We start from the raw sequence: 54,281 nt of genomic DNA, 5'->3' as shown, positions 1-54,281 counted from the left end.
ACAAATATAATTATTAATAATTTCTACAACTACTGTAATAACATTCTATAAATTCCAAAACAAAATGAGAAAATAAAATTAAAAAATGAAAATGCCAAAGATGACTTCTATGACAATTTATTTATGTATTTCCACATAAAGAAACTTATAATTAATTAATTAATTATGCAACAACTCATTCTACTATAAACACAAATTTTTCATTAACCAAGATATAACCTCCAAATATTCATTTGTGACAAACAAGTAAACGACCACAATCAATACGTACTTAATCAATCAACTTTTTTTTTTCTATTAATTACTTATAATTAATAAGTCACACGAACTCCTTGGTATCTAAGAATCTCTCCGATAAGCTCTCCTTTACCAGATCCAACATATCTTCCACAAATCTGCCCATCTCTTATGAACACAAATGTTGGCACTTCAATTACATTCATGTCCCTCAAGAATTGCATGCAACTCTCATTTTCATCCCCATTCATTCTTGCAAATACCACAGTATCACTCATCTGCCTCGACAGCTTAACCACCGTTGGATAAACCTTAACACATGGCCCACAATGTTTCAATCCCACATCAAGAACCAACAACTTGTTATCAACTTTGTGTTGATCAATCAGACGCTCCACATCTTCTCTAGAATGCAGCTGCACCACAGAAGAATGGCTGTCACCGTAGTATAAAACGTCCCCCATGAGTTGATCAGGGCCTATGCCTTCTTCTTCATGGATTTTCTCCATGTTTTTGTAGAAACTGAAATGTGGGACTTGTTCTATTTTCTCTCTTTTGCAAAGTTCTCGGGTTTTTTCGTTCTCGTCCCCCATTACGAGAAGGAAATCTACGTCGTTGCATGTTCGGCTTAAGTCGACCATGAAAGGGTAGATCTTGCTGCTCTCAAAACTACGGCTCGCTGCATATTCTACAACGACGAGCCGGTTTTTCGCGGCACGTAGGGCTTCATCGAATTCTTCGATACTATGGACTTTCTGTACTCTCTCATCGCTGTTTACTTTTTTCACACCTGAGGCTGCTGCAGCTTTTGGGATGAAATTGGAACCTTTAAAATTTGTTTCCAAATTTGATAGAAACTGTTTAGGTTTAGTGGAGGGTATAAAACTGGAGGGAAAAGGGGAAGGAAAAGGGTTAAGTTTCGTAACGGAAACAAGATTTTGAAGGGGTTTTGCTAAGAAGTTAGTGAGGGAAGCCATGAAATTGAAGCAGAAGCTATTCAAAAACTTGAGGTTTTGATGAAGGAATAAATTATTATAGGGATAAGGAGATATCCAATTGATCATATCCACGCATTAGGTCAGGATAATTTTATCCACTCGTTTGGGCCCTTCGGGTAGATATTTTTCTAGAAATTGCTTCACTAGTGTCTAACCTAATGGTCTAGTAAAAAGTTTTCCTCCAAACTTTAAAAAAAATAAATAAATAAAAAATAAAAAATTAAAGCTAGTAATCAATATTTCATAGCACAATCAATCTTATACGATCAAAAATGTTCAAATCAGTGTTAAATTGTCACGTGATCAACGACTTGCATTGGAATATGAAGCTTCACAGAGTTAGACATGAGATAATCACATAACATGTAACGATCCAGGCATCGTGTCCAAACTATTATATCATATATACTGATCACTTTGAAAGAGCACATATCCTTTTACCCTTCACCTCTTTCTGTCACGCCACGTTGTAAATGGGATAAAAAGACGTTAAGAGTGAGAACAGATACTCTCAAAACAGATATTAAATGACGATTAATAAATATTTGTCATTGAGGTTTGATTGTGAAACTATACCAAATTATAGATGACAAATTCGTTTCATTTAAAATGTTTAGGAATTATTAGTACAATTATTCTGATATTTTATCTCAATATTCAAGATATTGTCACAATGGGTGGATATTGTGTCAGTATTGAAGATATTCTTATTCTCCTCGAATAATCAGACAGTGAGAGTGAACCTTTGATTTTTCCTATATAAATTGTGTGCACTTGATTATGCATTCTTACTCTTCTAGATTTCTCAAGTTAGATATTTTTGAAGTTATAAAAATTTCATGTTTTTTAAGTTATTCTAATTTTAAAAGGTTTATAGGTGCTAGTTATTATTGCCTATGTTTGATTAAGTGTATAATTTTCAATCAAAATCTTTAATCACAAATTCATAATTATTACTCATTTACTCCTTTCATTTCAAAAAATAGATTTGCTTCCATTTTCACACAGATTAAAAAATTATTTTCAACTTTTTCCGGAAAATCGATTTTCGGGTATCCGGGAATTGTTTGACTAATATTGTTGAAAATATAAATTTTTCTTACATTTTTTTTTCTAATAGATCCCTACATTAAATAATAATTTAAGTAGGAGTAATTCATATTTTTTGACAATAAGGCACATCAAACAAGCTCATATTAGAAAACTAAGAAATCATCTATACTCTCAACAAGGAAAGTTGCATATAATTTTTGACAAAAAATAAAATAAAATACGTCTATCTTTATGGAACAGATGAAGTATTATCAACAAATTTCATTGAACCTACCACTTTTCCTTATAAGTTGCTAAAGGGAGATGGATAAAGAATCGATTTGATTGCAAGACTGGCCTTGACTAAGTTTGGCAAAGACGGTTGTCCAAGGTCCCACCTGCATAGGGAAATACCCTTGTAATATAATATATATAGGGTGTTTGAGACTCATTTTTATGGAAAAATGAATTTTAGAATAATAAATTGATGGAAAATGCGTTAAAGAAAGATAAGGAAAAGTTTTTTATTTATATATAAAATTATTTTAATGAAAAATGTGTGGTTGAAAAGAAAAGAGAGAAAGATGTATTTTGAAAAAAATGGGAATCAAATGAGGACGTAATTTTATCTTTAAAAAATTACAAAATGCTATCATAATCTCAAAGTCGGTCCTTTTTAATTGAGTCGGAAATAGCACTTAAAATAGAAATTAGGAATCTAATAGGCACAGATTCTCAATTGCACATGCACACTAGAGTTAGTCATATTGAATCTCATATTTCATTGTTATTTTCTTGGTTTTGAACTTTTTTCCTTCTGCAATTTTTATTTTATTTTTGTCGAATATTAGATTAAGTAAATAGTTTTTTAATTATTATTGGTAGAAAAAAATTTTTTAAAAAAAATCTAGCCTGGAGATAAAACCATTTAGAATAAAAAGTTTTTAATTACTTAAAAGTTGGATTTTAACTTTAAGCAACCATTTTCACTTGATCGATAATATAGTATCAATAATCGAGCCGGATCTGATATATCATAAAGACTTGTCTTTTCTATTGATTCCTACGTAACCCTATTCACATCTTTGAGCTTTTGTTCAATTGAGTACATACATCATTCTTCATATAATGTTTGGTCAATGTCAGTAAGTGGTCGGAAAATTACCTAGAAAACTAAAATTTAAGACTAAGTCCTTGTTTGAGCCCCATTTTTGGGGGGGAAATGTATTTTGAATTGTAGATTGATGGAGAATGTGTGATTAAAAATTAAGAAAAAAATTTGAGTTTGCGTATAATATTATTTTATTAAAAATGTATAGTTAAAAATGAGTTTTAAAAAAATTGAATTTTTAGTAGAATGAGACTCAAGTAGGGCCTAATTTTCATAGATAAGAGGGTTTAGTTTAAAATTCATAAATTAAGTGATAATAAGGTATTATTAATTTAAATTAATTAAAATTTAATTAAACTCAATCGCATATTCATTCCACCACCCCCATCTACGCCGATTCATTTTCAAACCATAACATTTCTCACCCCCTTCCTTCTTTATATCTTTTCTCTATTTATAACCCACTCTACCGACCTTCCTATCCACCCCCACTCTGTACCGTTTCTCAAATGCCGCTATGCACGTCGATTTTGCTTCACTATCACTGCTATTGCAAGCAAAAAACCAGACATATTTCTAGGCGATGCTGAGAATCAGGCGTATTTCCAGCGAACCTCTGTGTAACTTCCATCAATGACGTCACTAGTGCTGGTGGTATAGTTCGCCAGTTTTGGGATGAACTTTTTGATTTTTGGTGGTGAAGGGAAAGTTTTGGGGCGAATTAGGCCGTAGTGCTTGCAAAAGATCTAGATTTTTGTATTTTTTAATTAATGTTCATCAATTTTTAGTGGTGGGTAGTTTTTTTATCAGATCTGTTGTTTAGCTAGAGTTTGCGCTTGTCTGGGGACGCCACCAAGCACTTATTGGACCGTTGAAACAGTAGTCATTAATTTAATATTGTTAAAAAATCTGACAACAAATCAGTACGATTGCAGGAAACAGTAGTTGGCCGTCTTCTTTTACCCTTCGACATTTCACGCTCAAACCCACCACTCCCACAGAGCAACGCCATTTCCAAACCGGTCGAACGATTTCTTCCTCTTTGACTGAAAAACCCCTACAGGTTCAAGAGCACCATGGATCCATATTCCACCTCGGTTAGTATTGAAAATCTCTACTTTTTTCTACAATTCTGCGGCCATGAATTCCTACTATGAGAAATCGCTGCTATTGCAAAATAGCTCGTATAACTAATATTAACTTGTAATTGCATGTTAAGTAACATAAAATATCTACTAAATAGCAACAGTGACCGACGGCTACCCGTGAAACAAGAAGGCAAATATGCATTTGGGATACAAAAATTGGAAATGTGATGCTGACATAAAAACATCTCTTTCCATGTCTTCAGATACAACCCATAAGGGTTTCCCCTAAAGGGTTAAGGAAGGTGGTATACAATTTCTTTACAGAAACTTGTTGGTTGAAATCTTAAATCTTGTTTCCAGAATTTAGTGCAATAATAGTTTCACGTTTGCCGGAAACAGTTGTATCATTTTTCTGTCTTTCTTTGTTTCTCTCCTTGAATCACAAACCCATTATGTAAAATTAAATTTTGAGTTCAACATTGTGCAGCCGTGAATTACTACTACATGGGAAATCGCTTATGCTACAAAATTACAAATTGGTTCTCTCTCCATGTACGTGGATCCATATATGTTATATGTATGTACTGGCATTTTGTTGGGGCAAGCTCTGACAATCGAATTATGGAAGGCCCGGGGAACATAGGACCCGAAAATTGTGAGTTGTTTTTGCCAATTTCATTCATTTTCCAGAAAATAAATTTCGTGTGGTAAAAGGGAAATTGGGGGAATGAACGGGGGTTCCTTGTCCGATTGTCCAGAAGGGTTTGGATTTCATAACTGAGTCGTTTAACAGATCAAATTTGTGTCATTTCATCGTTGAATGAGAGAGCAGTTATGTTTTGTATATTTCCATGTACTACTTTGTAGTTCAGATTTGTATGTTTACATGTAAGAAAACTCCGCATCTCATTTATATTTCATTTTCCTTCTCAAACATAGATGGTCTTTCATACTGCCTCTACTTCCAACCCCCACCAATCTCGTCCTAAGCCCTTGGGAGGAGGACTACCCAGTCAACGTCAGAAGATAATCGAGTTTTCATTGCCGCATGTGAGACCGTAATAGCCGACAGGCACCATAATGGGAAGTTCTTCACAAAACATGGCTGGCACACGATTGTCCAATTGTTCAACACTAACTCCGAGTACAATTGGAGTAGGCAGCAGTTGAAAAATCACTAGGATTATCTTCGAGTCAAGTACAAATGTCTCCAGGGCTTGATAGACTGCATAGGCATCGCATACGACTCTGCACGCAGTACCCTAGTCGCGTCCGACGAGTGGTGGGCACAAAAGATTAAGGTACAAAGTTGCTTGAATTGCCACTTTACAAATTTAGATTTCAACCAACACTCTAGTATTCGTTTTATTTGTGCATGGAACTTTTACTGAAACATGTTACAGTTCGAGCGTCATCTGTGCGCTATAGGATTTGGTAGAATATTAGCAAATAATTGCATAACCTTCTGATTAAAAAAAAAATTTGTAATATCGTATATCATAAAATTCAGTTGTGTAATTTCATATTTTTATTCCTTATCCCGGCTCCTAACTTATTTTGCATTTCTTTTTCTTCCATTCCGAACAGGAGAACAAAAAGTACAGAGAGTTCAAAGATAAAGATTGAGAGAGATATATGCCTACATGGTTCTGTTCAGTGATGTGTTTGACAACGAGAAGTACACGACGACGCCGATGAAGTTGTGCAGGACCAGGATCGCCATGTTTGAAGACAATGCAAACGATGGCACGCACGACGCAATGCCGATGTGCAAGGAGAGCAGAGCTCAAGCGATGAGGGCAACAAGTATGACAGGCCCTTATCAAGCATGGACGTCTCCAGCCGTAGGAGTGGAGAGAAATATAGATCCAACGATAGTAAAAATAAGGAGAAGAGAACTAGAATATCAGTTAAGGAATTGTCGTACTCAGTTGACAGAGCCACGATCGCAAGTGGGAAAGTTGCGGTGAAACTTGAAAACTTAGTCAGATCCAATGTTCCAAGCATGAAGACATGCATGAAGAAGTTGTTCGCGACAGGCAGGCTGCAAAAAATACTAATCTCTAATTTTGGACGTACACGTTTCTGTCTTTAAAGCGGAACATGGAGGTCTGGAGATGCAGGATGATGCGAATGAAAAGATGGATTGGTTGGAGTGGAACTGGCATGAGTCCAGGAAAGGACGACCATAGTGAGGACTGCATGAGGGGCAGAATAAATTTTCCCTGTTGCGGAGAGTCCCGCGGAACTTATTTTTTGCTTTCGTTTTTTTCCGTTTTCATCAGTGTGCGGTTCATCAACCTTTGAATTTTGTTGTTGTGTACTTTTTAAGATTTTCTGTATCCATATATGTACTACCAACTACTGAGATTTCATGTCCATATCTGTTGTGTGAACTTTTGTAATGTTCACAAAGCTACTTGTTAGTTGGAGTTTGTCAACAATTGTCATGAAAAATTGAGCATCTCTGACAACCCCATCTATGTTATAAAGTTCAGTAGCTAGGAAAATCTCTTCACCTTTTTTCAAACTGCACTTTGAACACTTTCAGCAGTGGTATAATTGCAATATTAAGTAATTCTTTAAAAGGGGAACTGCCTCTACTTCCATTGCAGCAATGAATGACTATGCTCATTTAATAGAGAGAGAGTGAGGGAGAAAAAATTTTACTCTCTTCTTAGCTTCCAAGTAGGTAGGGAAATTCCCAACAGAGTGAGGAACATTGGCAATGGTACATTCGGATTTCAGCTGTGTGCTTCTGTCGTTTTCTAATAATGAAGATGAGATTGGGGAAGAGGAAATCATGCAACTACTTGAAGATGACATTGTTCAGTGGTTTCGATACTGTCAGATGGTAGAAATTGATGTGGCAAACTACTACCGTCGACACAGGCGTCGGATTACTCAATTCCCATTCGCAAGGAACGAGCACATGTTCAAGCTTCATGTGATGGAATGTAGTCCTCAACAGTGCTACACAGAATTTAGGCTGTACCCGCTCATGCTTCGAAGATTCGTACACATACTCCGGGACAATTACGAACTACGCACTTGCCAGCACGTAGACGTGTATGAACAAGTCGAAATGTTTTTGTGCATATTAGCACATGGAAAAGGGTACTGTTAGGTTCAGACGCTGTTCAACCATTCTTTGGAAACAATCAGCCACTACTTCAAACACATGCTACAGGCAACTCTTGAATTTAGTGTGCATCTCATAAGACCAGATCCACAGTACAATCACGGTGTCGAGCATCACGTATCAGATCCGAACAAGCATCTTTTGTTTCAAGATTACATTGGCGTGATTAATGGGACGCATGTCAGAGCAGTGTTGCGTCGGAACGAACGCGTGGATTTTATCGGACGCAAAGGAATCCCAACCCAAAATGTTCTTACAGCATGTGATTTCAACCTATATTCTTGCAGTGAGATACATGGGGACGACACATGATTCATGGATATTTGGCACGCGCTATACATTGTCCGAAAATTGATTTCCCACTATTGGGTCTCGAAAAATACTATCTTGTGGACTCGGGATTTACCCACAAACTTGGGTACATGGCTTCGTATAAGGGGTCTGATATTTTGTACCATTTTCGGCAGTTCTAAGACACTTAGACGGGTCGAAGGAGAAATTTTTGCAACGGCGTAAGAGGTTCAACTTCAAGCACTCGTCGTGTAGAAACGTAGTCAAACGGGCATTCGGTGAAGGGAAAAGTCGATGAAAAATACTGGATCGTATGTCACGCTATAACTTTCAAGTACAAATTGCAGTCATAATGGCAACAATGGGCATCAACAACTTCCTCCGATGGGCAGGAGTCGTCGATAAGGCATTCACGTGAGTTGAGACGGACCTCGACGCGATAGAGGTAGAACTATCGGACAAACACGAATAGGTCGTCGCTGAAATGAATGCATCGAAAATGCAACGTAATGAGTGAGATCGTTTTGGTGATTGGTTGGCTCAAAGTGGTGGACGCGCTTAACAGTTTCTATTCTCGTTAAATTGTTGTATCTCCAATAATCAGTTCAAGTATGGTTAAGCCATGTTTTCGTTGTTATTGTTATATATTGACATAAATGGCAAATTATTATTCTCATGTTCAATCAATTTCCATTTATGTTTTATGATGGTACGTTTTGGGGCATTGGGTGGGCCCGTTTTATGAGAAAAGTCATTGCAAAATATTGGAAATGCTGCAAATGTGTCTTTCATCCTCAACAGTTATAGCACATTCAAACGGGTCCAAATTGTCCATTCACCAAAACCTTTTTTAGTTTCCATATGCATTCACGTGTGTAGGACCCCGACTTTGGACATTTTCAACGGTCACAAATTCACTTTTCAGCTTGCCTAAAGAAAACCATGGTTTTTGGTATTTTGCAAATGGTGCAGGTGATTTTCTAATTTGTAGGGCGATTTTATTGTTGTGGTGGTGGTATATAGGGTAATGGTTCTGTTGCTGGTGGTTCATTTGATCGCAGTAAGATGGTGTGTATTTGGTTCTTAACTTTGTTGAGAGTGGTAGTGGTGGCCACTGTAACCATGTCTAACTAAATCTATTTTCATTGTGATTATCTATGATCAGATCTATGTTAGCTGTGATTGTATATGACTTGGTGACATACGGTCAAGTCACATATAGTCACAAATTAGACTGACATGTTACAGAAAGTCACACTAAAGCTAAATTTGGTCACCATTAGTCACGGATAACACATGTCAATGAAAGTATTATTTACGGTCATGAATTTGAGTTGAATGTGATAATGGTGGAGTATTGGAGGTGATGGTAATGGTGACTTATGGTTGATTGTGGCAATTGCAACACCCAAAATTTCACAAATCCTAAAGTGTTAACAAAAAAATTCTTTATTTATTTATTATTATTATTATTTTTTTTGTATTGAAGGTAGAACGATAAACTAAATTTCTTTAAAATAAAACAACTGAAATGTCCATAAATTTAAACTAAATATGAGAACTGTATCTTAAAAAAAAAACAATCGCTTAACTAATTAAATAACATGTATTAGGATGAATAAAACTAACTAAAAATCTTGAAGACTTAATGTTTTCTGTTTTGAGTCCTTTTGGCAGTTCGCATCACCATCTCGCCGTAGTTCCAATTGACCGGAACTAACCTATAAAATTACTGTTACAGTGAGTATTTAAAAATACAATAAGATACGTGCAGTTTTCATACATAATTATATAAAACAAATAAATAAACACTTCACGCCACTCTTTTCTTATGGATTATATCGGTGACCAAACGACATACCATTCTTAGGTCCTCATAAATTTCCGAATGATTTCATATATCTCATTAATGAAATCAAAGATCCACTAGAAATTCATGCATATTTAATTGAACCCATAAAAGTATAAGAAAACAAACTACTTGCACAAAAGTATTTTACCTTTATTTTGAAAAGGTTGAAAAGAAAAGAAAATCTTGCACGTAAAAATTCTCCTATTATTTTTCAATACTTTTTCCTCTCCTCTTTCTACTATGACTTTATTTTCTATGGTGAAATAATAAAAATTCTTGCAGTATTGATAGTTGAAATTCTCAATTGAGTTTGTATGCAACTAAAACTGAAAAACTATGCAATACAAGGAAATTGAATAATAATTTATTTCAAATAATAGAATTATTATTACTATTAGACTTGATCAAAAACAATTTAAGATTATAGATAAACTTTATCCAAATCACAAAAAGAATCAAAAATCAACATTTATCATCTCATAGGAAGCTACCATAAAATTAAAATTATAAACAAAGTTTAATTAATTACAAATTAAAGATAACTTTTTTAAACTTCCATATCTTAGACCTATCTTATCCAAATAAATTTTTTCTCGAGTTCATAATGCGTTATTTAATACGACCTATAAAATGAGTCCAATATTCATATACTAAATCTCGCTCTATCAAAATCTAATTATTTGACTAAAAAATATAAGAATAAAAAACATATTTTACTTTAGTCCCTCAATTTCATAAATATATAGGATAAAGAATAAATAAATTTTATTCCATAAGATTTTCGCGACATTATAGCAATAATCTGCAATGTATGTAAGTAGTGATCCTATGTGATCAAGTATGTGTTTATTGTTTATTAGTTGTGACCAATTCTGTGTTAATTGTAATCAGTTGTAACTTGGTCACACACCATCACAGTTAATATTGACTTGATCATAGATAGTCACATTGATGATAATTTTGATCATAGTTAATTGATAAGTGTATTTTATACATTTATTCAGAGACCTATGGATAGATAGGATATGGTTAATGACTCCTAAATAGACTAATAAATAAATAAAAAAAGCTTGGGTTTTGACATAGAAAATGATCAAATTTGGAAATGATATCTGAAGTAAAGTTGTAGCCTTTGAGTTATCTTTCCAACGCAACTTGAATCGCCTCAATTGGACATCGAGAGAAAAAGTTATGACAATAAGACTGAACGAGGTGCTGTCTGTCCGAAGTGGGGCTACGGCGCCGGGAGAATCAGAGAGGTGGCGCTACAGCGCCACCACCTATTTTTGACACAGCGCCCCAATCCGTAACCTAAGTAGAATTTCGGCCCATTTTGGAGTTCATGAAAACCTTATTTCCTACACACGGCAAAACACATATAAATACAATTTTTTCACAACTTGAAGGGTGGGGGGGATTCACATATTAAGGGGCAAGACACACACTTGGAGATTAAAGAGAAGAATTCAAGAGAACAAAACAACAAGCAATTTCAGGGTTGAAGCATAAATTGAAAGGGGAAAAAGATCTTGGTGTAAAATTGATTTCTTATTCTACATTCTTATTCAAAACCCGGTGATGTCTTCCATAATAATTTTTTGTTTTTCTTTCATTATTATTTGTAACTAATCTAATTTTAGGGCGACCAATGTAACCTATTTAGGACCCTTTATTTCTATTATTTAGGATTCTTGTTCATTATGATTATATGTGTGGATTTTAATTATGTTCTCAATGCTTTGAATTTTTTGGCCAATTATTCAATGATTTCGTGAACAATAATTGTATAGAGATGTAGATTCTTGTTTAGACCACCTATTAAAATTCGGTAAATTAATATAACATGTAGAGATACCTATATTAATTGCTGCGGTCATAGATAAATTCTTAAAATTATTATTGTGTTTAACTATGTTTGATTCGCATAGAGATATGAAATTGAAGTACTTAAATAGGCTTAATGAAAACTCGAGAGGGGTAAATTGAATATAATAGAAAAATTCGACTGAACACTACTTTAGATTTTATGAATCTCAATATTAGAAGTAAAGGTGATCAATATGTGAAATTGTTCCGCCCTAACATTCATTTATTGTTTGAATTTTAAATCAATTTTTCTTGCATCCATTCACATTTTAAGTAATTAGATCAAAAATCACAACCAATCATCGTTTTTCTTTATTAATATCAAATATTGATTAGAGAAAATTGAATTAAGTGCTAAAGTATAGTCCTCAAGGGATCAATAATCTAGACTCTTAGGTCTACTTTACTACTTGTTACGATCTGTACATTTGTGGAGCTAAAATCGACAACAAGTTTTTGGCACCGTTGTCGAGAACTATTTTTCTTTAATATTGGTCTAATTATTTCTTACTTTTGTTTGATTTTTTTCTTTTCTTTTCTTTTTCCAATTGCTCCACTTGTTTTTGTTTGCTCCATTGACAGGGAATGAAAAGAAGCAGGAGGTAAAAAGTCACAATGATTGATTCCGACATATATGAAGGTGACGTGTTATTTGGAGAATTTCTAGTCAACAAGAACTTAAAAGGTGGGGATATGATCAGCCTATCGAATTTGATAAAGATAGTTGGCCAAAGAGATTAAACATCAAATCAATTGTTTATCAAGAGATCAGACCGACATGTGAATACTATGGTGCATTTTATTATACTAAAAATTGCTCTTATTTGGTAACTCCAATCGAAGTGAAAGAACATATCTTCGATAATCCATATAAAGAGTATTTTGATTACAGAGAAATAATTACGGGAGACATTATCATGCAAAAATATAAGAAGATTGAAGATCAAATAATTCCATACGAGCCAAATAACATGTCGATGAAGGATTCCATTCAACCCGAGGAACTAACGACTAAAGATGCAGAACACGTAAAAATGGATAAATTAATCGCGAAAGAACCAGATGAGTCGGTTGCATTCAATGAAGAGGAGATTAGTAAGCAAACATCAAACTTCATTGAATTTGTGATTAAAGACGATGAGAAGATCGAAGTATTTTTTATTAAATTCGAAATGAGCAGTTTAGGCAAGTCATAATATATTCAAAAGGAAAATGTATTATTTTGGAGGACGTATGAGATATAGAACAAAGTCAAATTAAGCAAGCTAAGCAGAGGCTCCAGAGCTATACTCAAAGTGCCATAAAGTACTTGTGCCAAAGTTTAGCTAAAGACTTTAAATTAAGCGCTTCTTGGAAGGCAACCCAAACTTTCTTTTTTTATTTATTTTATTTTCAAGTTATAGGATAGTTTAGTTTATTTATTAGTCTATTTAGGAGTCATCACCCATATCCCATCTATTTTCAAGTTGGTTATTAGGTTTTTGAGCCAAGTAATCATTGTTCTATAAGTTTAATTTTTCAAATTTGATTTTTAGGAACATGACGTTTCGGAACACTCAAACCAACATGGATATGGAGAAAATGGGACAAATCTCAAGTTTGGGAAAAAGGAAAGAAAAAGAGTCGATCAAATTCAACATCAAGGTACCACAATATAATAGGCAATACAGACATTTCAGGGAAGTTCTCTTCCTTTTCTTTTAAATTTCACATTGAGGACAATATTTAGTTTAAATTTGGGGTTGTATTATTAATTGCCTAATTGCCTACCTAAATTTTTGTGTGAGTTGGACAAATTGGCTTACAATTACGTTTTACTTTAAGATTTGGTGTAGATTTATGAACCGTGGATAGGATGCGTGCTAGATTGATTGAAACTTAACATTGCAAAACTAGATATTATACGTACACTAGAATTGAGTCTGAAACCGTGATGAAACGAGTTGATTCATTTGTTAGATAGGTTGATTTAAATGGACATAGATGCTTTACCTAAATCATAATAAATTATTTATCCTTAGACCTAATTTAGCATAGTTTGGGGATAATTTTACAGTTGTAGGAAGATGCAGATTTGAATTTGGATTCCATATGTGAAAATCTATGTGTGGATTGCCTTAGACTGACAAGATAAAAATTGGTGAAAGTCTTAAATTGGAGGTTGGTTTATTTGAATAAGTATGTGAAAGGAGACATTGCACTAATCAAGGCATATACATTTGAAATCTAAAAAGTTCTCTTGGAAGTCTTCATAACTCGAATAATTAAACCTGCAATGGGTATTTTAAAACTTGGTGCCCTAAAGTCATCTGACTTGAGAGTCATCAACTTAAAGCTCGCTACAGGGGTCATTTAGAAGGCAATTAAAGATGAAACTGCACTTGAAACAAAAATGGTTCTCTTCGAAGCCTTTTTGACTCGGGTCAGTAAGCCTGTAAGGGTGTTTAAAACTTGGTGCCCTAAAATCATCTTATTTGGAAGTCATCGGTCTAAAGTCTGCTACATAGGTCATCTAGAAAGTTTAATGGAGAGAATGAAAAATAAATAAATAAATAAATAAAATAATTTGTGAAAAAAAAAAACAAGTACATGAAAAGAGCAAAAGCACTCAATACCTTGATTAAATCCTAACACTTATTTGAGGGAACTTGACTTTTTATGAAGGATAATTAGCTGGTTGAGTCGTGGTGGTCGAAACAGTCGAATAATTGGAGAATTCCTATTCACTGAAATGGTGACTTGCAACTAGTAAAGTCCACCTGAACTTGAGAGGGTGATGATAGTAATAAAATATTCAACCTTATGTTACACATTGAGAATGAGTGCAAAAGTGCAAGTTTGGGGGTGTGTGAATCTTACGAGAATTGTAAGGATATATTTGATCAAAGAAGGTCGGGCATTGAAACAACTTGTGTAGTCATGGTTGATTTCTTAATTCTTCACACACACATGACGGTTTTGCACTGGAAGAGTAGATATCGATATGGTATTGTGAATTTGAATCATGTTTGTAGAATAAACATCAAAATATCGAATCTTGAGGTAAAAAGCTCGATTGTCCAACTAATTATTTTTCGCATGCTTGTGTGTTCGTAGTTATTTAGATGATAATTTTGTTTGGGGACAAAAAAAATGTTTAAATTTGGAGGTATTTGATAAGTGTATTTTATACACTTATTCAAAACTTTAAAACAATGATATTCAATTGCTTCTCGGATGAATTATGGTCTAAATTATTACGTTTTGTGTTAAATAGGTAAAATTCAATGACGATATAAGAAATTGAAGGAAGAAGCAAAAGTGTGCAAAATTGGAGAAAATTGCTAAGTTGTAACAGATCTAAAGTTCGGGGATTAAAGTGTAAATACTCAAAAGTTGTGTCGGATGTCATAATGAAGATTCAAGAGTGCTCGCAGTCAATTGGATAAAGAAAGATATCAAAGGGATTAAATATAATCAAAATATGATCACACATCAAGTTCAAACTGGAAAAAAAAGTTATGTACCATTTTTAACCTCATATTGGGACCTGGTTTTGACATAGAAAATGATCGAATTTGAAAATAATATCTGAAACAAATTTGTAGTCCTTTGAGTTATATTTTTAATACAACTTGAATCGCCTCAATTAGATATCAGGAGAAAAAGTTATGACAAAAAGACTAAACGAGGTGTTCTCTGTCCGAAATGTTGCCCTGAAGCGCCACCACCTATTTTTGATGTCGCGCTACGATGCCACCAATCCATAACCTAAGAAGGATTTCGGCCCATTTTGGAGTCCATGAAAACCCTATTTTTTGCACATGGCAAGACACGTATAAATACAATTTTTTTCACAGCTTGAAGGGGGATTCACACATTGAGAGGCAAGAGAACATAATTGGAGAACCAAAAGAAATAATCAATAGGAGAAAGACAACAATTCAAAGGTTGTAAATCAAGATTTGGAACAAGAAGAAGAATTCGGTGCAAGATTCATCCACTTCCCCACATCTAAATTGAAAACCCGATGATGGACTCCTCTATTTTTATTTGTTTTTCTTCCTTTATTACGAATAACTAAATCTTGTTAGGGCGAATAATGTACCTATTTGGGACCCTTTACATATTCTATTTAAGATTCTTGATCTTTATTGTTCCACGTGTTGATTTTACTATGGATTAAATGCATTAATTACTTGATCACTAATTTAATGATTTTGTAAATTTTTTACGAATAGAGATATGAGTTTAGGATTTAGACCATGTAGTAAAATTTGGTATATTGGTATAAAGAGTAGAAATACATATACTAATTATTGTGGTCATAATTGAATTCCTAAGACAAAGAACTCGTTTAACTAAGCTAGATTCGCATAGATATATGGAATTGAATTAATTAAATAAATTTAATGAGAACTTGAGAGGGGTAAATTGAATACAATGAGAGAATTCGATCGAATACTACATGAGATATAAATCTTAATTTAAGATGTAAATGTGATCAGTAGGTAAAATCATTCCGCCCTAATATTTGTTCATTATTTAATCTCTAAATCACCTTTTGTATGCAACCAAATACTTTCAAATAATTCTATCAAAAATCACAACATCTAATTCATTGTTTTTTTTTTAATCAAATTAAAGTTAGGAATAATTGAACCAATTATTAAATAGTAGTCCTCATGGGAATGATATCCGGACTCTTAGATCCACTTTACTACTTGCTACGATCTGTACACTTGCGTGATACAAAATCGACAACATTAATCACAAATAACATGGGTTTGTGACTTGATTACATACAATCATAAATTAGACAGTCACATTGAAAATAAATTTATTCACATTCAGTCACATAAAACATAGGTTTCATCACAAATAATAAATATGATCACAGATAACACAATTAGTCCATGGGTCGGGTGTAATCTTCAGAAAACGTTTTAAACTTTTGGAAATTTTCCATAGTTCAGGTCGGGTGGATAGGTGGGGGTGGCTCCATTGGATAAAGTGTAATATCCAGAAAAGATTTTGAATTTCTGAAAATTTTCTAAGGGTGGAGTTTGTTCCATTTGATCAAACGTAATCTCTAGAAGATGTGTTTTCAATTTCTAAAATTTTCTAAGGATGGGATAGGGGTGTCTGATGGATGGGGGTCTGTGGGGGTAGTGGTAGGATATAATATAAGTCAATTATATATATATGAATGACTTTTGTATCCTTACAGCTCCAATAATTATGATTGTTGTATCCTTTGTAACCCTAATTCTTCCCCATAAATATGTGACTTTAATTCTTAATAAAATACATAAATTTAGTGCCTTCTCCCTAGTTTATAATACATTATCAGTACGATAGCTTTATTCAAATTTTAGTAAGAAATTCTTATTTCAATTCATCTTCTGGTCACAAACGAATTCGTGGAAGGTAATAATTTTTTTTATTTTTTTGGTTTACATTGCATGTACCAATTGATTAATTCTTGTGAACTTTTGTATCCTTACAGCTCCAATAATTATGATTGTTGTATCCCTTGTAACCCTAATTCTTCCCCATAAATATGTGACTTTAATTCTTAATAAAATACATAAATTTAGTGCCTTCTCCCTAGTTTATAATACATTATCAGTACGATAGCTTTATTCAAATTTTAGTAAGAAATTCTTATTTCAATTCATCTTCTGGTCACAAACGAATTCGTGGAAGGTAATAATTTTTTTTATTTTTTTGGTTTACATTGCATGTACCAATTGATTAATTCTTGTGACATATAGCAGTAATGGATTTCGGTGACGTGAATTCCTTCTTTTACTTTAAGAATGGTGGCCTATACCACGCAATCAATTTTGGTGGCCTAGTGCAATATTAAATTTATTGCCTTCTCTCTAGTTTATAATACATTATCAGCACGATAGCTTTATTCAAAGTTTAGTAAGAAATTCTTATTTCAATTCATCTTCTGGTCACAAACGAATTCGTGGAAGGTAATAATTTTTTTTATTTTTTTGGTTTACATTGCATGTACCAATTGATTAATTCTTCTACCAATTGATTAATTCTTGTGACATATAGCAGTAATGTATTTCGGTGACGTGAATTCCTTCTTTTACTTTAAGAATGGTGGCCTATACCACGCAATCAATTTTGGTGGCCTAGTGCAATATTATTTGCAATTTTATGATTGATTTCATAACTATGATATATTCAATTAGTTAATCAACTAGAAAGTTTGCTTGATGTTATTAAACTATATTAAACTAATAAATCAATTAAACTATTTCATTAATTAAATTGAAATTTGTCATCGGAGAGTTCAATCAATTTTTAAATATTGTTTTTATCTTCCTAAATTGATAATCTATCATATTGTTGCTCATGAAAAAGCATAACTCTGCAAATATTATATTTTGTTAAAATATATACTCTTGAAGAATTACAGCTTGTTTGGGAGCGCTTTTTTGCCCCCAAAAATTGATTTTTTGACCGTTATTTCATTATTCCAGCCGTCATATTTGACTTCTTCTCTCACAGGTAGACCCCATTTTTCTTCCAACGATCAAAAAATCAATTCTCAAAATCACTCCCAAACAAGCTCTTAATGTTTCTAAATAATAGTTTGTTGTTGCTCCTTAAGAGTATGAATTATAATTTTTAATATGTCATAAGCATGTTGACATATTGCTTTTAAAGAACAATAATAAAATGCAATGTAATCTCGGAGTAACACATATTTAAAATAATATATCATTTTGAATTTGTGCTTAATTAATATTATTGAATTATATCTTATATTGAAGACCATTGAGGATCAATAATATACCAAAAATTATTAAGAATTTGAATGGATATTAAATGAAGAACTAGAAGATTTTTTAATTAAATTAATTCCTATATGATGTTTGTTCATTTTATTGAAAATTGGCCATTGATCGTCACTATCTAAATGTTATTTTTATATAATAAATTTAATACATATACTAGATGATTGTATGGTGTCTGCACCTAAAGTTTGCGAAATTACTACTCAAATTTTAAAATTTGAGCATAAATTTCATATTATACAATAAAGACGATGTGTCTTGTCAATGCTAATGATCATCAATCACAATATTTTAATAAGTGTTAGTTGAGATGTCAATAAATAATTTAATATTATTGCTTGTTATACGCCTCCGATTAATTTAATTGAGAACAAACTAATTATCATTTCTGTTTAGGAAATATTATTATGCATCATGCCAACATCAAGTTCTCCCATTGGCTTATGATCAAAGCCTGATTCTTTATCTAATTATTTGTTAGTGCAAAATATGTAGAATTAATCCACCACATTGTATTGAGATGAAAGTAAAGAATGCTGAAAAGAAATGTATAGTTTGAGCCCTTACACAATATTTCAAGTCCTAACGGGGTGATATTTAAAAAAAAAAAAAAAGATTTTTTGATTGAAAATTTGATTGGATAATTCTTTTAGCATTAGAGGGAGAATTAATAATGTACAAATAATATACAAATACATCAATATTTAAACCCCTCATAAAAGATAATTCTTACCAGATGTTTAAAAGATAATTCAGTTAGATATATTTATTAACCAAATAGATCAATACTATTTCACATACCAACTTTAAATGTCTCAACTCAAATTAATGTCTTGGGGGATAATTAGCCAATATTATGTTTGATAAATTTATAACACACCTGAAACATGATAATATTCAACTTTATTTAAAATAAAAAAAATCCAAATGAAAATGGAGCAATAAATATATATGGTCCCATTAAACAAACATATAATTTTGATGAGTATATAGACATAAAATTATAAAATCTCAAAAGATGTTCAGTTACCTGATATATTGAAAATTGAAATATCTCAATAAGTTATGTCATTATGGTGAAAAAAAAAACAAATTGACAAGAAAAACTTGTCAATAATACTTTTGCATATGAAGTACTACATCACATTATGAATAGCGATGAATCAAAATAAAGTCGCTGAAATATATTGATCGAAATAATAATTAACAAAATAAAATGACGCGATCATACTAAAATTAAACTTACTAGAGAAATCTAAATTTTCTGGATCTACAGTCTGAACATCTAAAGTTGTATACTTATGTGAAACGGAAAAAAAGGGGGGGGGGGGGAAAAAAAGAAAAAAAAGAAAAAAAAAAAAGAGGGGGGGGGGGGGGAAGAAAAGTAAATTTGTAATATGAAGTGTACGAATTTTTCATAATGAGTTTCATGAAGACTTGTATAGATAGATAATTATCCTTTGGTGGATGCAATCATAAGTGTCTCCATCTTGTTTGCATGACAATGCATGAAATTTGATATGCACGTAATAAATGTGAATATAGCCAACTTATCTTGTATGGATTTAATATTATCCTTGAAGGATTTTATGCCTGAAATATATATTCAAGTGATATTTTTATGAGAGGAAACAAATATGCATTGCACTCTTTTTTTCCTTGACCAAAGTTTTTGTACCATTGGATTTTTCTGACCAGGTTTTTAACAAGACAATTTTTTGTAGCGTACTTAAAAGAATAATGTACTCCTTTTTCTTCATTAAAATTTTCCGACAGAGTATTTTCTAATAAGGTTTTAACAAGACATATTCTATGTGCAATAAATGTCCATAACATACAAGACATTTACCCTCATAATAACTCTTATATGCACGAAGCTCTTGAAAAGTCAACAAGAGCTATTTTTCAAATCATCATGTTATTGTAGCCATCACTTTTTTTCCCACTAAATTTTCTTGAAGACATTGACGTACAAAATTAGGTGGAGTAATTGTGCTTTTTTTCCTTCTATCATGTTTTGTCCTGCTATATTTTTCTTGACAAGGTGTTACCGAGATTGTATTTTATTACTACAATTTATTTGTAATCTTTTTTCAATTGTTAACATTTTTATACAATTGGATTTTTGCCAAACAAGATTTCAATGAGATAGTTATTATATATATATATATATATATATATATATATATATATATATTACGGAAATAACACCATGGGGCCATCAAATGATATCAATATTACTAATACATTTTCACAAGTTCTACTTTTCTGGAAGAGGAAGGCTACCATTAAAAACTTAAAAGGATTAAATTTCTTAATACACTAAATAGTTTTAAAACATGTAATCTCGCAAAATTAAGCAAAAAATTACAAAAACATCTAGAAATGTTCGAAGTTTAATCCATTGCACTACTAAAATAGAGTGCTTCGCCCAAAGAAAATTGTGGGGTTGTTTAAGAAAAAATGAATTTTAAGAAATTGAGACCAAATAGGGACTAAATTTATTGAATAATTAATTGTGGCTGTCAAAAATTATCGATGGTGATCGGTAATTTTTTTTTTTAAATGTTTATTCAGGATTAATATATTAATCTGATTTTGGAAATGCAAGTTGGCCAGTGCACGCTACAACGACTACGTTTATTCACCCTTGTAAGGATCGTGTTAGTGTAGGGTCCCATACTGAAAGCCGGTGACTCAATTGAACCCCAATTTTACGGCCAAAACTTTAACTGTGTGCACACTTGGAGAAGATTTTGATTTTTCAAATAAAACAATTAGAAAAATCTTTATTTCAGAATTAAAAGTTATTTCTATTACTTAATTAAAATTAAATTTTAATTTTAATCATACATTAAAAAATTATTACTCATTATTATCCACATATTTCGTAGTCTCTTGAACTATTCCTCTCGAAAAGTTCCTAAAATTTACCAATAATCTTTTCCAAACAAAGGCATAGTAATGTAGTGGCCGAACCCCTTTTCTGATTTTCTAGTTGAATTGTGCCATCATGTTTGAGCCAATATTTATTTTTGAATTTAATTCAATTCCAACAATCAAAATGTCCTTATTGGCGATCCTTTACTCTGAACGATCCAATAGCATAGTCAATTCATCGAAGAAAGTTTATAGACGGAAGAAATTATTCAAAAAGAGTTTCAAATCTAATTCTATAGTACATACGATATTTAATTTTGATTTAACCCTAGTTCTCTTAGACTGACATGGAATACATTCATGCATGGAGATTATGAGTATTGTGAGATTCATCCTCAATAAGAGACATCATCTGAACATAGAATGCCCTTATATTAATATTTAAGATTTCTACAGAAAACCCTTTTTTTTTTTTTTCACGTTTTTCTTTTTCCTTGAGGTTATGGAGGTCTAACTCGATCACATTATGTGAAAGTTGCTTCATGTGTAACACAAAGGGTCCATATTATCTAATAATATCACCTAAACCAGTTAATGGTTGACCTATATGACCTAATAATCTCTCGACTCCAATGCTATTATCCATACTCCAACATTATTGTGATATTATCTTACAAGGACCGAGCTACACAAATATAAGGGTTAACATAGGGGATGACCGGATATACACACAGGGGAGGGTTGGCATTTTAAATTCACGCGGAACCTTTCAGAATGTGAGCATCGATCAACCGAGTTGTCATCAAAATTCGGGCAAAGTGACTTTTTCCATCTAGCAATAACACTTATAAACGAGCTAGTAATCCAACTATATATGACATTACTTCTATTATATTCTCTACTTCTTTGTAACTCATTTTTTTGCTTAGATTGACACTCAATAATCTTACACACTTGTTTGGTTTAGACAAAAATCAGATTTTTTAATATATTTTTATAAAAGTTGATAAAATATAGTTAGGGATGTTAACGAGCCGAGCAAAACTCGAAACTTAGGCTTTGATCAAGTAAAAATGGTTAGAAATTTTTTGGTCCGAGCCGAGCCGTGCTTTTCCTTGGCCAAAAAATGTAGGCTCGACCCAAGCTTTTTGCTCGGGCCTTACCAAGCTGAACCGACTTTTTTTAAAAAAAAAAAAATTTAGATTAATTACAATTCTAACATTTTTTTAAAAATTTTAAAATTTGTACAATTTACACAAATTATAAATTAAATAAAAGTTACAACCTTCCTTATTTTTTCGTGCTTCAGACAAGCTACAATCAATGTAGGCATAGTTTCTCACATTCCAAGTCCTTCAAACATATTAAAGTCTCAAATATATCTTCTTTTATTCTTGATCGTTCGTTTGATAAAACTTGAATATGCATCGCGTACAATTTTTGATACAATTAGATATTGTTTTTCGTTACACCTCCACTATGATAGAAGACTAAATTCCTATAATTATATTGGTTGTAACATATTAAGAACGTTCACATACGTATACCTAGCTAACTCTAAGGGAATTTCAAGATTTATATATGTGGCCAACAATCTGAGAATTCTTTTTTCGACCTTTTAGTAGTTTCGAGCATTTCTTCCTCTTTGATATCCTTCAAATTAATTGGTACATTTTGAGATACACCGTAGCCAATTGAAATGCTCAAACTCCCCTTAAACTGCTTAATTTCATCACTAATAAAATCTATTTGTATTCTATGATTATTATAACAAAATACTGAATATTAAAAGAAACTAAATAGTAGAGAAAAAATTTGAAGATTAAACTTAGAATTAGAATACTGCAAGTTAAAATTGATTTAAGAAAATTAATGTGAAACTCAAAAATATCTATGGCTGTCAAAGATCGTCGACACGAACATTTTGCAACCAAAGAATCATGATTGAATTTCCATTTTGGGGTCCAACTGTCATCTTTCCGCAAAGAGATAACTTTCAGAAGAGATGATTTCTTCCCCGGTGGTGGAGTGCCCTTTCGAAATATGTGCTGGCCGTTTTCTGCTCACACAAATTCAAGCGAGCAAGCCTAGATTATTTTGGCTTGACTTTGTATCAGGCAACAAGAGGAAGGGGCTATTGAATTTATTATTATTATTAATTTATTTTTTTACGATCCTTTACTCCGAGCGAGCCAACTAGCATAGTCAATTTATAGAAAAAAATTTCAGCATAAGAACTTCAGAAAAAGAGTTTTGGATATGATTAGGTCTGGGCGTGATTCGAATTGGGTTGATTTTGCGTCCAACTCAAAACCGAAACTGACTTGATCAGTTTGGATAAATTCCAATCCAAACCAATACGATCTAGTCGCTGAAACCGAACCAAATCAAACTAATTTGGTTTGGATTGGTTTTGTTTGGTTAATTGGGGTGGAATTTGTGCGAGTTAATAAAAAAAAAAAAATTGTCTATCTATATTGGGTTAAATCCAATAGTTACGAACAAACAATTACTCCAAAATGAAAGTAAGATTACAATTTAAATTCAAAGTTTACATCAAACACTTCTTCTTCTTGCTTTCTTTTCTTTAGATTTTTAGAGTTTTTGTAGAAAAAATATAGACAGTAAACAAATTATTTGAAATAAAATTATATAACTTTTTTTATTATTTTATTTTTTACGTTTAAAAAGATGAATTATAAAATAAAAAAATTGTATTTGCTAGTTGGATCGATTAACTAATGGGTTGGTTGCTTAAATCGTAATCAACTCAACCCGACTTTTTAATGGTTAAAATTAATAGGACCAAACCAATTTTTTGGTTCAAACCAATCCAAACCAACCCGACTCGGTTTGGTTTGATCGATTTTTCAATTTTTTTGCCCAACCTTGATATGATTCTACACTACATACAATATTCAATTTCGATCCTCATTAGTTCTTCGCTTTGTCAGACATAGATCACGGGAATGCATGCACGCGTGAAGAATACGAGTATTGTGAGATTCATTCACAATAAGAGATATCATTTGAACTCAGAATACACTTACATTGATATCTAAAATATCTATAGAAAACAATTTTTTTCTTCGTCGCATTTTTCTATAGATAACCCTTCTTTATTTTCTTCACATTTTTCTTTGTACTCGGGCTTATGGAGGTCTACTCGATATACATTAAATGAAAGTTGTCATGTTCAACACAAAGGACCAATACATGATGTCGATCCGATTTATTCTACGCTCAAAGAATAAGTTATAATTGCAGCCATGACAGATTGAAGGAATTTTCTCAAGTTGATTTTAAAGAACCCCACACGAGGCACGCCAAAAGCCCAGTAATTCATCATGCCGGCGCATACTCCATAATTGATTATTCTCTAATTAAGCAATCAATGCACAGTGATTTATTGCTTTTGGCTTAACCTTGTACGCATTAAAGTGTAAGCAAGCATGACTGATGACACCCTTTTCATTTTATGCCTTTCATCAACTTACAAGCTACGCATCCTTTCACTGTCGCGCTTTGGTTACTCTTTGACTCGTGACCCCACCACCCCACGCCCACCCCACTCAACTTCCTCTCTTTTTTTTATTTCTTTTTAAATCACGAGATTGTTAGAAATAAGAATAAGGTTCTGCTAAGTAGTGATTATGAGAATTGATTTTTTGATCGTTAGAGAGAAAAAGTAGATCCCACTTATGAGTGATGAAGTAAAAAATGACGATTTAAATAATAAAATAATGGTCAAAAAATCAAATTTTTGGAGTGAAAAATTATTATCAAACGGGGGCTAAATAGATAAGAGTATCTGAACGACCCAATTAATTATGATACTTCTGTATCACCTGCATGGGTCTCATCATCACCCTTCCAAAGATGTTTGTATATGAAATTTGACCCATCTGAAGATATATTGCCCCTCTTTGGCCCCCATTAAATTTTATTCCATTATGTTTCAATTTTTTTTCTTTTATTTTTAATCACACAATTTTTCATGAAATGATATTACACGTAAATAAAAAAAAATTCATTTATTCTCAACCATTTATTTTTCAAAGAAATACTATTCTATCCATTTTCATTTTCAAATAATGAAGGCTGTTATCACTTGTACCTCGTCATACTTCGTGTTACTGTATGTCACGTTAGATACCTCATAATGGTCGTTTTCGTCTTTCTTAGAGTATTAGGTTAACTAGGTCGATCGTATATCCTTTAATATTCTGTTTGAGCCCATTTTTTTTGATGAAAATGTATTTTAGAATAGTATTTTGATGAAAAATATGTGGATAAAAAATAAGGAGAAATTTTTGATTTCCGTGTAATATTATTTTATTAAAGAATATATGGTTTAAAAAAAGAGAATGAAAACCGTATTTTGCGAATAATGTGACGAAACAAATGCTTAAGTATCTTTTTATCTATTTCCTGTTAAGCAAGGCACAAGTATACATTTTTTTATATTTTTTATTTACTTTACAGTTAATGCAATTGGTTCTTTTTTTTTTTTTTTTTTTTTTTTTTTAAAAAAAAAAAAAAAAAAAAAAAAAAAAAAAAAAAAAAAAAAAAAAAAAAAAAAAAAAAAAAAAAATTTTTTTTTTTTTTTTTTTTCAACAAGCGGTAATTATTTCTTTCTGCATTTCTTTTGCTTTAGTTACATGTAAATTGTTTGACAATGAAAAGGAAAATCTTAGTCTCTTCATCCTTAGTAATGTTGAATGCATCGAGCCAGCTATGTCATCTTTTCAAAGTCGTTAGACTATTGACATGTTTGATACGTTGTATTAGTTACTAGTCGATAGTCGAATTGCGGGAAAAAAAATTGAAATTTCAGTAGTATTTTCCATACCAAATATTATCCTTACAGCGGTTAAAATATTTGTCTTGAAATTTTTTCTATTTTTCAATTTTTTCTTCCCTATTTTATCCACATTATTTCATTTGTGCAGTTGATGACTTTTTCTTCTTTTAAAGAAGCTGACATACAGAAATTGTTCATGTGACTGGCACAGTTTTTAATATGCTTTGATCATAATTTACCAACGAATTTACTAAGATATTTCATATTTGGTGATCATGCAACTATCAGTGTAATTTTGGTATATAAAATTTGTACTTTTTTGTTGCATGAAATATGGTGGGACCACAAAATGTACCAATGATAAATAGTAAAAATAAATAAATAAATAAATAAATAAATTGTGATTGAAATTAAATTTTGATTTTTATTGGATATTAGAAACAACTTTTAAAGTTTCTAAAAAAATATTTCCCGAAAAGGCCCCGGTTTGGTTTTGATTATTCAAGCCAAAAAATCAATTTTTTGATTGTTACTTAACATGGTTAGCCGTCATTTTTTACTTCTTCACTCATAAGTTAGACTCATTAGCTGTCATTTTTTACTTCTTTACTCATAAGTTAAACCCATTTTTCTCTATAACGATCAAAAAATTGATTTTAAGAATCGGTACCAAACAAACTCAAGGTTTAAATTTTTGTTGAGTCAATTTCTTTCAATGCCTTTTCAACAGGTGAGTAAAAATAAAGCAAAACCTTCCTGTGTAAGCAAGATTTACAATTTTATAAGTGAATCCATATATATAGTTGCTTTCCATGCAATCTTTCCTTCTCTGTCTTCCAAACCCACCCTCGACCCCACCCACACCAAAAAGTAAAAAATAAAATAAAATAAAAATCTTCAAACACAACCACCCCCCGCCCCCAACCGCCCCATCTCTCTTTCTTCAATTCCATTCGTCTCTCGACCAATCTCTGTTAAGGGTCCTCGTTGGTTAAAAATGAACATAATACTTCATTGAGTTACTTGTCCAAACAAGTCGACATTTTTTAAGATGAAAATCAAAACTCCTCTAGTCTTTTCCGTCTTCAACTAAATCAACCTCCCATCCCTCCCGAATATTTGTTGTGCCTATTTGAGGTCCATGTAGACTTTTATTTAAGAGTTAAGCCACTCGATCTGCATCGATGACCATGAGGATGATTGTATCCTCACATGGGATGAGTGGGTCCCGCATAAATTAAAGAATCCCCACTCCCATGTGTGTGTACACAATCATACCCGCGGTCACTCCCACGATTCGTGTGGCATAACTCTTTATTTAAAACTAAACTTAGAATGCATCACCCTGGGACAGACCCAGGTCCAAACTTAGTTCTTTGTAAGTCGAATTAATATGCTAAAAAATAAAATTACACATAAAAAATGTACTAATTAAAAAAAAATCCTTTTTACACATAAAATATTGAATTGGACTAGGCCCAGCTCCCACTAAATCAGCCAGTGATTACCCTTAACTTCTTCAAAATAAAATATAATTAAATTTCAATAAGGTCACTTGAATCTACCTGACCCAAAACCGAATACTTAAAATATTGAATTGGACTAGGCCCAGCTCCCACTAAATCAGCCAGTGATTACCTTTAATTTCTTCAAAATAAAATATAATTAAATTTCAATAAGGTCACTTGAATCGACCTAACCCAAAACCGAATACTTAGCCTATGTTTCGTTCATGTTTGTAAATTATTTATAAGCACTTAAATCACTTTTTAGTCACATATTTTGAGAATTCATAAGTACTACTTATTTATTCACAACTCATTTTTATTTAGCCTCTAATTGATAGTCATTAAAAAAGAGTTTTTAAAAAAATTAAGTTTACATGCAAAATATATATAAAAAAATGAATGACAAACATGAGCTTACTTATAATCTCAATAATTTATAAAAATTTCACAAAGAATTAAGGCCCCGTTAGGTAAACATTAATGTAAAAATGAGAATGAAAAATATAGTCATTATGAGCCCCACACAAGAAATAGAAAGTCAAATGTGGTGACTTGATGTGATGAATAAGGGGTCATATTTTTCATTTTAATGAACAAATAATGAGAAACAAACGGGGTCTAAGCTAATTTAAGTGAAAATTGTTGACAGAAGTCTTTACATTCTCTCACATGCGTGTGAGACCCGCATGAATAAAAAATTTCAGAAAAAGTGACCCCATCCTTTATTGTGAGTGTTCAATCGGGAAGACTGTCAACGCCTCCCAGTCAGTACCCTACCTTTGGGCTAGTTGATTACGAGCACTACTCATAGTGATGCCCATAACTTTTTACTTATTGTGTATTCATTCCTTGAATACTGTCCGATGGTCGGTCCACAGCCTTGTGCTAGTCTTGTAATGCTTTAGTTTTTATTCATCGACAGGATGGTCAATCTCTTTGAATAGAGTTTTGATACGACTTATAATTTCGACTTGAAAATAATAGTCAACTTACTTACCTTTTAACGAAAATTAGTTCGGTTCAATAGACCTTAGAGCCTAAATATTGTGATTATTTTTTTAATCATTAAATTTTAAATTGTTTCATTATTAGCACTCAACTTTGAAAAGTGTTTTAAATTAATTTCATTTTTCTCTCATATTTTTAATCAAAAAATATTTCATAAAATAATATTACACGTAAATCGAAAATTATTCCTCCATTTTAATTTGAGAAAATGGGAGCCAAACGGGGGCTAAGTAACACTATAATGCGTTCAAAAAATAATGCTGATGATTTTCTCAAATTTTAAACACATTTTCAAAGTGAGCCCTGTTTGGTCCCCATTAATTTTCATTCCATTATATTTCATTTTTCCCTCTCATATTTTCAATCACACAATCTTTCATAAAATAATATTACACGTAAATCGAAAACTTTTCCTTCCTTTTTAATAACTCATTTAAAAAAAAATACTATTTCACCAATTTTTATTTCCACAAAATGGGCGAAACGGGGCTAACTTGCTTAGAAAGTCATGACTCACTAGCTGTCAGAAAGTGACACGAGATTGATGTTGGCATCCTTTTTTATATATATGGATAGATACTTCCCCAAAGGACCACAATAATATTGCTTGGAATCTAAGTTTGCCCATTTAATTTAAGTAATTCTATAATTTATTTCAATGAAAACTTTGTGTATCTTAAGTCCTTCTTTGGCAACCACTAAATCAAAATTTCTTTTTCTTAAATTAATTTTCAACCATACATTTACATAGTAAAATATTTTACATGCAAACGCAAAATCAACATTTATATATATATATCTCATTTTCAAAATCAACAATTATTTAGTACTGAATACTTCACGTGCACTTGTTGAAATTCAATTGAATTCTAATTTCTTATTAATATTTTAAGATATACTTTTGTTTCAATATATTAATGAATTAATTATATTTGCATGAACTGTACGGTAGATAATTGGACTGGGGTCGCTGGTGGTGATGCCATTGATCGGAAATCTCTCCGACATATATGGGAGAAAAGTGATGCTCACCTTCCCTATGACTTTTGGGATTCTCCCTTTAGGTATTACTTCTTCTTTACTTCTCACTTATAATGTTGGCAAAAGATGTTTATCGAATAAGTTTTATCATAAATAAGTTATTTAGCTAAAATAAGCTATTATGAATACTTTTTGTGTAAAAATAATTTGTGAAATGGATCTGTCGTGATAGTGTAACAGAGGAGTAACTTCAATCTTTATATGAAGCGATTAAAGAACGTAGTACAAGAATAGAACGAAATATGAGTTCTTTATATTTAAATTTTGCTCTACACCAATTTACAAATGTTTTTCAAAGGATGTATAAATTCTACTTGCGTGTGAGAAGACATAAATATATAAATTTTTTATATGTTCGACTTCTATACAAATAACTCAATATATCGTCTTTGTAGTAATTTGGTTTTCAATCTTTAAAAAAGAAGTTATTTCACTAATTCTATTAGAAGTATACAACAAGTCCTTATTGATTAAAACTGTTCAAATCTCTACTAAATTCTTTCGTGCCATTGCACGAAATTATGTTATGTTTCTCAACTTGAGTTTGTTACCCAATACTTTAAACTAAGCCATATTTTCAAAAGGGTTTTCATATAATTTGACAAAAATTAAGATAGTTTCTGCTTGTAATCGATTGTGGTATTGTAATTAAAGGTTGGGAAGCCAAAATAATCTCTTTTAAAATATAATTACTAACTAGAGATAAAATATATTGGGGACCAATGGTGCATTTATTCAAAAAGTAATAAAAAACTACAAAATGAAAATACTAGAAGAGAAACTCAGCACCGTTTGGTAGCAATTTTTTACCCAAAAAATCAATTTTTTTATCGTTATTTCACTATTTCAGTCGTCATTTTTAAATTCTTCACTCACAAATGAGATTCACTTTTCTCTTTAACGATCAAAAAATAAATTCTCAAAATCAATATCGAACATGCCTTTTTTGACCAGCACTTCTCTCTCTCTCTCTCTCTCTCTCTCTCTCTCTCTCAAGGAATCTTTCACATGGGTAAAAGGAAAAAGAAAAAAGAATAATAGCTCCAAGGAAAGGAAAAGTATAAAAACAGAAACAAAATAAAGCAAAAAGAAAAAGGAAAAAGAAAAAGAAAAATATAATTTCAGGTCATCCATGGATCGTGTTTCATCTGGTAGCCCGGACTAATCTTGGATCTTTAGACACCTTTAGTGGGATGGCTTGGCTCGGCCATGGACCTTAATCCTGTAGAGCCGAGCCCGCCAATGAGCCATAGTAGTTTTTTCATTAAAAATTAGAATTATCTAAATTTATTTTAAAAAGATATACAACATAAAGTAACATTCACTATGGCATAAAATAGAATTTACATAAATTCGATATAAGAAGTTTATGGGCATGCCCGTGAAGAGCGTGCATGTATGAGCCCAAGCACGGTTCGGCTAAGCAAGCTGAAAATCGAGCTCAACTTGATTCGACGCTCATTTTAATGTATGGTCAAATTGTCTATGAGTTGAGCTCAAGCGCAATATTGAGTAGCCTGAATCGTCATATCATTTTCATCAAGAGCCTAAAATTAAATGATTAATAAAAAAATTGGAGATAAGATTTTTTGTTCACTTTGCATATTAAGTCCCTGTTTGGTAATATTTTTTCAAAACCTTTTTTTTCTCATACTTATTTTCAATCATATATTCTCATAAAAAAATATTCTTCAAGTAAATCTTTTTCTTTTTTAACTACATATTTTTCCCAAAAAAAAAAAAAATACTATTCAAAAACCCATTCTTCCCTCACACACACAAAAAATAAATAAAAAATAATAAGAAAAAAACTCGAGCTTGTGGTCTTGGGTCATTGAGCACGAGCCAAGCTCGAGAGTAAAGCTCGTGCATGAACGAGCTCGAGCTTGGCTCGTCAAAGAGCTTGTGACTTTGACTAGTTGGGCTCGTGGGTACATGGGCCGAACCAAGTCTAACTCAACTCATTGCCACCTCTATTCATACATCCTGACTTATAATCACAAAAGCTTTATCAAACAGGCATGGTCGGAATATATTTTATTTACCAATAATGAAATAATTTCCTTGGAAAAATGATCATTTTGCTCTACCTGTTTGACTAATATTTTTGCCATTACAGTGATATTGGCCTGCAGCAGGACAAAGTATTTTTTCTACACTTATTATGTGCTCAAAACTGTCATTGCCATGTTTACTGAAGGAAGTGTTCAGTTTCTTGCTCTTGCATACGTGGTATGTTCTTCTTTTCACTCGTTCAAATAAATTCTATGAAGGATTTTTACCTAAGAAAAACCAATTAATGTAACAATATTTTCTGTTTGATTACAGGCTGATAATGTTCCTGAAAGCAGAAGGGTTTCAGTATTTGGAATAATGTCTGGCATTGCATCTGCTTCTTTCGTGTTTGGGAATTTCTCTACTCGTTTCCTCTCCACTTCTGCTGCTTTTCAAGTAAGTATATACTCTTCTGACTTGGGATTCCATTTTAAAGGACTAGTCCTATTTAATGGACTGGATTTATACCTTAGCATCAGACACCTAAAAGATGGTTTCTCGTTTAAGAACACTGTTGACCTCAATATTTGCACCAATAAAATTCCGACCACCTCCCCTTCACGTCGACATTTCCTGCACCCCAGAGCACAACATAAGGAGGCAAAGGCCTCGGGTCGAGAATAAGGCTTGTGACTGTTTGCACTCTGATGATCAAGTCAACTATCGGACAAGAGATTATGAGAGCTAGAGACGGGAGAGAGAATTTGGCTAGAGTTAGAATCATTCATATCTTGATTGCAAATGAACTCTCTCTCTCATACACCGACACACATATAGAAAAGGGCCAAGTGGGCTAATGGACCTAGCCCAAGCCCAATTTGAGGTTGTTTGATTAAATAGACCCAATTCAATTGAAAAATTGATGCCTATTCATCAATGTGGGGACCTTCCGTCACGTGCATGTCACGTAATTTATATATTTAACAATCTTGAAAATGGTTCCTTTGAGCTTCTAGACCATTGAATGGCTTGTTTGAGCATTATGGTTTGATAGGGATCCATATTAAGAGGTCCTATCAGTAACACAAATTCTTATATATCGGATATAACTTTCATATTCAAGTATTCAGACCGAAATTGGATTTATCCTGTAACATATGACTATATAGGTACATGCCCACTGTATCTTATTGTATTGATCATTTAATATTGATATCATGTTTTCCAATAAGGGTGTTCTAGATATTTTGCCTTATTAGTTAACAATTATGACAAATTTCAGTGATGTTTTATAAATATTGCTGTTAAAGTCTGTTAACTGCCAGTGATCTTTAAAAGCAACTTTGGAGATGTCGGAGTGCGCTCATAAAAATATAACTGGGTATTTCCGGGGATGCTCCAATGCCTATGTTGGTGAAATGACTATAAAGAGAGATAATTGACAGGATAAGTTAGGAATGTGTATTTTGTATTAACTAGATGTAGCTGACAAGTTGGTAGGAAGTCATTTATAGTCACTTGAGGTCCGTGTGATAGAGTCGTGTTTGGACTGAACAGGAGAAGTTCTATCAGAACTTGGCTGAATTTTGCTCCTTATATGGGCAGGGATGGAGTTTTATTCCCTCATCTCTTAATTTGGCAGTCTATTTTCTTATTTGAAGAGGATGCTAAGAGGGTTAATCTGCATTCATAGAAATAAATAAAATCAAGTAACGATTCCTTTTTTAATGTAATTCTTTATATGATGTCTGTGTATAGGTTGCTGCATCAATGGCAGTGATATCACTGGTGTACATGAGAGTGTTCCTTCCTGAGTCAATGATGAACAACAGCATTTGTGCAAAGAACACAGAGACTACTTGTCTTTTGGAGAAAGCACCCACAAAAAAGTGGCAGCTATTCAAGAATCTGCCTTCAGTGGATGATACCATTTGCTTGTTAAGGACTAGGTTAGCCACATTTACTCATGCTAGAGATTGATTCTGTTTTATAAATAGCAAATTAAACTTACTTTGAGGTAATTAACTATTATCCGTTCCTTTTGACGGATCATAAGGCTTGTCCATGGCCTTTGTCCAAAAATTTGTCCAATACTTAAAATACCCTTATGGACTAGCACAAGGGCATTGAGAGTGATGGTTTATACCTAAAATCCTTGATGGGTTGGTGGCGTTGTTGACAGGAGGTGGAGGGTGGTGCATTTTCCTAATTGAAGAAATAATTTAAAATCGAAACAACAAATACGAAAACGAGTAATACCCTCATTGAAGTCAGGTGACATTCAATTTGAAATTTTGTTCATTCAGTTTGGATTGCATCATTACTCTATAATTACGTGGGAAATATTGGTGGAAGACAATTTGTTAAATGTAAAAAATTGGGAAAAAGTTGTGAACTTGAACAAGAGAGGAAGAATATTGATTGTCTTTGGGAGAAGATTCCTTATATTTATTTTGCCGTTTCTAACTGTACATTGATATTTGCTATCTTGCAGCTCCACATTTTCAAAAGCAGCTTCCGTTGCATTTTTCGTCACTGTTGCAGATGTTGGCGCTGGCGCTTCTTTAAATGTATGTTTCTTTCATTGTTTTCCATGAAAGATGTCATATGTCTCCACTCTGAGCAGTTACAGATAACTTGTAAATGGATATCTTAGTTTGAAGTCTGAATTGCCCGATTTTTAAGTGATGCACTTACAGAAAGTTTTACAAATTCTGGTTTCAGTTGTCTAGGTCCTTCATGATAGTGCTCTTTTATAGGAAAATCAGAAATGGATTTATAATGGCCTGTTTTTCATTTAACCATGATGCAGTACTACTTGAAGGCTCAATTTCACTTCAACAAAGATGAATTCGCTGATCTGATGATAATTGCTGGGATAGCAGGGTCAATATCGCTGGTAATTAGCCTTCATGAGCTAATATGTGCATATATTCAAGTTCTTATACTTATTCATGTTCGGTTTTGAACTCTTGCAGCTGATTCTCATGCCCGTATTAACTCCTTTATTGGGAGAAGAGAAGATGCTTTCAATAGGGCTCTTTTTCGGCTGTGCTAATGTAAGGACATTGCCATTTCCTATCGGAATTAGCTTAAATAATCTGAAAGTCTCAGTGCTTGATGCTCTTTCATACAAAGTTTAAATATAAATTACTTCATTTAAAGGTTACGCCTTGTATGTTGAACTCTGTGGAACCCAATTTTACTATTTTCTCCTTGAACATGGATCGGCCTTATCGGGAAAATTCCTATTATATATAAAAGGGGTTTGAGGGGCCTTTTCTCTTAGAGAAGACAGAGAGGTGTGTTAAAACCCTTGTAATCTCCTTCATTATAGTGAAATATATCCAGCAGCAAGTGAACGCAACTATCACATTAAGGGTAAACTACTATAAATCTATGTGTTTATGTGTTATGTTTCTGATTTTGTTTTGTTCATTATTTCTCTAGGAGTTGGGGAGGATGAATTCCGTAACTTTTGATTAAACTGTTCTATTACTTTCAATGCAGATGGTTCTTTATGGCATTGCATGGGCCCCCTGGGTATGTTCTTACTGGATTACTCCTTCGAATTTCAATAAATTTGTTTTTCACATTATGCTATCTCATCTACACAAATCACGTAAATGTCAAGAGTCAAGACCATCGCTGGCCACCCCATTTTGAAATTTCATATTCCTAGCCTCTCTTCTTCTCTAGAGAAGCAAAACTCAAATGTAACATTCAGTAACGCTGATAATTCTAAATTTGTAGGTTCCTTATGCTGCTGCCATGATCTCTGTTGTGGCTACTTTTGCAATGCCATGTGTAAGTTCTTTGTTTCTTGTAGCACAGGTCTTAAACATGGATTTAAGCGTTAATTTTAACCGTGCATTGCACTTTGCAGTTAAGGAGCATTGCTTCCAAACAAATTGGTCCCAATGAACAGGTGAATTTTGAAATATCGATATCACGTTAATCTTGATGAGCTATGCTTTATTGTTCTGATTGTTGCCCTGGTAGATGACAAAATTGTCCATAAAATGATCAACGTAGCAGAAATGAGGTTGCTAAGATGTTTGTGCGGTCATATTAAAATAGATTAGATAATAATCGAAAAATATATGCCAATAAATAAAGGTAGTGCAGAGATTGACTAAGTAGCTGGACCTAAAGAGACACCGCAAGAAGTCAGAAGAGGGAAGAGTGTATAAAAACAAACATGGCTTGTTACAGTTGTTGTGGAGCTTGTTGCTTTAGATTTTCTAGTGGATCTAGCAATGAATAATTTGAAGTGCCGACACATTGGAAACCCAAATTTTATTGAGAATGAGGCTTAGTTTGTCATTGTATTATTGAATACACAGTAACTAATACTTCCGAATTGTGTTGTAAACTTTTTCTCTGGACCCTTCAGAGGGTGCTGATTTTGACATTGTTTTTCCTTTCAGGGAAAGGCTCAAGGATGCATTACAGGCATCTGTTCCTTTGCTAACATTGTGTCTCCACTTGCTTTCAGCCCTTTAACAGGTAAGTAGAACCATTGTTTTCCGAAATTCAATAAAAGCCTCGAACTCATTGTAATCTGATAATCTGCTTTTTTACAATTTTTTTTTTCAGCTTTGTTTCTGTCAGATAGTGCACCATTTCATTTTCCAGGATTCAGTATTATGTGCTCTGGCTTTGCTGCGGTAGGTGCTTCTTCCTGCAGATACTCAGCTCTGTATTATTTCTGTTACTTAATTTATTACATAAATGGCATGTTTAATACCCCCAATAGTGGACGGTAGTTCACAAGATAAGAGAAGATTTTAATTTGGTATTCTTCACTAATATATCCGTTAGTTCGAATCCTGCGTAACAAACATAAAGGAAGTGCATGTCTGATACATATTGTTAGATGGTATTGGACAATGGAATAGATCAGTTGTCATTTTCTGGTTCTAGTGGTGAAACTGTTTACTTGTTAGTTGATACATCTCTTTCATATGATTTTTGGGATCAAATGAAAGGGAAAAGATCAATAAATTTCCAGAACAGGGTTTTCACCTACAAAATGTGCTGGGCCACCAGGCAGGTGAAAAGCATGGGTCCAGCCATGGACAGTCTGTGATGGGCTGTGTACGTTCAACAATCCCATTGTGATAGTTCGATAACCTAGATGCCGAGATTTTTTGTCTGACTCGATCCTGATTGCATTGCCAAGATCCATTTGGAACCTATTGATCGAAGAAAAAAGAAGTGCTCATAGACCGGCCTTTAGGAAAAAGAACTTTGTCTGAACACTGTAGGCATGCATCAAAAAGTGATTGGTCAATCCCTCGTGTATAAAACTATAGAACCTCCTGAAAACTTATTAGGCTGGTCCAGGCAGACCTATATATGAAGGGGTGGGGGGAGGAGGATGAAGATTTATGCACAAAAGTAAAAGCCCATATGCCTGACTTGTCCCCACATTGCCCAAATAATTTTAATAGCTTGCCACGCCTAAAAAACTGAGGGCGGCAATCTTGAAACTGGCTGAGTCCAACTCAATTTACACCTCTAGTTGCACATAATTGGGATAAGTGCGTGCGGATTAGGTAAAATATTGATGCATGAACATATGTAGTTCAACTACAAATTCATTCTAAAGAAGTTTTGTGTTTGTACAGATGGTAGCATTCATTCAAAGCACCATGATAAGAGCAACTAATCCTCCTACAAGTTGCAGCATTGACAATTCCAACTCTGAGGAGCCTTAGCTTGAATTACAGTTCATGACAACCCATTATGGCCCCTCGAAATCATTTAATTTTATAACTAGAGAAGTCAATCTTGGAGGCTATGTGGAAGAAAAGACAGACAGGATTTGAAGTACAAAAAGATGTATTATTGTCTATATTTAATGTTCTAGGTATACTTTTATTTGGAGTCAACATTTCTGTATAGTAGGAGAGAAACTAGTATGGATGTAAAAGACATGCAGATGTAGCCTATGGTTATGTGATGTAGAAAAGTAGTATTTGTAATTTTGTTATCGAATTTTAAGGAGGAAGAATATAATATCTTCATTCTTTCGTTATTTTGCCACATGAATACATGTTTTGAGTTGTTATACATGACATTAACATGGTATTGGAGGCATGCAAAGTACATTAGTTTAAGTCTTGTAGTCATCCATTATGCCAAAAAAAAAAAAAATAAAAAAAAATTCATGTATCAGATATTTGATAAATAATGAATTTTGTGTGCCCGTGAGTGGCACGTTGAAGACACGAGTTAAATAAATGAATATGATTTGTTTCTAAAACTTTAAATTCTTAGATGAAGTTGTTTATTTGATCACACTATCAACTTTTAGCAAAATCTCATCTTACAAAAGATGACTTTCAACCTAAATATACAATATTATGGGTCGATCTTACTTCTCAAGTACCGACACGTAGGAGAAGAAGCACTACATGCGATTAAACACTGTAATTTTGTTGGAAGTTACCCTTTTCTTATTGGGGAAAAACTAAAAGATTGGTTGGGATAACTAACATTCATTTCATCCAAGCTTAGTATAATACTGTTTATCATCTTGTATAAGATATGATATTGTTAGATATATAGAATTTACATTCTACAAAGTCGGTCACTTTGGCTGAAGACAATTTAAACAAACACAATTGGTTATTATATAATATTTCAAACTTTTAGATAAGGTAGTTAGCATTGACCTTAAAAAGGCACAAGTCGGGACATTCTGAACCACCTCCTTGCTTAATCATCCCTCAGTACCCTTTTTTGACCATCAGAGCTCCAATGAGGATTTTTCTAGTGGTGACCGCCGTTGGTAAAGTTCTAGGAGATGAAGAGCAAGAATTTGGCTAAGTTTTACCATATATAGGCTGTTTTTATTGTAAAACCACAAGGTATTTATAGATTTATTGAGCTTTGGGACTTCTTGGTCATTTTGCATCATTTGGACACGTGTCACGTTATTATTAGTAAGCCTGTATATTTCCATGACTCTTGTCCTCTCCCTTCCCTTCCATTTAGTGGGTTGTTACTTCAATAAGATTCCCCATATTATGTTTCCCCTCATATTCTTACAATTATTTTGCCACATGACAACTCTCTTGTGCTATTACTAGTTATTGGCATGTTCAATGCATACTGCTTTTTGCAATGATATATTTAATAAATTAAAAAATTCATGTATTTTTTATTTGTTCATCTCCAATAATAAATGGAAAAGTGATCAATTATTTTTTGGAATTAGAATGAATAATTCATTAACTAAATAGGAATAATATCTAATAGTAGAGACAAGAATGGGTAGGGTCGCACTCCATGGAATTTATATCTTGTAGAGCAAGCAAAGCTGTCGACACAGTGTGAAAGATGGGTGAGCTGTGATCAAGCAAAAATAGCACAGTTAGGGATGACAATTGGGCCCGTAAGATTGAGCCACCTGTGGCTTGACTTGGAAAAAGGTCGAATCGATCCGGCTCGAGGTTGGGGCCGAGCCCCATTTTGAGGCACTGGCTCGGGACCGAGCTCAAGCCAGCTCGTGCGGCTCACCAGCTTGGGCTTAAAAAAGGGGGTTAAAGGCAGCAACACACTGCCTTTTATAAGGCAACTGAGTGCTGCCTTAAGGAGAAGCAAAAAAGAGCCGAGCCTACCTGGTCGACTTGGGTCCCAAAAAAATTCGCACTATTTTACTAGAGCCAAGCCTGTGTCTTGAGTTTTGGTTCAGTTCATTAACATCCCTAAGCACAGCAGGCGAACTTGAAAATAATTCAGTTAAGCACAATAGCCATATTTAGAGCATAACAACCTAATATTGAAATGGAAAGTCAACAATACGATTTTACTAACAAAAGAGCAATAGTAGATTATTACAAACAAGGAAAAAGTTTAAAGTAAGTTATGTAGAGATTAGGCTTTCATATGTAGTAGACACTTTGTACACCAAAAACATTGAGAATTCATCGTTGATGAGCTCCAAGACGCATGTATCACCTATTTCCTTGGTCTTTTCCTTGCATAGTCTACACAACCTACTGTGAAACAACGTACATCACCATTTTGTCTTCAATTTGTACGCAATTGTCAATTATTATGTGGAGAATCATGGATTCAAACATTCTGCACAAATTTGGGTAGGTGTCTTCAAGCAAAGCTCCAAATATATACTACAAAAGAATATGAAAATTGAATATACCACGGGATCCAAAAATAATTGTAGAAGGCAAATATAAATTATTTTTGTACGTTTTTATTTAAAAAAGAAATAACGTTGAAAGATTTGAAATTCAAGAGTAACTCACAATTCTTCGATAACCATCACGATTGGCTGCAAATGTTATTCAAAATACAGGATTATCTATGTAAGAAACTTACGTTCCAGAAGTGTCAGACTCATTTGTTATTTCTATAACTGAACAATCAAATATTGGAAACATCGAATGTGAATTTTTAGATTTATTCAAAAAAATAAAATAACCAACTTTTAAGCCATGATTAATTGGGATTAATTGGTTAGGAATTTCGATTTCACTTATGTTGTTTAACATGCTTCTAATTACAATTCATTCACCCACTATTCATAAGTGCCGACGATTGAATTAATCTAATGTAGCTAGTGATCTCTTTCAAGCAACACTAATTCTATTCATATGCCTAAAATTTCTATATTTCTATGTAAATTTGCACACATGTGAATGCATTAACTTATATATTAATTCAATATGGATTGTATAGCCTATAGTTATCTCTCGATCTCTTATAATAGTTAGGTTATCTATTGCACGAGCTAGAATCATACATCACCTCTCGGTCTCAATACTATCCCTAAATCAATCAATTGTTGTGCAAGCGATCGACGCATTAATAACACAACAGATAATTAACACGTATTAAAGTGGCATGAAGTCATGAAATTAAATAAATGTCCAAAATCCTAAATTACATTGTCATCCTAACAACCAATTTAGCCAATCATAATTGAAAAATTAAATAATAAAAAGATGAAAAAATTTCCGGTTTAATACAAGGAACTAAAGAAAAGAATCCTAGCAATTGTTGTTATTTGTCACTCAATTTCTAACAATGGATTGTCAATCTCATCTTCCAAGCTTGTATATCTTCCAGCCAATTGTATTATTCAACCTTCAAATCCCAAATTGAAATACAAATATTGAGGATTCAATGTGTTAGGATTTGTAATTATGCCTTAAAAATGTATCTCTAGCCTTTCCTAATTTTGGAGTGAAAGGATTCTTACTTGTAGATCTAATTTAGGTAATTAGAAATCATAATTTTAGTCCAAGTAGGATATCTCAAATTGTTGAAATTTAATATTTTCTTGTGTGATTGGGTCTTTGTTTCCTCTTTAACTTAGATTGAGTTCTTCAATTTTGCAATTGAGATCCTTCAATGTCTAAACGTGACTCATCGGTCCCTAACTTTCAGACTATGCCCAACTTTACTCATTTTTAATCAATTATTGCCTCTTTCCATTCGTTCTTGTCCAATCCCAAGTTTTTTTTTCCTAAAATAATAAAAAACACATAGAAGTTAAGTATGTGGTTCATAACATTACATTCAAAAGCTATTTTTAAGGGGCCAAGATCAGTGTAAATTTTACGCCTATCACCACCCGTCATTTCCTGGCATACTTTCTGGATGTCCTTTTATGTGCAAATAGCATAATTCGAATATCTAATCATATCACTACACATAATTTCCTGTCACACTGTTTGAATGTCATTTTCTGAACCAGAAGCATAATCCGAATCTCTTTCCTTTGTCATTTCTTTGAGCCCTTCTTTTTCAGTACTTTCTTTCTTCTCCACTGCCATTACTCTTTTCTTTGGTTCTTCTTCTTTGTTCGTTTCTATTATTTTGTGGCCCACTAAGATCTTTTGTCTAGGAACTTTATTCTATTCAACCCCTTTGAGAGAGAAATTTAAATCAATACATCTTATAAGTTATTTAGAAGACATGAATAACTAATTTGATCTCTCATTATCACATTTCCAAAAGAGTTAGGAATCTCACTGTTTTTGGTTTACCCCACAAAGCCACTGAATTGTAGGAATCATATATATATTTTTATAATTCAGGTGTTCAAACTTTGTTTGACTAATTTTGAGGAGTGTCGGCCTTCCTCCCTTGATCGCCACCTAGATAAATCCGAATGCAGTCACAGTTTATACACACTTGGGCCGGACATTTGGTATGCGGTTCTCCTTCCTGTAGACATCTCTCTACAAAGTGCGGATAAGACTCCCGGAGGGAGGAAAAAGTGTACTATAATTTTGTCTCCACAGGACAACTACCTTCCAACACAACTGTTGCCTTTCAGCTACTGCAGAGATTCGAACCTCACATGCTCTGTATAGAACTCTCCTACTGTACCACTGCGCCATGTCCGTGAGGGCTAGGAATCATATTTAATTTGATTCAAGCTGGTCCAACCCACAATTGGAAATTTTTTTATTTTTATTTTTCAGAATATGCTTTTAAACCTTCTTTTTCCTATAGACCTATCCTATCTTCATTGGTTGGTCATCATATTTTGCAATTAAATAAAATCATAGAGGGTGTCATCAGTTAAGAATTTAATGCATTTTAAAAGATTTTAAATTTTAACAAATTTCATGTATTTGAATAGATTTTTACAGAACTCATAAGAATTTAGTTAAAAAATGTGAAATTTCAAAATAGTTTGTTACGTGTATTTCTAAGTTTGGAATCCATCCAAATCTTTTGAAATCTGTAGTTGAAGATACCTAGATTTTAATGAATTTTAATAAAATTTATTAAAATTTTAATTAGGTACACCCCAATTATTAAGATTTTAAAATTCACTAAATTATAAGTTGAGCACACCGTGTCAACCTTTTCAGGGGCAAGAAGTTGTACCTTTTGAGAAAATAAATGAAAGTCTAGTTTGTATATTAAGATTTCTGCCGCGAAAAACTGGATTCAATGGCCGTGCAAAGAGAAAATAATAGGAAAAACAAGAAGAAGACGTGCTTTACTCTCTAAAATAAACAAAGTGTTAATTATGAAAATGATTTAAGTAAGAAAATCCTAAGGGGATAAGAAAGTTTCTTATTTTCTCCTAAGTCTTAAAAATGACAAAATCTCTTATTTCGTTGGTAGGACTTCAAAAATTAAGAGAGAAATTATTTTTAAACTAATTAGAAAAAGGACCGTGCTGTTTGGCTCGGCTTAAAGCCAAGGTCAAATTCAGGGACGCCGAGTGACACCCCCTATTTTGGCTTTAAACCGAGCAAAGTCGTTATACCCTTAGAATATATTTTTTTTAAAGTATTTTATTTGATTACAAGAAATTTTAGAAGAAATTGATTGAATGTAACTTTTCTACAAAAAGTAAATGTCATGTCAAGTTGACCCTAATAAGTAATAATAAATTTAGGGTCTGTTTGATTCCCATTATTTGTCAAAAATGCATTTTATAATAGTAATTTGATAGAGAATGTGTGATTAAAAAATAAGAAAAAGTTTTGAATTTGCATGTAATATTATTTTATTAAAAAATGTGTGATTGAAAATAAAAAAGAGAAAAATATATTTTGAAAATAATGAGAATCAAACTGGGATTTAATTAGAAAACACTCCACACCCCTAATGGGGTCCAAAAAAGACACTTCAAATTTTATCTTATCTTAATAATATTTTATTTATAGTTATGATGTTCAAAAGTGTTGAGGTGAGCCAAGATTAATTATTAAAGATTTTGGGTTCAATCTTGAAGTATCAACTTTATTAATAAGAGTTTTTCAAATCTTATAAGTTGTTTACTTTGAAAGATCCTAACTTGTTTGAGCAGATTAATTTTAAAATTTATGTGCCCTTTTGAGTATTGATATGATCGAAACTTTCCTCGTAGTTTAATGAGCTATGATATTATATTAAAACCTAAAATTTCTCCTCTTAAAGATTAAAATGATGTCTCAACACGATATTCAAATCCTAAAACTAGCTCTCGTGTATTCTTAATATACATTTTAACTATTTCCTTGTAGTTTAATGCGCAAAAATTTTTGTTCAATATAATCTTAATATCGTTTTATGGTATCAATATTCCATTGGAAAAACGACAAGCGTCCTACTTTTTAGCCTCTATTTGGTTTGTTAAACATTAATCTTATGTAAATTTGATTAAAATTAATGAAATGTGTAGTTAAAAATTGATTAAAAAAATGCGAATAAAAAATATGTGATTAAAATTAATTATTGACTCTAACTTATAATTTAAAAACTTTTTTTTTTTTTTGCTAAACTAAACACGGGCTTATTAAACCCTTGTTTAGTGTAGATTAAAATCAAGAATTTAATTTTAGTAAAATTTTGATAATTATTGAAATGTGTTATTAAAAAGTTATGAATCTCATGAATTATAGAGTTAAAATTAATTATTAATTTTAATTTTCACCAAACAAGAGTTAAAATGTAAAAAATTCAATGAAAGTAGAAAAGAAAAGTTAGATACTCTTCTAAGATACTTTATTCTTACTTAAAATAACAAAACTCCACAAATATAGAAATTATTTTTTTTTCTTCCACGAAACCATTTTTAAGAGCCGTTGACCTAACATTATGTTTAAGCTAAGAAAACAAAATGGGGCCCACATTTTCAACGTGTAACATTAAAACTTAAACAGAAATATAACTGCCAACCTGCCTCCCGAACTTGATAATCACATTCACACTGTTCCATTCCTTCACCGCCACCACCTCCTCCTCCACTGTCCCCACCGTTGGCTACGGCGGAGAAACATCAGAACAACCGCCCTCCGCCACAGCCAAATAGATTGTTTTTTTTATTTTTTCAATTAAATATGGCTGAGGAGAATACAGAGAATATTATTTACCTTCATGGGGACCTGGATCTCAAGATTCTTGAAGCTCGTTGTTTGCCGAACATGGACATGGTATCGGAGCGGTTCCGACGTTGTTTCACTGCATTTAGCGCTTGTCGAAATCCATTTATCTCCACGCGCCGGAAAAATCAACAGCGTCATCATAAGATCATTACGAGCGATCCTTATGTTACGGTTTGTCTAGCCGGAGCCCGAGTGGCGCGTACGCGCGTGATTTCTAATTCACAGAGTCCAGAATGGAACGAGCATTTTAAGATCCCGTTAGCTCATCCTGTATCGCAGGTGGAATTTCAGGTGAAAGATAATGATGTGTTTGGCGCCGATCTAATCGGTGTCGCCACCGTCTCTGCCAAGAGGATAGCCTCCGGCGGGGTTTTTGACGAATGGGTTCAAATAATCGGATCCTATGGGAGGCCTCCGAAACCCGATACAGCAATTAGATTGCAAATGACCTTCACTCCATGCTCGAAAAATCCGATTTATTCGAATGGGATTCTGGAGGATTATGGATTGAAGGAGAGTTATTTCCCATTGCGCCATGGCGGGAAGCTGACATTGTATCAGGATGCTCACGTGCCGGATGGGATGTTGCCGGAGATAGAATTGGATGAGAAGAGGATTTTCAAGCACCAAAAGTGTTGGGAGGACATTTGCCACGCGATATTGGAAGCGCACCATGTGGTGTATCTTGTGGGATGGTCGATATATCATAAGGTGAAGCTGGTGAGAGAGCCAACGAAGCCAGTGCCAGAAGGCGGGCTTTTGAATTTGGGAGAGTTGCTCAAGTACAAGTCTCAAGAAGGGGTGAGGGTATTGCTTTTGGTTTGGGATGATAAGACTTCCCATAACAAGTTCTTCATAAATACGGTATGAATTTGGATTATGATTATATATTGTTGAACTTCTCATTTAGAAGATTAAACTTTAATCCAGGATTACGAGTATTTATTTAGACGACAAAGCTGTTTGTAATATGAATTGTCCAGATTTACAGATGATAACATGATAGCATTTTAACGGCTAGATTATGTTTATAATTTATGTAGTAAACCATGTGGTACATGTAGCATTTCTCTTATTTAACTTTAGTCTTTATCACACCTTCTCACATAGTGGCCTCAGTTTTTCATCGAAAGGCATGTCATGTACTTAAATTTCATAATTGAGCTTTTGGCCTTGTCACGGTGTTTTTATACTAAAAAGATTTCGGTATAGACTTCTTGATTATGATTTTCGGCATCTCTTGTATGTGATGCTCTTTGCTATTTGTAGTATCACAATTCTCATTCTTGACTTGAGTGCTTAGTTAAATGAGGGTGTAGACTATAAAAAATGGTGAAATGAACAAGGAGACTGGAATCAATTCAATAAGAATATGTTGTTAAATCATTGAGCTATTGATATTCATCGCACAACTTTCCAATAAATTTAATACTTATGCTAACTTAAAACAAATTTGCTCCTTTCCAAATTCAACTCCAATTTTAGTTGGATGAAGATGTTTTCTATTTTCTGTTGGGAATCAAAATACAAGCAGTTCTATCTCTCTGTTAACTGCAGCATGATATCATAACCTTTGATTTTTCTTATTCCTGATCTCCATTTTGATTTCTGCTTCAACTTTAGAATAACTTGCCCATGAGTGAATATCAGGGATATAGTACAAATGAACTTGAGAAACTGTCAAATGTTGATGAAGTTGCTTCTGTTTAATTATGTTGTCAAATTAATTATGGATTAGCTGCCAAATTTTGCGATTTGCTGGAATTGTGTCAAGTTTGGACACCAGTACAGGACAAGTTATTTGAGGTGACAGTATTCATTTTCAAGAAAGAACATATACTATTAACTGAAAATTGATACGAAAGGAGATATGTCATGTTACTCTATCAGTGTATTATTGCTGTCGATTAGAAGTTATAACTTGTATTGGTTGTTGTAAAGTCATTTCAACTCTTACTGTCATGCAATGTTGGATTAGTTATGGCATGGAATATGAAGTATCAAAGTAACATTTGGCATTTATATTTTGTTATTTTCGTCATCATTCTATTGATCCATTTGATTTCACTTTAGTGCAGACAGGAGTAATGCAAACTCATGATGAAGAAACTCGAAAGTTTTTCAAGCACTCGTCTGTCACTTGTGTTCTGTCACCTCGTTATGCGAGCAGTAAACTTAGCATTTTCAAGCAACAGGCATGCCTTCATCTGTTTTATCATTTCTGTTATGCATTGTAATTTGATCATTTCAATTCAAAGTTGGTAATAACTGGGTTATAAACAATATTGGCTGCGATTCAATTCTGTTGCTCAACAATTTCTTTTCACTGGGGCTTCCTATTAAGAGAGAACTATAATGTAGATAAGCTTCCACACGCCCAAAAAAATGATAATGCCTCTAATGTTTAAGTGGACATATATCCATGTAAACTTAATAATAAGGTTCTTCTGTTACTCAGGTTGTTGGAACACTTTATACACACCACCAAAAATGTGTGATTGTGGACACCCAAGCCCAAGGTAATAATAGGAAGTTAACGGCTTTCATCGGTGGTCTTGACCTCTGCGATGGCCGCTATGATACGCCCGAACATCGATTATTTCGTGATCTCGACACTGTCTTTGAGGATGATTTTCATAATCCGACATTTCCTGTAAGCATTTTATATACAGTTAGAGAAAAACAAGTTCATATATTCAGTGCTGTATGCTTAATGAGGTTTTAAGATCCTATGTTCTGTTTTGTTTTGTTTGTTTGTTTGTTTGTATTTTATTATTATTATTTTTCTTTTCAATTTTGTGATTGATATTGCTTTATTGTTCTATAATAGCCAGGAACAAATTGCCCAAGACAATCATGGCATGACTTACACTGCAAAATTGAAGGGCCAGCTGCTTACGATGTGCTCACAAACTTTGAGCAGCGGTGGAGAAAAGCCACTAAATGGTCAGAGATTGGAAGACGCTTTAAAAGAATATCACATTGGCATGATGATGCTTTGATAAAGATAGAACGCATTTCATGGATAATCAGTCCTTCCTCAACTGTTCCGAATGACCATCCATCATTATGGGTTACCCAAGAAGATGATCCTGAAAACTGGAATGTTCAGGTTCATAAGAATATCTTACTAAAAGAATTTCCCTTAATGATTTTAGGAAACTAACTAAGTCTTGGTTGGTTATATTAATATCAACAGGTGTTCCGATCCATAGATTCTGGTTCTTTGAAAGGATTTCCCAAGAACGTCCATAAGGCTGAAGTGCAAGTATGATTAAAACTTTTTTGTTGAAGTTTTGAACTCTACAAGCATGTTTGATTCACAATTTTGGACAGTACTATAAGATTTATACTTCTTTTCCTCCTCTAATCCTGTGAAACACAGTCATATCATGTGTACTAAACATGACACACGTGTACTAGTTAGTTCACAATAATCATTAACTTGGATTATCTGATGCACATTGGTCCATTGTTTATGGTAACAAATAATTTTGGAATTTCCTCTGTTTCAGAACCTAGTCTGTGCCAAAAACCTGGTGATTGATAAGAGCATTCAAATGGCCTATATTCAGGCAATAAGATCGGCCCAACATTTCATATACATTGAGAATCAATATTTCCTCGGGTCATCTTATGCTTGGCCCTCCTACAAACATGCAGGTGGAGCTCCTTTTCTACGAGATTCTAGTCTTATACTGGCTTGAAAAGCATTGGGATAACCAACTTATTCACATAGAAGCAGCCCTTAAAAGACTACCCATCTTTATCTAAGAGCCTCAAAATGATAATCTACAAGATTGACAGCACAATTAACTATAAAATAAATGAAATGCAGTACGGCTAATCAACCTAATTAGGCCGTTGAGTTTACAAGTATCTATGATGTCCATATTTAGTATTTGAACCGTCATATTTTGCGCGAATATCTATAAATAACCTCGTTATTGTTACCTTAGGTGCTGATAACTTAATTCCAATGGAGCTGGCATTAAAGATTACCAGTAAAATCAGGGCGAAGCAGAGATTCACAGTTTATGTTGTAGTCCCAATGTGGCCTGAAGGTGTTCCCACTTCTGCCTCTGTACAAGAAATTCTATATTGGCAGGTAACCATAATTCTTGTATATGCATGTTCTATTCATGTTACTGAGATGAAATATTATTCACTTTATTGTTTATTCTTGCAGGGACAGACAATGCAAATGATGTATGAAATTATTGCTCGAGAACTGAAGTCTGCCAACATCAAGAATGCGCATCCAACTGATTATCTAAATTTCTATTGCCTTGGTAATCGAGAAAAAAGTCATGGTGAAGGATCTTCTGATGGTCATACGTCCTCCAATTGCAATGTGGTAATTATGTTTCTCTTTGGTTATATGCTACATTATCATTAAAGACATACTTAATTCACTGCAAATTTTGCTTATTCTTGTTTCAATGAGACAAATCCAACTGCATTAGAAAAAAATCTGATTCCATAGGCAGATTAAGATGAAAGAAGAAGCAAAATGCTAACTTACATGACCTTATAATCCATTAAAACTACTATATCCAAACGATATCTTCTTGTTGGTTTCTGGATGTTGTAACCGTGCATTAGAATTCGAGCTTCATCAATTCCATTATTTCCTATTTCTTTCTTTTACATTAAAATGGACCTTAAATTAGGAGCTCTGAAGATGCATAATGTAATACCTTTATGTTCTCCTATCGTCTTTGTAAGAATTATTGATTTTGGATTGAATGCCCCGCATTGTGAGGTTTCCTTCCATTAAATAGAAAGAATCAAGGTAATTACAAAGGCTAAGTACATAACTCACGCCTAACTATCTGCTATTTACAACATGACGCATGCCTAACTATTTGCTATCACATAATTCATGCCTAGCTAATTGCTATCTATCACTATTATCTCATACATACATCAATCATTCCAAACATACCATCCGATTGACAGTCTTGTCTTTGTATTATATTCTCCCTCTCAAGTTTAGTTCCATTGCATTATTCGCTAACATAGAGTTAAAGAAAACTTACTGGTTTCTGATTGAAAATGTTGAACTGTACCATATCTTTCAACAATTTTGGTATGGCATTGCATTTAGTTTGTAAACATTTTTATAATATATTTTCATTTTAGATTTATGAGTAAAAATGAGACCAAGGCAATGTTTTGCTGTTTCAAACTATTTATCGAATTCCTTAATATGAAATTGAACTGCTGCAGGTGTCAGATTCACAAAAATTTGGACGATTTATGATTTATGTACATGCCAAGGGAATGATAGTGGACGACGACTACGTGATACTCGGATCTGCAAATATCAACCAACGATCTATGGCCGGTTCAAGAGATACAGAGATTGCCATGGGTGCTTATCAGCCCCATCAAACTTGGGCGAAGAAGAAGGCACATCCACATGGACAGGTTAGCTTTATTTGTGCTTATACAACATGTTTAGCTAAGCCTATAAAATGTTTATAGTTACTTTTAAATAACTTTGTTTGCCAGAAAAAATGTAAAAGTACTTCTAAGTTCAAAAATATACTTTTTTCAAAAGTAGATCTTTACTTTTGAAAAAAATACCTTTATTTTTTTAGACTTAGCCAAGCATGCTCGTTCAAAATTTCCTGTCATTTGTAGTTGGTGTTTCCTTTTAGAAAATAAACAGATCCTTTTCCTTGGCTATTAACCAAAATTGAGCCTTGGTGTCTACACAGACATAGAAGAGCTTCAGTACACAGGAAACCAATCATTTTCATCCACCACAACAGTGAAATGCTTCCTAGAATTCCATATCTTAAATGGACTGATTTGTGTTTGCAGATTTACGGATACAGAATGTCACTTTGGGCAGAGCACATTGGAAAACTTGACGAGTGCTTGAAGGAGCCCGAAAGTTTGGATTGTGTGAAGTACGTGAATCATATTGCTGAAACTAACTGGAAGAAATACGTGGCTGACGAGTTCACACCATTACAAGGCCATCTTCTCAGATATCCAGTCGATATAGATGTGAATGGAAAGGTAAATCCCTTGCCCGGGTATGAAAATTTCCCAGATGTTGGTGGTAAGGTTCTTGGAGCTCCAACCAATCTGCCCGACGCTTTGACTACATAGCCACCCTCATTGTTCCGTGTCCATAGTTTCATCTACATATATTTATTGGAATTCCTTCGTGTGTCCAGTTAATCGCATATAGATCATTTGGCACCCCGAAAGGGGCGGGGTTGGGGTGGATTACATCCGAGAGAAGCTACTTCAGCAGAATACATGGCAAGATTTTAAAGTCATTGCCATGTAATGCAACATTAGGAAGTACTATTGTTCATATAGGTGTCTTTTGATATGTTTTTCCCCTCAGAAATTCTGTAAAATTCTTTGATCAATACTAATAATAGTTTTGTGCACGGATTTATGTAATGTGATGCTTGCTTATCATTAACTGTTCAACTTAAAGGGACTTGAAGAAGGGAAGGAAAATGTTGTCTCGTCCAAATTAATTCAATTTTCTTCTGGGATACAAAGGCATTGATTTCTGGTAAATAAAGGAATGACGTGAATCTAAGTAAGTACTCCTAAGAACAGGAATTTTTGGTATCTGCAAACTTTCTACGTATTAAAGGCTTATTGGTGCAATACTCCTAACGTAAGAGCCTATTCTCAAATATCCCCTACCTTTTCAAATTGGTCAAACCCCCCTCCCCCGACCTTTAAGGCGCGGCAGACCCCATTTTCTGCTATTTTCTCAATAAAGTCTTGTGAAATGATGAATATAATCCACTATTTAAATAAAACAAAAAAAGAAGAAAAAATAAAGAACTAATTTCAAAGTAGTCCCCAAATTTTAAAAAAAATACAAATGAATCCCAAATAATAAATTAAATTCCCTTTCTTACCACCACCACTACTTGATTCAATTTGCTAAATATTTCATTATTGCTCTCATAGTAAGGGCTTAATCCTAACAAGTTTGATTGAAGAAAGGATGAATATAAAAACATAATCGTAGTTAACTTCGTTCATGCAGCAATCTTAGCACCCCCAGAGCACATATCCCATGTAGTGCTACACACTTCTACCGTGTAATCTTTAGCAATGTGATAATATAATATTATATCTACTCTACACATATATTATCTCATTTAATCAAAATTAAGTGAAGCTATCTACCAAATAGACCATTGCCCATTTTATTTTATCATCTAAGCGGGCTGACAATATCTCGTGACAGTACATGCACTTTTTTTTTTTTTTTTTTATATAACTAGTGTCACTTTAAAGAGATTTGATAGACATAAATCACTCATTTCGATTAACACATCATACACTGTCAAAGAATAGACACGTACATCCACATGCACCGTATCGTCGGGATCGGCGGATAATTGCTACTCTTGTACAAAAAAGTCTGTATAAACATAATGTAATCAGATTCATTAATCACGTCATGCATGTACAATATGTGAATATGAATTAATTAATTCATGCAATCTGATAATGCATAACTAAAATAGTAATTTTACTTTTTGCAAATTATATATGCAAAATCAAATTTCGTGTAAATAAATTAACATAATATAATCATGCAAAAAAAAGCAAATTCCCTTTACAATTTTGATGTGAAAATAGAAGATAAACAAAAACGAGGAAGGTATAACCACAAAAATCAAGAAAAATTCTTAAGATTATTGTTCTCTTTTCTGAAGCATTTGTTGAAAAAGGTTTGTAAATTAGTGAATTGAGTCAATTTTAGTGGGACCCGTACTTCGAATTTAACATGACCAAGCATTTCACGTTATACTCCGCGAGATGATTAATGTGATATATTTATTTATTAAAAAACATTTAGAATTGATTGAAATAATTGATGTCAAAATAACACACTTGAAATTATTAACTAGCAAATTATTTGATTTATTGAAAACTGCAAAACATTTATCCTATGCAGGAAAGTTAGGAAAACATTGGTGTTGTTTATATAGCGGAAATTTGACAATTGAGTTTGGGCCCCAAGGGGTACCAATATTTTTTGAAAGGGAGAAACCTATATCCTACTGGGTTCAGTCCAAGCCCAAATGTGCGTCGTCGTCGTCATTTTTTTGGACAAAATTTATGTAAATTTTAGGCTAATTTGTAACTAATCAAATTCTTGGATGCTTAATGAAATTATTTTAAAATTGTATTTTTTTTATTTCCTACTATTTGCTTTTTCAGGTATTTTCTGGTCTAGGTCGACTTTTAACCGGCTTAACTAGGGGTGAACGTGGTTTCGTTTGGGCGGTTTGTGCTATATTTTCAACTCAAACAATTTTATGCGGTTTGAAATTTTTTTAAACCAAACCAAACCATTTTATTTTTCGAACCAAACAAAACTAAACCATAATTTGCGGTTTGGTTCGGTTTTAATCCGCGAATTACCTATCGACATTATGGTAATATATTTAATATAAGTTAACATATAAGTTTAACTGAGAAATAATAATGTTAAATTACATTATATCTACCATGAAATCCATGAATAAATTATTTTCAAAGTTTGTTGCTAAAAGATGTTAATAGAACAAATACATCTTTCTTCATTTTTATTTACCTTTTCTTGTTTGACATTCATATTATCATATAGCGATTGGTAAATGTAAAGTTACATTTTGTTATTATAATTTGGTTAAAACTCCTCCCATTGTTAGTGAAATGTTAAATAAGGATTGAACGAGATTTATTTAGACGTACAAAGATTAATAGAGTTTCGACTTATTGAGAATTGACGAATTTCATTATCTAACTACTTTATGAAAGTAGAAGGTATTAGTATTAGTTAGAAAACTTTAACATTTTTACACAATCAATACGATCCATCCCTCGTTCTTTTGAAACCACAAATAAGTTCATTAATCACCTAGGCACACAAATAGTTATTTTTCTATCTAAGCCACAATTCACAAGTGTATAATAAGTTCGAAAACAACAAATAAAAGAAAGAACAATGAAAAAAGGGCTTGAATAAGAATATGAGACTTACAGAAAGAGAAAAGAAAAATAGGTGATTCAGGTAGAAATTAGCAAACTAACAGGCAAAGGCGACTAAGAATTCGTTTAGTAGTAGCAGACAAGCGTCAAATGTAAGGGAAATGAGAGTTTATGTAAGGGTTTTTGAAGCTTTGGACATTATTTGTTGACGTAGTTTTGTTGAATTATGATTTGGATTGCTGACGTATTTTGGAATAATTTTAGTTTAGTTTGAATATCAGGTGAGGAAGTGTGTTGTGAACTTGTTAAACTATATGTCAATAATGATAAAGCTAATTTACTTTCTATGATTATTTTAATAGGTTGGTTGTAATTTGTATTGCTAAATTGATATTTTTTTTTTTTTGAAAACCATAAAATTTTTAAGTTAATAAAATTAATGTTTTAATTAAAATTTTTTAAAACGGTTTAGTTTGGCTTTGCGAGGTTTTTGAAAATCAAAACCTAAATCAAATCATTTTGATACTCGGTTTGAGAGAAAAAATCATGGGTCCACGTGGACCCAAACCAACGATTTCAACTTAATGATTTCAGTTTGGTTTGCGATTTCGCGATTTCTTTGTGCAGCCCTAGACTTAACACACGTCTGTAAACCGATGTAACAAACGCAGTGTTTCAGTATGAACAAAACTGTTTATTTAGGTTTAGATGGCTGTTTGAACAGTGACGACTGTTCTGAAAAGGATTGAATAATGTTCAAATGGCTACAAACAAATCTAT

General features: G+C 33.0%; 3 protein-coding genes and 1 long non-coding RNA gene across 4 annotated transcripts; 3 read left to right on the top strand and 1 right to left on the bottom strand.

Moving 5' to 3' along the window:
- Nucleotides 1–159: 159 nt before the first annotated feature.
- On the bottom strand, nt 160–1,263 carry LOC111394432 (thioredoxin-like protein CDSP32, chloroplastic). Its single transcript, XM_023020257.1, has one exon. It carries the CDS (start codon nt 1,212–1,214, stop codon nt 312–314), a length of 903 nt encoding a protein of 300 aa, XP_022876025.1. The 5' UTR covers nt 1,215–1,263; the 3' UTR covers nt 160–311.
- A 2,537-nt stretch (nt 1,264–3,800) lies between these two features.
- Nucleotides 3,801–6,883, top strand: LOC111394431. The gene is made up of 4 exons (XR_002702585.1): nt 3,801–4,475; nt 4,954–5,121; nt 5,406–5,767; nt 6,054–6,883. It is a non-coding gene; the product is annotated as an uncharacterized LOC111394431 (long non-coding RNA).
- Nucleotides 6,884–29,563: 22,680 nt separating this feature from the next.
- Nucleotides 29,564–37,700, top strand: LOC111394430 (hippocampus abundant transcript 1 protein). Its single transcript, XM_023020256.1, has 13 exons — nt 29,564–29,684; nt 31,781–31,893; nt 31,990–32,112; nt 33,415–33,605; nt 34,151–34,226; nt 34,469–34,555; nt 34,635–34,715; nt 35,167–35,199; nt 35,410–35,463; nt 35,543–35,584; nt 36,087–36,165; nt 36,256–36,326; nt 37,290–37,700. The coding sequence occupies exons 1-13, from the start codon at nt 29,600–29,602 to the stop codon at nt 37,377–37,379; spliced, it is 1,125 nt and encodes a 374-aa protein (XP_022876024.1). The 5' UTR covers nt 29,564–29,599; the 3' UTR covers nt 37,380–37,700.
- Nucleotides 37,701–44,330: 6,630 nt separating this feature from the next.
- On the top strand, nt 44,331–50,972 carry LOC111394429 (phospholipase D delta-like). Its single transcript, XM_023020255.1, has 10 exons — nt 44,331–45,389; nt 46,604–46,720; nt 46,984–47,178; nt 47,356–47,637; nt 47,725–47,793; nt 48,041–48,188; nt 48,485–48,633; nt 48,715–48,882; nt 49,758–49,958; nt 50,358–50,972. The coding sequence occupies exons 1-10, from the start codon at nt 44,481–44,483 to the stop codon at nt 50,649–50,651; spliced, it is 2,532 nt and encodes an 843-aa protein (XP_022876023.1). The 5' UTR covers nt 44,331–44,480; the 3' UTR covers nt 50,652–50,972.
- Nucleotides 50,973–54,281: the final 3,309 nt, after the last annotated feature.

This window comes from Olea europaea, chromosome 5 (genome assembly GCF_002742605.1).
Source record: "Olea europaea var. sylvestris chromosome 5, O_europaea_v1, whole genome shotgun sequence".
Classification (NCBI taxonomy): Eukaryota; Viridiplantae; Streptophyta; class Magnoliopsida; order Lamiales; family Oleaceae; genus Olea; species Olea europaea.
Note: the sequence above shows the minus strand (reverse complement) of the source record. Positions and strands in the feature narration are given on the sequence as shown.

What these genes read in the sequence shown, in the direction of transcription:
- LOC111394429 (XM_023020255.1), top strand. Translation starts at nt 44,481, where the DNA reads ATGGCTGAGGAGAATACAGAGAATATTATTTACCTTCATGGGGACCTG. An exon ending in AAGAAATTCTATATTGGCAG is followed by an intron (nt 48,634 to 48,714) that starts GTAACCATAATT and finishes TTATTCTTGCAG; the next exon opens with GGACAGACAATGCAAATGAT. An exon ending in CGTCCTCCAATTGCAATGTG is followed by an intron (nt 48,883 to 49,757) that starts GTAATTATGTTT and finishes GAACTGCTGCAG; the next exon opens with GTGTCAGATTCACAAAAATT.
- LOC111394432 (XM_023020257.1), bottom strand. Translation starts at nt 1,214, where the DNA reads ATGGCTTCCCTCACTAACTTCTTAGCAAAACCCCTTCAAAATCTTGTT.
- LOC111394430 (XM_023020256.1), top strand. Translation starts at nt 29,600, where the DNA reads ATGCCATTGATCGGAAATCTCTCCGACATATATGGGAGAAAAGTGATG. An exon ending in TTTTGGGATTCTCCCTTTAG is followed by an intron (nt 29,685 to 31,780) that starts GTATTACTTCTT and finishes TTGCCATTACAG; the next exon opens with TGATATTGGCCTGCAGCAGG. An exon ending in ATTTGCTTGTTAAGGACTAG is followed by an intron (nt 33,606 to 34,150) that starts GTTAGCCACATT and finishes GCTATCTTGCAG; the next exon opens with CTCCACATTTTCAAAAGCAG.